Here is a 72,089-nt window from a genome sequence, read left to right as displayed (position 1 = left end):
TCTGCTTTCCAAATGGGGAGACTGAGGCTCAGAGAGGTTTAGTGACTTTCCCAGGATCACACAGAATGGGGACTGAAGTCTAGATCTTTGACACCAAGGGTAGGTTCTTTCTACACACCACACTAGGCGTTTCCCATCATTATGCAACAAACCAGCCTGTTGCTTAGTCATCTAAAAAGAACACAAAAATACAAACATTGCCCTGCTGGATCAAATTCACAAGGAGAACCACAGCCTAGAGTTCAACCTCAACAGAGATGGTTTGTACAGGCACGACTATTTCAAACTTATTTCAAACTCATTGTTATCAAGTGAGTGGCTTCAAGGCAATAGCTTTCAAAGCGTTAGGTAGAAACAAAATTTGGGCTCTGTGTCTGTCCTTAGCAGGTGGGAGGCAGGGGACTAGAACATTAGCTTTTTGTTTATTTGTTTGTTTGTTTTTCTTTACAAAGAACTAGTAGATTGTGTTTTAAAGATTGCACAGGGACAGAGAAAAGCTGGAGAAATTGAAAGTGGCAAAAATATTGGGAAAGTTCCCACGTTCAAAACATGGCAACAATTCATGAAAAAGGATGAGTTCATATCCTTTGCAGGGACGTGGATGAAGCTGGAAACCATCATTCTCAGCAGACTAACACAGGAACGGAAAACCAAACACCACATGTTCTCACTCATAAGTTGATGTCGAACAATGAGAGCACATGGACACAGGGAGGGGAACATCACACACTGGGGCCTCTCCGGGGGTGAGAGGGATAGCATTAGGAGAAATACTTAATGTAGATGATGTGGTGATGGGTGCAGCAAACCACCATGGCACATGTATACCCAAACCTGCACATTCTGCACATGTATCCCAGAACTTAAGGTATAATTAAAAAAAGAAAAAAAATAACATGGCAAAAGTTGCCACAATAAGTATCCCTGGTTTTGCAATGAAGTGTGACTGGGGCCTGGGGAATGCTGTGCCTTCAGGGGCAGGAGAACATGCCTGAGTGAAGGGTCTGCAACTGCAACCTGGGGGCAAATCTGACCCACGGATTCTTTTTGTTTTGTATAGCCCACGAGATCAACTCAACAAAAATTTCACCCTCCAAGAGTGCACAGCTGGGAAAGAATGGACATGGCTGTGTTCCAACAAAATGTCATGTCATGAAATATTAATATTTTTCAACCATTTAAAAATGCAAGAAGCATTTATTAAAATGCATTTTAAATGGTTGGAAACATTAAAAGAAGAATAATATTTCATGATCTGTGAAAATTATATGAAATCCAAATTTCAGTGTCCATAAACAGAATTTTGCTGGAGCAAACCCACGTCCATTTATTTATTTTTTGAATCACCATGGTGGCTTTTGTGCTGCAACAGAAGAGTTGAATTCTTCTGGCAGGGACTGTATGTGGCCCACAAATCCTAAAATATTTACTCTCTGGTCCTTTACAGAAAAAGTTTGCTGACCCCTAACCTAGTGCCTGCTAGGTTCAAATAGACACTCAGATAACTGTCGGACAACTAAACTGTGGAATACTAGATGTCTTTCATTTTTGACATAGGAAGGGAACAGGAATCCAATTCTTAAGGCCACCCTATACTTTTCACCTGCCACTTGGATGACTGAACTACTGGATCTGTGACCATGTTCTGCCACCAACTCTTTGAGACTATAAAGGCTAAGCCTTCTGTGTGCATCTGGCCGAATCTGGTCTGTACTTTTCATATCTGGCCTGCTTTAAATATCCTCATTCTAGATGCCTCTCAGTCTCACTCCACTTCCTTTTAGAATACTAACAGCTAACATCTATTGACTGCTTATTCTGGGTCAGATGCTGTGTGCTAAACACTTTACCCCATTCATCTCTCAGGATGAGATAACCCTAGGAGGCTGGTATTTCTCATTATTGTTCCCATTTTACAGAGGTGGACACTCAGGTTCAAAGAGATGCAATAACATGCCCATTTGCACACCAGCAAGTGGCAGAGCCAGGACCCAAACCCAGTCTCCTGACTCCGGGAACTGCACGGGTGGGGGTGTGGAAGTTGAGGGGATGCAGGTTTTTCTGTTAATGCTCCACCCTGCCTTGGAGCCCCTCCTACTACTGCTGCCACACTAAACCTAGGGGATGGCTGGTACTTTGCTTTCTTGGGCTATCTTCAAAACCACTTTTCTCTTTTTTTCTTGATGCGTCTGAAAAAGGGTGGAACATTCATAAGACACTTTGCTAAAAAAAAAAAAAAGAAAAAAAAAAAAGAAAAACCAAATGAGAGACAAACCAGGAAAATTTTTTGCAAATCTGTATTCTTCCTCCTGAGATCGTTTGATGGGCTAGCGCCACAGACACAGAACACCTTTGCAGTGCCACACCGGGAAGGAAGAGTCCAACCCAGAAATGCTCCTCTTGAAAGCTCTTGGAAAACTTTTTGTTCTGCTGCTTGCAGGGTAATCCCCACAGGCCTAGGCAGAATTGTCAGTTAAGAGCTTCTCCCAACTGAGAGTGGCCAAGATTAACCTCAGCACTCAACACCTCCACATTTTCCCCGTTAGGTTCCCACTGCCCCAGCCCTTCACCCCACACATTTTCTGCTGTCTGCTCCCATTTTCTGCCCAGGCCTGCCCTTCCTGGGCCATGTCACAGGCTCCAAAATGCTTCCATCTTTCTCCTATCAACAGAAACTTATAGCAGTGTAACATGTTACCTCTTCCCAGCATACACTTGATTTGAGCATTTCCCTGAAACTTTTGCCTCTCCTATTTTAGGCAACTCTTCCCCCATTTAGAAAACGGTGCAGAGAGTTCCCCCAGCCTTCAAACATTACAGACTGGCTTTTTAGCCTTTCTGTCCTACTCTTTCTCCCCCAAACAAATCTTTCTGAGTACATAAGAAATTTCCTCCTCTTACCTCTCTTCTAAAGATTTTCCTTGGCCGGGTGCGGTGGCTCATGCCTGTAATCCCAGCAGTTTGGGAGGCTGAGGTGGGCAGATCACAAGGTCAGGAGATCAAGACCATCTTGCCCAACACGGTGAAATCTCATCTCTACTAAAAATACAAAAATTAGCGGGGCGTGGTGGCACATGCCTGTAATCCCAGCTACTCAGGAGGCTGAGGCAAGAGAATTGCTTGAACCAGGGAGTCAGAGGTTGCAGTGAGCCAAGATGGCATCACTGCACTCCAGCCTGGGCGACAGAGCAAGACTCTGTTTAAAAAAAAAAATACACACACACACACACACACACACACACACACACGTAATTTATTTATTTATTTATTCCTTTTCTCCAGAGGAGAGGGGGAAAACAGATGGGAGGGCTTCCTCTTTCAGTGTCTTTTTTTTCTTTCCTTCTATGATCTTTCCTAATGCATATGTTGCCCTGTCTTCAACAAGACATAATTCGTTAGCCCTTGGTTTCTGCTCCCCTCCTCCAGCACGAGACATTTTAGACTGATTGGACTTACAGTTTCTTTTCTTTTTATTACATGGATGTTTCTTCCCTGCTGCCCCAAGTAAAGAATGCCTGAGAGTATAACATATTTCCTGTAGAATAAAAGCAAAGAAAAGCCGGAACCACAGTGGAATTTTAGCAGACACTGAAGTAGTTGGAAGGGGAAGATGATACTGGATTGTGGGACAATCTGGTACCCATAAAGTTATAGCCCTTAGACTGGCCATGGCTGCCAGTCTAGCCTTTATTTGCAAGGACTCGACCAGGTATGAGGAGAGAAGCCAGACACCCTGCCTCTGGGCTGGGCCTGCCAGACTGGAATCTCTTGCTAACCAAAATCCCCTTACCTGCTCCACATTCTAGATGAATATTCAGAGTGACTTTGTGGGTAAAGGAATCCTTCACTCTATCACTTTCAACATCCCACAGGGCTGTGGGGCGAGAGAGATGATGTAGAGTGTGCAAGGTGGAAACCTGTAATAATATTGAGACCATAGCAAGCCGGGCTTTGCATTTGGTTACAGACTTTTGTCCAGCAGAGTCAATTATTGTCTTCATTTAGGACTTCTGATTGCTGTCTAAAGCCAGACAACTTGAAGACTAGGTATTCTGGGTCTTTCTGAGTTTTATGTACTGGGGTTTTACGTACAGAAGAAAGAGAATTGGGTTTTACATACAGAAGAAAGAGAATTGGAGAGAATTTTATCTTGTTGAAGGCAGGGCAGCATGTACATTGATAAGGATGTTATCATCCTTGGAGCTTTTGTTAGCTATTTGCTGCCTTAGGCTGTTGCTAGCAATGAGATGATATTTCTTCATAGTAAGCATGGAGAGGAGTTATCCACTTCGTGGTCTTGACATGGTTCATGTTAATATAATGGCAACTTTAAATCAATTTTCTCTCTAACTCTGTAATGCATCAGAGAACCCTTAGTGGGTACATGGCCCTTTTATCCACATATATAACTTGGAGGGAAGTGTATATTTCTTTATTCTAGGGATTGGAATAAAACTTCAAAATCTAATTTGTCTTACTATAACAAATACCGCCTGAAATAGTCATATAAATAACTATAGCTTAAGAAAACTATCAAAAGTATGTGTTTCCTTAATATTTTGACTTTTAAGGTAGATAAGTCTCAAACTGAGCTATAAAGGAATCTGTGTGTGTGTATGTGTGTATATGCTGTGTGTGTATGTGTGTGTATGCTGTGTGTGTGTATGTGTGTGTATGCTGTGTGTGTGTATGTGTGTGTATGCCGTGTGTGTGTATGCCATGTGTGTATGCCATTTTTGCAGTTTATGGATGTAAGGAACTCTTTCTGAAATGTGTGCTTGAGAGCCCTGGAGCTCAGAACTAGACTTTGCTACTGACCTTATACTTTCATTTGAGGACTACCTAAGTTTGGTATGATTCGCAGCATTCTTTTTACATTTTCCTCAATAATCGTGATTTAAAATTTACCTAATAAAAGACAACTTCAGATTCCTAACGTTCAAGCTCTAAGATATCTGGGGAGGGGGTGTCCAATATTTTGTGAACAGCTCTTTGAGACAATGCTGCTGGAACCATCCTGAAGAATGACAACGGAGAATAATGTTTTTCCTCTTCTCCAGCGGTCTGCCCCAAGTAACCCGCTCTTGCCCCACTGTTTACTTCAAGGTAACCCAGAACTGGTAAAACCAGAGGCACAGGTGCCACTAGCATTGCTACAGGTCGGGAACTGAGCAAAACAGACACTCACTTACTCCAGCCTCTTTCTTTTCTCTTTTGGCTTCCTGCCCACTTCACTCTTTTCCCTGCATTCTTTCTTTCCTCTCTGCTCACTTTGTCCCCTCCCATTTGGAGAAATAAAGCATTGAACTGACCCTTCACGTATTCATCTGCCATTCTATAACTCATCTTTATCTCCAAACATCCTTTCTAGACTATTGGTTTTTACCCATCCCCTCTCTTTTGGCATCATCTTCTGGAATTCCTGGGATCAGGATGTCACCCTATCACTCCACTAATAGCACACATGGCCTGCTTGCAGTCAAATCCAAAGCCTTTTTCTTCACCCTTTACTTTCCTCGGAACCTCTGCAGCACTTCTTGATAATTTCTGGCAGCCTTTCTTTCCTGAATCTTCTTTCTCTGTAGCCACTCTGGTTTCCCTTCTACCCCATGGACTGAGTGCTGTGCTCTGCTTCACCAGCCCTAACTGTGTGTTAGTTGGGTGTCTTAAGTAGGATGATCATGTAATTCTTCATCCAGACCATGATATTCTTGAGAATTGAAGGGTGCTCAATTGACAACAGACAATAAACAGAGATTGTCCCTGGCAAACCGATATGTCTGGCCACCCTCTCCTTAAGGCTCAGGAGGAGAAGAAAGCAGAGAGATCTCAGGGCAGGATATGAATGAACATAGTTCGAGGAACTTTCAAAGTCCATCTTCAGGTTTCTTGGTTACTTCTGTTTAGAATCTCAAGTTAAAAATTCAGCTTCATGTTCATAAAAGGGTCACGTTTTCTGAGAAGTGTCAGAGCAGGTTTGGGAGAGAAGAGATGGGTGAGGAGAGAGTTCTACCTGAGGAAAAGGCAGAAGTGGTTGGACCAGGTCCCGCAGTCCTCCCTGAGTTCCAGTCACAGAGTCTGCCCTTTTAGGTAAAGAGGAACTTGGCTCTGAAACCGCTTCCAGGCTCTTCTCAGCCCAGGATTGCCCAAGATCAGTTGTATTGAGTGGCCGGCAGGGTAGGCAGCCATGATGATCTTGCACAAAATATTCCAGGAACTGTAAGTGTCAAAGATGTTGGACATGGAAAGAAATAGAGCAACTGCATTGAAAATGTAGAGGATGAGAAAGTAGCTGGTGGCTTTGATGGCCCCTATGTGAGCCTTCATGCTGGGGTCCCTGGACCCTGTGGCATTGCTTCCCATGTGTAGGGTGTGTCTCTTGAGAGAGAGGATCAGCAGAGTGGCTGCCAGGATGAACATGATCAGAGGAATGAAGATCCCTATGTTATAGAAAAATACCAGGTTGACCATATTGGTCTCAGAGAAGTACTTCTTCTCCGTGGAGTTGTAGGAGGGGATAGGAATGGAGCTATTCACATACACATTGAAGACATCTTTTGAGAGAGGAAAGCTGAAGCTTAAGGAAACCAACACTGACAGCCCGAGGAGCCAAGGCATCAGCACTATGATTTTCCTCTTCATCAGGAAGAACAAAGGATGATTGAAGTTTGCAATTCTAAGACAATAGAAGACTTTGAGCCAGGCAGCAAACCAGAGATTGGAATGGTTCAGAAAGACAGTGATGACTTTGAAGAGGATATACACTGTGTTTTGGTTATAAACAATTCGGAATAGCAGACTGAAAATGTTCTCCAGCATCATCCAAATCTGTAGCAAGAGCCTGGAAAAGCTCAGCATCAACATAATGCAGTCACCAGTGGGGAGTGTTTTGCCCCTGGCCCACTCAGCCCCATAGATGGCCGTGATGAAGCCACTCCCAAGGATGCCTGTGATGCACTCTATTCCGGAGACCACCAAGGTGAAGATGACCTTGAACCTGGATATGTCTTTGTCTGTGGCATCTGTGTTCATGGTTGCCATTCTCTTTGATCCTGACTTTCAGGTTTCTATGCCAAGAACGGGTAACTGCTCTGCAATCTTCTGACCCTTGCTCAATGTTATTGTAATTTCCGCCCCCCTCATTAATGGTTATTTCCAATTTTTCTCCATTTGTTTATCACATGACGACAAGTTAGAGGTTTCACATGCAAATAATGAGAGGATCTGGTTACTGGGTCTGTCTCAGTTTTTCATAAAGATACATTTGTCTTGGGCTTTCAGAAGCTCACTGGAAATAATTTGAGACATGTTTCTAGCTCAATACCTTCCTACCTTATTTACTTTAAGTCCACATTTACCTGATAAGGCATGAATACAAGACCTTTTTACTTGTCTCACAAGATCTCTGTTACCTGCTAAATTATTTGTAAAAGCTCATACAGCTTTTAAAATCTGTTTTCTCCACTTCTTTTCTTGTCTCTCTTATTTTGGGAGAGAGTTTTATTTTGATGGTTACCATGTTTGTGAATAAGAAATTCCCATACGCTCATATATGAACATCTTTTACTTAGAATTGAGTTTCTTCCAAAAAGGCCTGCTATTATAATGTCCTCAAATAGTATACAGAAAAGCCAAAATTGGATGCCATTCAAGTTGGAGACAAGGAAGTCTCCATAGTCCCAGTTTTTATTGTTTGTGTACGTGTCATCAATTTCAGCTTACTGAGATCCCACATGACTATTTGAGCTCAGAATCAGGTAGAATGAGCCTGGGGAGAATTCAGTGTTTTGGACTTGGTGTTGAAGTTCAGAAATATGATAAGGTACTATAACTTGAAATTTAATTTCCTACTTTTTAACCCTGGCTGTGAACCAGAATGGTAGATGCCCGGGACTCATACAAATCTAGGAAATCAGAATCTGGACTAGGGCTCAGGCATGCTATCTTTTAAAAAAGCCAAAAGGTCTTGTTGCTCATAGTCAGGATTGAGAACCAAAATCTTAGCTAGAAACCAATGAGCCTTGGGTCAGATTTGGTCTGTGGTCTTTTTACTTTGCATTGGCTAATGCTATACAGCATTAATCCACCAGTGTGTAACTTTTTTTTTTTTGAGGGGTTCTATTGGCCAACATTTAAACTTAGGAGATTACTTATATGCACACACAAAAAATCTATCTTCTCTTGAAAAATTAGAAGATTTGGCATAGTGAATTGGCTGAAGCTGAGTAGTGGCTGCCCATTTTAAACAAGGCATATACTTTTCAGTTTGTTGACAATACTAATTCCTAGTGTCTTCTTGACACAGAAGCTGAGTGCCAGTTATCATTTTCCAGTGTGCTTGCCCTGTTATTTTTATTTGATTTATTTTTTTTTTTTTTGAGACTGGGTCTCACTCTGCCACCCAGGCTGGAGTGCAGTGGCGTAATCATGGCTCACTGCAGCCTTGACCTCCATAGCGCAAGTGATCCCCACACTTCAGCCACTTGAGTAGCTGGGACTACAGGTGCATGCCATCACACCTGGCTAAGTTTTGTATTTTTTGTGGAGACAGAGTTTCACCATGTTGGCCAGGCTGATCTTGAATTCTTGGGCTCAAGCAATCCTCCCATCTCAGCCTCCCAAAATACTGGGACTGTAAGTGTGAGCCACCATCCCTGGCCTTGGTCCATTATATTTTTTTATAATATAAATGGATGAATGATAAAAATGGATTTCCCCACCCCAAATTAATTTTATTTAAAATAAGGAAGTTGGCTCGGCTCAGTGGCTCATGCCCGCAATCCTAGCACTTTGGGAGGCTGAGGAAGAGGATTGCTTGAGCTCAGGGGTTTGAGGTCAGGTTGGGCAACATGGTGAAACCCCGTATCTACAAAAAATACAGAAAATTAGCCGGGCATGGTGGCACGCACCTGTGGTCTCAACTACTCGGGAGGCTGAGGTGGGAGGATCCTTGAGCCTGGGAGGTGGAGGTCTTGGTGAGCTGAGATGGAGCTACTGCACTACAGCCTGGGTGACAGAACCAGACCCTGTCTCAAAAATAAATAAATTAACTAAATAAAGAAGTCAGAGATTTATTATTATTTTAAAATGGCAATGTTATTAGATCATATTTGTATAGAAATAAGCACCAGGCAAAGCAATATATTTCAAAATTAAGAAAGCATTGTTTAGAGAAATTAAAACTTATGTCAACACAGAGATTTGTACAAAAATGCTCACAGCAGCTTTATTCATAATAGTCAGAACTAGAAACAAGATTTTTGGCAGGTTCTACATCTCCTGTAAGAGACTCATTAACTTTGGTTAGTTCTCTTAATTGAGGACAGTAGCATTTGTCAGCAGCTTTCATGTATTCCGAAGCATCAAACTCACTGTTTGGTTTATTTTGTCCCAACATATGCAAGTTTGTAATAAATGGTATCTCCCCAAATTTCTGGCACACAATCGTTGACTTCCATTGTTCTGGAACTGTTTTCTATTGGGTTTCATTCATGCTTTTCTCTGATTTTAAGAGGTGGGAACAGAAGGAGATGTTGGGCAGGGTCTACCTGCAGCCTCAGAAGCTCAGGCAAGAAGAGCAGGGAGGGAATCAGCCACTGGGGTGTGGGACTGTTGCTGAGGCTGTATGCAAGCTGGCAGTCTAGGCTGACAACTCCAAGCCACTCACAGTGCCACATTTACAGCTATGTGGGGCCAATTCATTTTTATTCCATATTTTCTCATTTGGAGAGCTAGAATGGAGGCATTGTCTCTACTTTAGGGAAGTTCTTTTTTTATTTTTATTTTTGGAAACAGGGTCTTGCTCTGTCACCCAGACTGCAGCACAGTGGCACGATCTCAGCTCACTGAAACTTCCCCCTCCCAGGTTCAAGGGATTCTCATGCCTCAGCCTCCCAAGTAGCTGGGATTGCAGATGTTTGCCACCATGCCTGGCTTATTTTTGTATTTTTAGTAGAGATGGGGTTTCACCATGTTGGTCAGGCTGGTCTTGAACTCCTGGCCTCATGTGATCCACCTGCCTCACCCTCCCATAGTGCTGGGATTACAGATGTGAGACACTGCGCCCAGCCTAGTTTACGGAAGTTCTCATGGGGTCTTCAAGAAACAAGTTTCAAATTCTTGGCTATGAAGTTTAAAAGCTTTGGTCCAGGCATAGGATAGAACAGATTGGAAGAATAGGTGGTCAGGGAAACATTTTTCTTTCACATCTCTCTCCATCACCACCATGTAGACTAGAAAATGCTTTCCCAGTTGGAGAGGAATGAAAGAAGAGGAGGCAGGAAAGAACCAGAGAAGGTAAGGATCTCTGTTGAAGGGGTCTCACACCTTGGCCCACTGCTCATGGCTGCATGGGGATGTCAAAGGCAGTTAGACTGCAAGAGAGCCCCTGAGTCCCCTGCAGCCCGTCCACACTTGGGAGAGCTGTTCAACCTTCCTTGTGTTCACAAAAGGAGTTTGGAAATCTGCTAAGGGAGTTATTGGATTCCATGAGGTCTAGTGGCCATATCAAGGAGACTTTGCAAGCATGACATCAAAGTGTGGACGTGTGAACTGACATCAACGTAAGGACAGAGGAATGATCACAGTATAGACTCTACATCCCACCTTCATGCCAATCTTAGAGTGACTCCCAAGGAGCAGAGATGTCACTCATGGAAGACAAGAAGGAGAAAGGAGAAGGGATAAACACAACATGTTTCCTTCCTCTAGTTTCAGTGCCTCACTCTGTGCTTCCCATCCAATTGTAATGTCCTGGGCAGGTTTCAAATGTTCGTCTTCTTTTGGTTATTAATAGTCCAGTTTAGTTTCATAGTTGGTTTAAGTATTATCTTCTGCCTTTCCCCAAACACAGTTTTAGCTGAGACCCCATCTGCTAGGATTGGGAGGAGACAAGGTGGACCCTGAGACACCCGTCTCTCCCTCTTCAGTTTTTGGCTGGGTGTGTGAGAGAGAGGACAGGCAGAAGAGTCTCTTTATTTCCCTGGCTGCTGTTGTAAATGCACTCTCTTGTGTTGCTGCTGCTCCCCTGGCCAACACCATCTGGCCCTCCTTGCCTTCTGGGTGCCAGACATCCAGATGTTGGCTGTCTTGTGAAGATCTCATGTGAGTCTTGAGGAGGCTCTGCAGCAACGCTTCACTCTGCTGCCCATAACTCCAGTAGGTCCCCCTTCTCCCTCCCTAATCTTTCTATATATGCAGACTCAGGTGGAGGGCTGCTGCTGGGATCCTGGCCATTTGCAGGTACTGCTGCCTCTTATTAACCTTTGCAGGTAGATATTTGGCCTCAATTGTTGGCTGCTTTCTTTAGATCTGTTTTTCTCAACCCTGTCGACATCCTAGAATTACCCTTATGACTGGAAGGGCTTTTGCAAAGCACCTATACCCATGTCCCACCCTCGAAGATTATGAATAATTGTTCTGCAGAACAGCTAAGCACTGGCATTTTCAAAACTCCCTATAGTGATTCTTATATGAAGCAGGACAGGGTTGAGAATCACTGTCCTTTGAGGGGACTTACCCTTATGGTTTATAGTATGAGCTCTAGGGTTACTTGGGGCAACAGGAAAAGTGGCCCTCAATATCCTTGTGGAAGTGACTGAATGTCTTCCTGAAGAAGACTAAGAGGACATATCCTTTATCAGGTGGTAGGAGACCAGATTCAGAGGTTGAATTATAGAAAATAATTATAACATTTTGCAGAACTGGGTTTTTGGTGGTGTGAAGTCACATCTACCCTATAGTATTAGAAAAGTAGCATATTTCTTGTAGTCATATCTTTTTGAAAAGTAGGAAAAGGAAGATAGACTGAGGGAGTCATGTGTTCCTCCTGTGTTCCTCACAGAACCCTCCTGTGTGCATATTTGGCAAAAGATGTAATTTAAGGAAACAGTCTAGGTGCCATTATGAAACAAGCCACTGGGAGAACAAAGAAGAGGGCCATAGAAGAGACATGTGATCAAAACCTAAGGAGCTGAAGAGAGAATTGAAATGTCAACAAGGTTTGTCTTGGTTGTTTAAGAAATAAGAAGTCATAAATAAAAAATCTGCCTGGGACATCAAATTCTTCACAGATAGCAAGTTGTAAAAGAGAATCTACTGAATGTAGCGGAAATTGCATGTCCTGAAAAGATATAAACACGTGCAAATGTAAATGTAACTAGAAATACTGTTGCTCAATGCAATGGAAATGTGACTAAGATATGAAAAGAAAAATCATGTGAAAAAGTTTTAAAATGGTGGCATTTGCTATTGCAGTTGGTGAAGATACATATTTAGTAATACTTAGATGCAGTGATGAGCTCTATTAACCACCATGGGGCTTATGAATTTTTATATGACTGAAAAATATTTTGGACAGTGTGCTCAAGACAGACACAATCTTAGGAAATGATTAAGAAAATAATTTTTGTGTATAGAGGAAACTTCCAAACAATTTAATGCAGTAGATTTGTGTGCCTATAGGATGATATTCCTGGGATGAGCAGTGTTTATATCAGACTTGCAATAAAACTTAAACTCTAGGTGGCAAATTATATAAAGACACAGGCTTTACATCTACTTACTTGCATTATTTAGCAGGAATTGCTTTCTGCTAGAAGTTAAAAATTGACGATGTCCCGAACACAACGTTCATACTGTGAGCTGGATCTCCTTGTAGGGCTTCAGGCACAGAGTGTTGAAGGCACCGTGTGATGAACTGGACACACAGCATGGCAGTCTGCTCATGACACAGAGGGTGGGGGCTTAGTCATGGCAGAAAGCAAAGGAGCATTGTTGAACAGTTGAGAGAAATGAACTTATTCACATCACTGGAGGGAAAAAAGCTTTGCTTATGTTAAGCAGCAAAGATTGTTATCATAACACCGAGCTTTGGGGTAGACAAACACTTTGAATATTTCCCTGCAAAGGCACCCACAAAGCAGTTATAAAACGTAGAACAGAGTCTGCTGCCACGGGTGTTAAAAAAAGAAAAAAAAGTTATAGGAGGCCATATCTGGCATCGTTATGAAGTCCTCTTTTCTGTGGTTGGAATTAGTTTCTAGAAATAAAACTGATGTCCTGAAACCTGTGATAAAAATTGTGATACACTGAAAACTGATTTCTCAAAATGGCTTATTGATTTCAGACTTTGTGAAGATAGCCTCCCATTGTTCAATCCACCTTGTCAATTCCTACTTACAGTGTGAAAAATGATTCATGGTGTGATATAGGATTGGACGTTTTGTACAGTGACACTGGAATGCCAAACTTCTACAAATATCTTCACAGTTGTACAACAACTCATATTTAAAAATATCTACTTTTTTGAACAGCTCTCTTCCAGTATTAAACTAAGTAGGACTAATTATCACTTGTAGTTAATGGGTCCTAGTCAAGGCTGAATTCTGTTTTCATTATATAACTTAACACAGGTTTAACAAGGACATATTGGTGCTGAAGAAAAAGTGAGCAAATTGTAAAATAAAATACTAGAAATTAAATATTTATATTTTATCTTTTTTCAATTTTGAATTTAAGATACAATCTTCAATATCACATATATATTCATACACATACACATTATCCGGTATGGTTGCAGTCTTAGTTCAGAAAAATAAACACAGTGATTATTTTTCTGACAGTTGGTTTCCATACAGCTGCCATGTTCGCCCGTACACCTTGACGTCTCTGGCTTCTGCACACCCTGGAGTTTTGAATGACCTCTTCCAGGCCTAGGTCTTGCCTAGAAATGGATTATGGGGTAGCTGTAAAGCTTGTTAACAGTTTTCACCACAAGATGGAGCCTTATGAATTCCTCTTGGAAAAGAGAGCAATTCCTTGATTTGCCCACTAGTGAGCAGACATGCTCTTTCTAAACAGCAACCTACTGTGGGGAAACCTTTGAAAACCTGAGGCAGTTGACTAAGAATTTTACCTCCTGTCTTCTAAGGGGATCTCTGATTCTTTGTACTCATGATCAGTTATTTCAGACAGTTTTCAAGAGAAAATTTATATTGTTTCTTAATCAAGCATCTTTTAAAAATATATATTTTAGTGAAAAGGGTCTTGCCTGTTGCCCAAGCTGGAGTGCAGTGGCTATTCACAGATGCAATCATGGTGCACCACTACAGCCTCGAACTCCTGGCCTCAAATGATCCTCTGGCCTCAGTTTCCTGAGAAGCTGAGATTATAGGCATGCACCACTCTGCCCAGCCACGTATACTTTTAATTTAACAGATTGGTCAGTATATTTCTGCAAGATAAATTGCAAATGAAAACTATACTCCTTAAGTAGACTAACTTTAATTGATTACAGATGCTATTTCTAAAGAATCCAAAACATGCTGGGTGAAGTGGCTTACTTTTGGAATCCCAGAGTAATTCCAAGGCAGGAGAGGAGGCCACGGCAGGAGGATTCCTTGAGGCCATGAATTTGAGACCAGCCTGGGCATCATAGTGAGACCTCGTCTGTTGGAAAAAAAAAATTAGCCAGATATGGTGGTGAATGTCTATAGTCCCAGCTACTTGTGAGACTGAGGTGGGAGGATTGCTTGAGGTGGGAGGCTGAGGCTACAGTGAGCTATGATTGCACCACTGCACTCCAGCCTGGGCAACAGAGGGAAACCCTGTCTCAAAAACAAAAACAAAAACAAATCCAAAACATTAGAATGATATAATGCTAGTGCTGCAAGTGACCTGCAAGATCGCGTAGCACAGGAGCTCCCCATATAAGGGTGAGTAAACTAAGTCCTTCAGAAGTGAAGGGAATTGACCAAAGCCATACAGCTACTGAGGTATTATTGTACTACTATGTAGTATTATTATACTACTATGAAGTAGTCCATAGGACTTGAAGTAGTCCAAGGACTCAGAAAGTCCCTTCACACTTGCATTTGGATTTTCATTAAAATTCTCTGCTGAATTTTTTTTCCTGCCAATGGGGTAATTATTTCTTGCCTAATTAGGTTCTTCTCATCCAACCCAGGAAATGGCTATAAAATCTCATTTAGGCAGTGTTCAACAATCTTTTTGCCCTAAATGAAGTGATTACCTGCATTTGGGTATCGACACATACATTTTCAACAAAACTGGAGCCCTTTTTATTCATTCAACAAATATTTATTAAGTGCCCACTATGTCCCTGGGGATAAATAGTAGATAAGACAGGTTCCTGTCTTAATAAGATGCACATTTGAATTTGTATGTGTGTTTGCAGGGGGAAGGAGGAAGGGGAGACATATGGTTTGGCTGTGTCCTCACCCAAATCTCATCTTGAATTCCCATGTGTTGTGGGAGGCACCTGGTAGGAGATAATCACATCATGGGGGGAAGTATTTCCTGTGCTGTTATCCTGTTAGTGAATAAGTCTCACAAGATCCGATCATTTTATAAAGAGGAGTTCCCCTGCATGAGCTCTCTCTGTTTGCCTGCTGCCACCCGTGTAAGACGTGACTTGCTCCTCCTTGCCTTCCGCCATGATTGTGAGGCCTCCCCAGCCATGTGGAACTTTAAGTCCATTAAACCTCTTTTTCTTCCCAGTCTCAGGTATGTCTTTATCAGCAACATGAAAGCAGACTAATACAGGGAGTAAGGGAGTTTGAGGAGGGCAGACAATAAACAAATCAATAATATACTTTCAGATGGTGATAAGTGCCATAAAGACAATAAGGTATTGATTTTCACAAGGGTGCCAAAACTATCTGGAGGAAGGAAAACTCTTAAAAAATGGTGATGAAACAACTTTATCCACATGCAAAAGAATGAAGTTAGACCTCCATCTTACACCATATACAAAAAGTAACTCAAAATGGATCAAAGATGTAAATGTAAGAGGACATAAGTGTAAATCTTTGTGACCTTGGATTAGGTCATTGTTTCTCAGATATGAGACCTAAAGTATAAGCAATGAAAGAAAAGTAAATATAATAAATTGGGCTTCATAAAAATAAAAAAGTTTTGTGCTTCAAAGGACCGTATCAGGAAACTGAAAGACAACCCACATTCTGGGAGAAAATATTTGCAAATCATATATCTGATAAGGGCCTAGTATCTAGAATATGTAAAGAAGTCTTACAGTAAAAGAAGCAAACAGAAAAGAAAACTCAATTTAAAAAATGGGCAAAGGGAATGCTGCTAAGAGATGCCAAGAAGAATCTGAACTGACAGGCTTGGGTGGGTTCTTCCTTTCAGTCTATGAGCATTCGATCTTACTCTTTTTGTCCAATCATATTTCCATACTTTGCTGAACCATGTTAATGTTTATAAACAAGGGCAGTTTCCCCGGATCTACAAGTCTTCACTCTGAAGACTGCTGTGTCACATGAACTGCGATCAAATAACTTTGTTATGCTCTTCTCCTATTAGAAAAGCAATGTAAACAGTGGACACTGAGACTCCAAAAGCAGGGAGGGGGAAGGGAGGCAAGGGTTGAAAATCTGTCTATAGTGTATGTTCACTATTTGGGTTATGGGTTCACTAGAAGCCTAAACCCCAGCATTATGCAATATATGTATGTACCAAACCTGCATATAGACCCCTCTGAATTTACAATAAAAAAGAAGTGACTGCTCCCTTCTTCTGCCTCTGAATAAACTTCTACCATAATGTTCCCCTTCCTGGTAGAATGGGCAAAGGGCCAGGCATGGTGACTGATGCTTGTAATTCCTAGTATTGTGGGAGGCTGAGGCGGGAAGATTGCTTGAACCCAAGAGGGTGAGACCAGCTGGGGCAACATAACAAAGCCCCATCTCTACTAAAAATGAAGAAAAAAAATAGCTGGGTGCAGTGGCACATGCCTGTAGTCCCAGCTACTCAAGAGGCTGAGGTGGGAGAGTCACTTGAGTCTGGGAAGTCAAGGCTGCAGTGAGCCATGATTGCACCACTGCACTCCAACCTGGGTGACAGTGAGACCCTATCTCAAAAAAAAAATGGGCAACGGTTTTGAATAGATATCTTTCCAAAGAAGATATACAAATGGCCAATAAACACATGAAAAAAATGCTCAGCATCATTAGTCATTAGGGAAACACAAATCAAAATCACAAGGAGATACCATTTCATACCCACTAGAATGACAAAAATAAGGAAGATGATGGCAAGTGTTGACAAGGCTATGGAGAAACTGGAACTCTCATACGCCACTGGTATGAACACAAAATGGTTCAGCCACTTTGGAAAACAGTTCCTCAAAAAGTTAATGAGAAAGTAGAAAGAGGGAATAGAGAGAAAGTGGGCATAGGGTAGTGATGGGATTATTTTAAGAGAAGGTTTCAGTAAGAAGGTAACATCTGAGTGGAGTATTTGTTGAATTAATTACTGGAGAAAGCACATAAACTTTGCTCTGCTCCCAGTTCTCTCTTCATTTGTTTGTAAATAGCCTTTCTTTGATACATAAAACATTAGATTATATCCTTCCCTACTCCAGTTCTACAGATTTGTGTAAAAGTCACTCTCAGGAAATAAAAGTCATCATTTTTTGATGAAAATGTTGGCCTACATGAAAATGTTGGCCTACAATGCTTCCTGGCAGAATTAGTTAACAAGTAACTTTCTAAACCCTAACAATTCCGTACATATCTTTTTCTTTTTCTTTTCTTTTTTTTGAGACAGAGTCTCGCTTTGTCACCCAGACTAGAGTGCAGTGGCATGATCTCAGCTCACTGCAACCTCTGCCTCCCGGGTTCAGGCGATTCTCCTGCCTCAGCCTCCTGAGTAGCTAGGACTACAGGTGTGTGCCACCACGTCTGGCTAATTTTTTTGTATTTTTAGTAGAGACGGGGTTTCACTGTGTTAGCCAGGATGGTCTCGATCTCCTGACCTTGTGATCCACCCGCCTCGGCCTCCCAAAGTGCTGGGAATACAGCGTGAGCCACCGCACCTGGCTATATTTTTTTTCAAAAAAGAAAATTGTAGACATTTATGTACACATGCGAAATTCTGTTACATGTATATAATGCATGGTGATCAAGTTAGAGTATTTAGGGTGTTCACCACTTGAGTACAAAACATTTTTGTGAAGTATAGTCATCTCACTCTGCTATCAAACACTGGATTTGTTTCTCCTATCTCACTGTATGTTTGTACCCTTTAACCCACTTCTCTTCATCCTTCCGTCACACCACTCACCCTTCGTGGTCTCTGTTATCTAATCTTTTCACTGTCTACCTCCATGTGATCAAATTTTTAGCTTCCACATATAAGTGTAAAAATGTGATACTTGTTTTTTTGTGCCTGGCTTATTTTACTTAAGATAATGATCTTCAGTTGCATCTGTGTTGTTGCAAGTGACATGATTTTATTCTTTTTATGGCTGAATAGTATTCCATTGTGTATATATACCACATTTCCTTTATCCATTTATCCACTAATAGACACTTTGGTTGATTCCATATCTTTGCCATTGTGAATAGTGTTGCGATAAACATGCAAGTGCAGGTATCTCTTTTATGTACTGACTTCTTTCCTTTGAATAAATACCCAGTAATGGGATTAGTGCATTGAATAGTATTTCTATTTTTAGGTTTTATTATTATTATACTTTAAGTTCTAGGGTACATGTGCACAATGTGCAAGTTTGTTACATAGGTACACATGTGCCACGTTGGTTGGACGCGCCCATCAGCTTGTCATTTACATTAGGCATTTCTCCTAATGCTGTCCCTCCCCCAGGTTCCCATCCCCTAACAGGTCCCGGTGTGTGATGTTCCCCTCCGTGTGTCCATGTGTTCTCATTGTTCAGCTCCCACTTATGAATGAGAACATGTGGTGTTTGGTTTTCTGTCCTTGTGATGGTTTGCTGAGAATGATGGTTTCCAGCTTCATCTATGTCCCTGCAAAGGACATGAACTCATCCTTTTTTATGGCTGCATAGTATTCCATGGTGTATAGGTACCACATTTTCTTTATTTAGTCTATTATTGATGGACATTTGGGTTGGTTCCAAGTCTTTGTTATTGTGAATAGTGTCACAATAAACATACGTGTGCATATGCCTTTATAGTGGCATGATTTATAATTCTTTGGGTATATACCCAGTAAGGGGATTACTGGGTCAAATGGTATTTCTAGTCCTAGATCTTTGAGGAATCACCACACTGTCTTCCACAATGGTTGAAATAATTTACACTCTCACCAACAGTGTAAAAGCTTTCCTATTTCTCCACATCCTCTCCAGCATCTGTTGTTTCCTGACTTTTGAATGATCACCATTCTAACTGGTGTGAGATGGTATCTCACTGTGGTTTTGATTTGCATTTCTCTGATGATCAGTGATGATGAACATTTTTTCATATGTCTGTTGGATGCATAAATGTCTCCTTTTGAGAAGCGTCGGTTCATATCTTTTGCCCACTTTTTGATGGGGTTGTTTGTTTTTTTCTTGTAAATTTGTTTAAATTCTTTGTAGATTCGGGATATTAGCCCTTTGTTAGACAGATACACTGCAAAAATTTTCTCCCATTCTGTAGGTTGCCTGTTCACTCTGGTGATAGCTTCTTTTGCTGTGCAGAAGCTCTTTAGTTTAATTAGATCCAATTTGTCTATTTTGGCTTTTGTTGCCATTGCTTTTGGTGTTTTAGTTATGAAATCTTTGCCCATGCCTATGTCCTGAATGGTATTGCCTAGGTTTTCTTCTAGGGTTTTTATGGTTTTAGGTCTTACATACAAGTCTTTAATCCATCTTGAGTTAATTTTTTGTATAAGGTGTAAGGAAGGGATCCAGTTTCAGCTTTCTACATATGGCTAGCCAGTTTCCCCATCACCATTTATTAAATAGGGAATCCTTTCCCCATTTCTTGTTTTTGTCAGGTTTATCAAAGATCAGATGGTTGTAGATGTGTGGTGTTATTTCTGAGGCCTCAGAAATAGCATGTTATGTTCTGTTCCATTGGTCTATATCTCTGTTTTGGTACCAGTACCATGTTGTTTTGGTTACTGTAGCCTTGTGGTATAGTTTGAAGTCAGGTAGCATGATGCCTCCAGCTTTGTTCTTTTTGCTGAGGATTGTCTTGGCTATGTGGGCTCTTTTTTGGTTCCATTTGACATTTAAAGTAGTTTTTTTCCAATTCTGTGAAGAAAGTCAGTGGTAGCTTGGTAGGGATAGCATTGAATGTATAAATTACCTTGGGCAGTGTGGCCATTTTCACGATATTGATTATTCCTATCCATGAGCATGGAATGTTCTTCCATTTGTTTGTGTCCTCTTTTATTTCGTTGAGCAATGATTTGTAGTTCTCCTTGAAGAGGTCCTTCACATCCCTTGTAAGTTGGATTCCTAGGTATTTTATTCTCTCTGCAGTAATTGTGAATGGGAGTTCACTCATGATTTGGCTCTATGTTTGTCTGTTATTTGTGTATAGGAATGCTCGTGATTTTTACACATTGATTTTGTATCCTGAGACTTTGCTGAAGTTGCTTATCAGTTTAAGGAGATTTTGGGCTGAGATGATGGGTTCTCCAAATATACAATCATGTCATCTGCAAACAAAGACAATTTGACTTCCTCGTTTCCTAATTGAATACTCTTTATTTCTTTCTCTTCCATGATTGCCCTGGCCAGAACTTCCAATACTATGTTGGATAGGAGTGGTGAGAGAAGGCATCCTTGTTTTGTGCTGGTTTTCAAAGGGAACGCTTCCAGCTTTTACCTATTCAGTATGATATTGTAGGTTTGTCATAAATAGCTCTTATTATTTTGAGATATGTTCTATCAATACCTAGTTTATTGAGCGTTTTTAGTATGAAAGGCTGTTGAATTTTGTCAAAGCCTTTTTTGCATCTATTGAGATAATCATGAGGTTTTTGTCATTGGTTCTGTTTCTGTGATGAATTACATTTATTGATTTGCATATGTTGAACCAGCCTTGCATCCCAGGGATGAAGCCAACTTGATTGTGGTGGATAAGCTTTTTGATGTGCTGCTGGATTTGGTTTGCCCGTATTTTATTGAGGAATTTTTGCATCGATGTTCATCAGGGATATTGGTCTAAAATTCTCTTTTTTTGTTGTGTCTCCGCCAGGCTTTGGTATCAGGATGATGTTGGCCTCATAAAATGAGTTAGGAAGGATTCCCTCTTTTTCTGTTGATTGGAATAGTTTCAGAAGGAATGGTACCAGCTCCTCTTTGTACCTCTGGTAGAAATTGGCTGTGAATCCATCTGGTCCTGGACTTCTTTTGGTTGGTAGACTATTAATTATTGCCTCAATTTCAGAGCCTATTGTTGGTCTATTCAGGGATTCAACTTCTTCCTGGTTTAGTCTTGGGAGGGTGTATGTGTCCATGAATTTATCAATTTTTCTAGATTTTCTAGTTTATTTGCATAGAGGTGTTTAGAGTATTCTCTGATGGTAGTTTGTATTTCTGTGGGATTGGTGGTGATATCCCCTTTATCATTTTTTATTGTGTCTATTTGATTCTTCTCTCTTTTCTTCTTTATTAGTCTTGCTAGTGATCTATTTTGTTGATCTTTCCAAAAAATCCGCTCCTGGATTCATTGATTTTTTGAAGGTTTTTTTGTGTGTCTCTATCTCCTTTATTCTGCTCTGATCTTAGTTATTTCTTGCCTTCTGCTAGCTTTTGAATTTGTTTGCTCTTGCTTCTCTACTTCTTTAAATTGTGATGTTAGGGTGTCAATTTTAGATTTTTCCTGCTTTCTGTTGTGGACATTTAGTGCTATAAATTTTCCTCTACACACTGCTTTAAATGTGTCCCAGAGATTCTGGTATGTTGTGTCTTTGTTCTCATTGTTTCAAAGAACATCTTTATTTCTGCCTTCATTTTGTTATATACCCAGTAGTCATTCAGGAGATTGTTCAGTTTTCATGTAGTTGTGCGGTTTTGAGTGAGATTCTTAATCCTGAGTTCTAATTTAATTGTACCGTGGTCTGAGAGACAGTTTGTTGTGATTTATGTTTTTTTACATTTGCTGAGGAGTGTTTTACTTCCAATTATGTGGTCAATTTTAGAATAAATGTGATGTGGTGCTGAGAAGAATGTATATTCTGTTGATTTGGGGTGGAGAGTTCTGTAGATGTCTATTAGGTCCACTTGGTCCAGAGCTGAGTTCAAGTCCTGGATATCCTCGTTAATTTTCTGTCCTGTTGATCTGTCTAATATTGACAGTGGTGTGTTAAAGTCTCCCATTATTATTGTGTGGGAGTCTAAGTCTCTTTTTGGTCTGTAAGAATTTGATTTATGAATCTGGGTTCTCCTGTATTGGGTGCATATATATTTAGGATAATTAGCTCTTCTTGTTGAATTGATCCCTTTACCATTATGTAATGACCTTCTTTGCCTCTTTTTTTCTTTGTTGGTTTAAAGTCTGTTTTATCAGAGACCAGGATTGCAACTCCCACTTATTTTGCTTTCCATTTGCTTGGTAGATCTTCCTCCATCCCTTTATTTTGAGCCTATGTGTATCTTTGCATGTGAGATGTGTCTCATGAATACAGCACACTGATGGGTCTTGATTCTTTATCCAATTTGCCAGTCTATGTCTTTTAATTGGGGCATTTAGCCCATTTACATTTAAGGTTAATATTGTTATGTGTGAATTTGATCCTGTCATTATGATGCTAACTGGCTATTTCACCCATTAATTGATGCAGTTTCTTCATAGCATCGATGAAAATTTACAATTTGGCATGTTTTTGCAATGGCTGGTACCTGTTGTTCCTTTCCATGTTTAGAGCTTCCTTCAGGAGCTTTTGTAAGGCAGGCCTGATGGTGACAAAATCTCTCAGCATTTGCTTGTCTGTAAAGGATTTTATTTCTCCTTCATTTATGAAGCTTAGTTTGGCTGGATATGAGATTCTGGGTTGAAAATTCTTTTCTTTAAGAATGTTGAATATTGGGCCCCATTCTCTTCTGGCTCATAGGGTTTCTGCAGAGAGGTCTGCTGTTAGTTTGATGGGCTTCCCTTTGTGGGTAACATTTTTTCCTGCATTTCAACCTTAGTGAATCTGACAATTATGTGTCTTGGGGTTGCTATTCTCGAGGAGTATCTTTGTGGTGTTCTCTGTATTTCCTGAATTGGAATGTTGGTCTGTCTTGCTAGGTTGGGGAAGTTCTCCTGGATAATATCTTTAAGAGTGTTTTCTTGGTTCCAATCTCCCCGTCACTTTTAGATACACCAATCAAACGTAGATATTTGGTCTTTTCACATAGTCCCATATTTCTTGGAGGCTTTGTTTGTTTCTTTTCACTCTTTTTTCTTTAATCTTGTCCTCTTGCTTTATTCCACTAATTTGATCTTCAAGCACTGATATCCTTTCTTCCACTTGATCGAATCGGCTATTGAAGCTTGTGTATGCTTCACGAAGTCCTTGTACTGTGGTTTTCAGCTCCATCAGGTCATTTAAGCTCTTCTCTACACTGTTTATTATAGTTAGCCATTTGTGTAATCTTTTTTCAAGGTTTTTAGCTTCGTTGCAATGGGTTAGAACATCCTCCTTTAGCTTGGAGAAGTTTGTTATTACTAATCTTCTGAAGCCTACTTCTGTCAACTTATCAAACTCATTCTCCATCCAGTTTTGTTCCCTTTCTGGTGAGGAGTTGTATTCCTTTGAAGGAGAAGAGGCATTCTGGTTTTTGGAATTTTCAGCCTTTCTGCTCTGGTTTCTCCCCATCTTTGAGTTTTACCTACCTTTGGTCTTTGATGTTGGTGACCTACGGATGGGGTTTTGGTGTGGATGTCCTTTATGTTGATGTTGGTGCTATTTCTTTCTGTTTGTTAGTTTTCCTTCTAATAGACAGGCCCTCAGTTGCAGATCTGTTGGAGTTTGCTGGAGTTCCACTCCAGACCCTATTTGCCTGGGTATCACTAGCAGAGGCTGCAGAACAGCAAATATTGTTGCCTGATCCTTCCTCTGGAAGCTTCGTGTCCCAGAGGGGCACTCGTCTGTATGAGGTGTCTATCGGTTCCTCCTGGGAGATGTCTCCCAGTCAGGCTACATGGGGATCAGGGACCCACTTGAGGAGGCAGTCTGTTATCGGAGCTTGAACCCTGGCTGGGAGAACCACTGCTCTCTTTAGAGCTGTCAGGCAGGGATGTTTAAGTCTGCTGTCTTTCATTCAGATATGCCCTGCCCCAAGAGGTGGAATCTAGAGAGGCAGTAGTCCTTGCTGTGCTGTGGTGGGCTCCACCCAGTTTGAACTTCCCTGCCACTTTGTTTACACTGTAAGCCTAGAACAGCCTACTCAAGCCTCAGCAATGGCAGATGCCCCTCCCCCCACCAAGTTCTAGCGTCCCAGGTCAATCTCAGACTGCCGCGATAGCAGCTAGCAAGGCTCCATGGGTGTGGGACCCACCGAGCCAGGCACTAGAGGGAATCTCCTGGTCTGCTGGTTGCGAAGACCATGGAAAAAGTGCAGTATTTGGGCAGAAGTGTACCGTTCCTGCAGTCACTCATGGCTTCCCTTGACTAGGAAAGGGAAATCCCCCAATCTCTTGCACTTCCTAGGTGAGGCAATGCCCCACCCTGCTTTAGCTTGCCCTCTGTGGGCTGCAGCTACTGTCCAACAAGTCCCAGTGAGATGAACCAGGTACCTCAGTTGGAAATGCAGAAATCACCTGTCTTCTGCATTGATCTCGCTGGGAGCTGTAGACTGGAGATGTTCCTATTCAGCCATCTTGGAAGCAACCCTATTTTTAGTTTTTTGAGCAATCTTCCTACTATTTTCCATAGTGGCCGGACTAAGTTACATTCTCACCAATAGTGTTTAAGAATTCCCTTTTCTCTGTATCCTTGCCAGCATCTGATAGGAAAGGTATATAATAGGATGCTAAATGGGGCTTTTGAAAGTTTTTGTGGCTGGGAGTGGTGGCTTATGCCTGTAATCCCAGCATTTTGGGAGACCAAGGTGGGTGGATCACCTGAGGTCAAGAGTTTGAGACCAGCCTGACCAACATGGAGAAACCCCATCTCTACTAAACATACAAAATTAGACAGGAATGGTAGCACATGCCTGTAATCCCAGCTACTCGGGAGGCTGAGGCAGGAGAATCACTTGAACCTGGGAGGTGGAGGTTGCTGTGAGCCAAGATTGCACCATTGCACTCCAGCCTAGGCAACAAGAGTCAAGAGTGAATCGCAGTAAAAAAAAAAAAAAGAAACTTTTTGCTATCTCCTTCAAATTGAACACAATTGGTGTTAAGTGTCCACTTAATCTAGAAAGGGGATCCTATATTCATCTTCCACCTCAAACCTACATAAGAGAAAGGGTTCTTCAAAGGAAATTTGCATAAAAAGAGAGCAGCTCTTCCTATCTCTTTCTCTAGAATGCTCTTTCCTCCTCCCTCACAAAGACAAGTTTGGTTTGGAGCTTCAAGATAATGACTGGTAGAGTCAAGACACCTGGTAGAAGCAGCACCTTCCTCATGGGTTTCCCTCTGCTACTACCTGAGCAGAACCTTGGAGAGTTCTTCGGGGAACCTAATATGGATCTCCTAGAGCCAAGTTTCTCAACCTCAGCATTATCAATATTTTGGGCTGCATAAATGTCTGTTGTTTGGGACTGTTTTGAGCATTGAAGGATGTTTAGCAGCATCCCTGGCCTCTACCCACTAGACACCAGTAGCAACTCCCCCTTCCCCTTTGTCCTGACCAAGTCCTGACAACCAAAAATGTTTTCAGATATTGCCAAATGTTCCCTAGGGGGCAAAATTGCCACTGATTAAGAACTACTGCCCTAGTTTTAGAGGGTGATATCAATCTAGAGATTGATGCTTGACTCTTCCCTGGTGGAATCTGAAGGGAAAGTACTTCCTGGCTTTGCTTCTGATGACAGAGCAAAGATAATGGGTATGTGGGGGCTGCCTGAGCTTCTACTGCTTGGTGGAGCACAGAAGGCAATGCTTTCCCTTTCGGACACATGCTGTCCAAGTTAAATAGCCTCAAGTTACTGTGAAAGGACCCACTTGACGGGGGCTTCTGTTGGATAGGAAAGCACTTTATTTTTATTTATTTTTTTGAGACAGGGTCTCACTCTGTCATCCTGGCTGGGGTACAGTGGTGTGATCTCAGTTCACTGCAACCTCTGCCTCCCAGGTTCAAGTAATTCTCCTGCCTCAGCCTCCTGAGTAGCTGGGACTACAGGCATGTGCCACCACGCCCAGCTAATTTTTGTAATTTTAGTAGAGACAGGGCTTCACCATGTTGGCCAGGCTGGTCTGGAACTCCTGACCTGAGGTGATCTGCCCACCTCAGCCTCCCAAAGTGTTGGGATTACAGGCATGAGCCATCGTGCTTGGCCAGGAAAGCACTTTAATTGGAAGTCAAAGAGTTGCTTGCTTTCCATCAGGGTATTACAACCTTGACAGTATTAACATTTGGGACCAGATAGTTTTTTTTGTTGTTGTTGTGGGGGTTTCCTGTGCATTGTAAGATGTTTAGCAGCATCTCTGGGCTCTACTCACTGGATACTGTTGGTATATTCTCAGTCATGATGATTTTAGATATCTCAAGACATTAACCAATGCTGCCTGGGGGGAGCAAACATTGTCCCTGGTTGAGAAACACTGCTTTAGAAAAAGATACATTGTCAAGAATCCTGCTATGGAGGTCTGGAAAACCTATGAAGTGTCCCATAAGGAAGTCAGTGTATTAGTTTCCTGGGGTTGCTGTCATAAGGCACCACAAATTTAGCAGTGCGAAACAACACAAGTTTATTGCCTTACAGTTCTGGAGGGAGGTCAGAGGTCCAGCAAAGATTCCACTGTGCTACCGTTAAAGTGCTGGCAGGGCTGTGTTCCTTCTGGGAGTGCTCCAGATAATCCCTTTCCTTGCCCTTTCCAGCTTTTCCACATGGCCCTCATTCCTTGGCTCACAGTTCCCAGCCAGCAATGGCATCACTTTGATCTCTGATTCCACTGTCACTCACTTCTCTGACTCTCACCCTCCTACCTAAGGACCCATTGGATTAAACTGGGCCCATCTGGCCAGGCGTGGTGACCCTTGCCTGTAATCTCAGCACTTTGGGAGGTCGAGGTGGGTGGATCACTTGAGGCCAGGAGTTCAAGACCAGCCTGGGCAACGTGGTGAAACCCTGTCTGTACAAAAAAAAAAAAAAAAAAAAAGAGAAAGAAAAAAATTAGCTGGACATGGTGGCTGGTCCCTGTCGTACCATTATTGAGGTGGGAGGATCACCTGAGCTCCGGAGGCATAGTTTGCAGTAAGCCAAGTTCAAGGCAATGCACTCTAGCCTGGGTGACAGAGTGACACCCTGTCTCAATAAAATAAATAAATAGGACCCATCTAGATAATCCAGGATCCTCTCTCCATCACAAGGTTCTGAACTTAATCACACCTGCTAAGTCCTTTTGGCCACTTAAGGTAACATATTCACACGTGCCACAGATTAGAAGATGAACATTTTGGGGAGCATTATTTTGCCCATCAGTGACAGGGGATTGGGGCAGGAAAGTGTTGAGTATAGAAGGGCGGGGTCCCTGGCAAGGGCTCCACCCTCAGGCCTATGCCCATGGACCCAAGTGAGAATAAGCATTTCTGTTTTTGCACCCAAAAGGTTGCCTTTTGGCTCACCACGCCCCCCATCCCGTATCTGTATAAGTCCAAGACCTTAAGCAGACACAGACACAAGTGGCTGGATGTTGAGAGGAGCAGAAAGGCACAAGAGCACACTGACAGACACCAGCAGACACCGGCAAGCCATCTAGGGCAAGACGACGTGGAATTCGGTCAGGGGCAGTCGGAGAAGAGTCCAGCCACTGAGTGGCCCGACTCCAAGGGAAGACTAACTTCCCATTCCATCCCCCTTCTGGTTCCCCATCCACCTCACTGAGAACAACCTCCCCTACTCAATAAAACTTTGCATCCCTCCTCCAAGCCCATGTGATTTGGTTTTCCCAGTACCCTGGGACAAGAACCCAGGATACAGAAAGCCCTCTGTCCTTGCAATAAGGCAAGGGATCTAACTGAGCTGCTTAACACCAGCTACCTGCAGACGGCAGAGCTCAAAGAGTAAACTTTGTAACACATGGCCACTGGGGCTTTCTTTGGGAGCTGTAAACCTCAACCCTAGATGCTGTTATGGGGTTGGAGCCCAAAAAACTCCCTAAGACCTGCTTGTCTTCATGTTCCCGCTAAGGGTTTGAGCAGTGGGGCACTGAAGAATCAAGCCACACCCCAGTGGCATATCTGCAAAGGGAATAAGGGAACTTTTCCTGTTTCATCAGTATTTGGGCACATGTCATCTAGAGGGCATTGAGTAGCCACATTGCACCGGAACTAGTTAAGTAATTACCTAAACTTTTTCCTCTTCCCTCCCTTCCTGCTTCCAGAAACTGGCAGCAATTGAGCAAGCAGGGAAAGGAAGGTGAGGAAAAGAGATTTTATTGGATCCATTCTCATTGCTGGAACTGGGGTAAAGCTCTGTGGCTCAGGTCTTGCTGGAGAGACGAGAGCACCTTAAAATGAGATGGGGGATAACAGTTTTGATTGCAATAGGACTGAATGTGTTTTTAATCTTTTACCTAAAAATAATGTTGTTTTGATTTCTGACATGTCTAGACCTGAAAGGTTGCTCTTAAACATAGAAGAAAGCTGTTAAACAGTAAAACCAAAGGTAGTGATAGAGAGAGAAAAAGTTATCCTTCATGGTGCTTTGTAGAATCCGGTTCTTTGAATAAACCTGGAACCAGATGATTTTAGGGGAGGGGATTTCAAAATTCTGTGAAGCCACCTCATGGGCTGTGAACGTCTTCCTAGAGAGGGTGAGGTTGCTGGGAGTTGTGCCAGTCGCTACCAGGAGACTGAGATGGTGCCTTGGGAAGCCCACGTTTTTGTTTTTTGTTTTTTTTTCTTTTCCTAGGACCACCAGATGTTTTTCTGTTACCTAGGCATTTGGGGAAGACAGTAGAGGAAGGAGATAAGAGAGAAGTGTGAGAGAAAAGGGGAAAGACCTGGGCTGAGAGCCACCAGCCTTCTTGTGAGAGAAGAATACATGACAATATTTTAAATCTGTGCTGGCGGAAAATGCTGGGGCATGTGGCCACCAAAGGGAGAGAGGTACAGCTTGCCTCTCTGCAATCAAACTTTAAAATGCTTCCAATTTGTAAATGGATGGCTTGCTTAAACGCTAAAGCTGTAACCAGGGAACATTCCGGGGTTTCTTGAGGACACCAATCAAATGTCTAAACCCAAGTTTCTCCCCTCGTGGCTGGGTGAGCCTTCATCCTGAGTCCTTCACTTTTCTGGAATCCAGAAACACAGTAGGACAGGTTACTCAAACACTAAAACTTTGAGTGGAAATTATTAATCTGAAACCAAAATTACTTATGTTTTTAAATTATATATGATATAATTAAAAGGTAATATATTTATATATAATTTTGGTTTTTTACATATATATATATAGAGAGAGACAGGTTCTAGCTCTCTTGCCCAGGCCGGAGTGCAGTGGCGTTATCACAGCTCACTGCAACCTCCACCTCCTGGGCTCAAGCGATCCTCCCACCTCAGCCTCCCAAGTAGCTAGGACCACAGGCACCACCATGCCCAGCTAATTTTTGTATTTTTGTAGAGATGAGGTTTTGCCATGTTGTCCAGGCTGGTCTCAAACTCCTAAGCTCAAGTGATCTGCCCTTCTTAGCCTCCCAAAGTGCTGGGATTACAGGCATGAGCCACCGTGCCTGGCCCTATTTATATATAATTTTGAAGACCATTTTAAGACTTCTGTAAACCGAAAATAAAATTCCAGGCACCCCAACATCTGAATGGACCCCTTCTCTTGGCCAAGGGCATTGCAAAGTTAACCTGAAAAATGCATTCAGGCCATGATGGAAAGGGGGAGTTGGACATGCCTCATTACATCCTCCTCCCTTTTGGAATTCATGCCCAACTGACCAGCATTAACATCAACACAGACCTTAAGACTGATAGACTCTCTGCCTGATAAGAAACATTTACAATCTATTCTCTCTGAAGCCTGCTACCAGGAGCCTTATCTGCATGATAAAACCTTGGTCTCCATGAGCCCATATTGTAACCTAGATATTTCTTTCTATTGATTCCAAACCTGTAGATAATAACTCAACCCATTGTCAATCAGAAAATTTTTGAATTTGCCTATGACCTGGAAGCACCCCCTTCCAGCTGTCCCACCTTTCTGGACTGAGCCAATGTACATCTTATATTGATTGATGTCTTATGCCTCCCTAACTGTATAAAACAAAGTTGTAGCCTGTCCACCTTGGGCATAGGTTCTCAGGATCTCCTGAGGGCTGTGTCATCGGCCATGGTCACTCATACTTGGCTTGGAATAAATCTCTGCAAATATTTTGCAGAGTTTACCTCTTTAGGTCGACAATTAAAAAGTGACAAATATATTCTGGTTGTTAGTTTTTCCATAAAAAGAGATACAGTGATTTGGGTTTTTTGCTTTTTTTTTTTTTTTTTTGGTAGCTGGGGGGTTGGGGGTGGGGGAGATGGAAGATTATGGAGCACCAAAAATGGTTATGTGTTACATGAAGGGAACAAGATGGTAGAATATCTGTTTGAATGGAATGGAATATTCAGGATAAAGTGCAGCAGGTCATGAAGATAATGCAAGAAGACATAGGTATTTTGTGCCTTCCACATTAGTATAGGGCCTGAGAGAAATGCAAAGCTGGAGAACTGGGCTCAATCCTCAACAGAGCTTCAGGTCAGAGAGAAGAGCCACGTAAGAGACTGACATGGTGGGTGGCAGCGAGGGAGGAGTGATAAGAGTTAAACAGAATTAACCTATCTCTAGGTCCTAAACGGGATTGAACTGTGAAAGCTCTACTCCAGCTTCACTGCAGATATTGGAAATAAGACATCATTTGTATACTTACCTCTGTGGGTGCATGCTATCCTCATGCCAAAACGTTACATAGAATTATCTGACAAAGGAAAGAACCTGTGTAGCTGTATGTTTTGTTCAGGTGTGTAGGCAAAAGTATGCAACTGAAGCTGAATTCTGTCTCTCTCTGTGTATTTGTCCCTGTTTATTTGGGAACAGGTGCATTTTACTTTTAAATTGCATGTAGTAAAGTCTTATTTTCTAAATTAAAGAGATATGCCTGTCCATGTGTTAGGCTATCAATAAATAAATTGGTTGGGGGAAGGAAGGTGGAAGAAAGAAAAGTGGAAAGAAAGGAAGGAGATCAGGAAGATAAGGAATGAGGGAAGGAATGAGGGAGGAAAGAAATGAAGACCTCCCTGTATGTGTGTGTGCTTCTGTGCACTATCACACGGATTTGCTACAAGGAATGACATCTGAGGTTATGGAGGAAGTGAAATCTACGGGGGACTCTGAGGCTTTGGGCTGTGGCAGGAAAGCAGGAAGGCTTCATTGGTGCCAGATCTCTTTGGAGGTTTGTGGTGGGGAGGAATGTGACTGTTCTTCCTCCGCAAGTGAGGGTAACAAACGTGACCATGATGATGGCATAGCAACTCTGTTGCTTGCCAGTCAGCTCACGGTCCCTTGTAAGGCAGATTACCCCTAAAGAGATGCCAAATTGCCTTTCGCTGGGCGCATCAATACAGTAAACGCCAGAGAGCCCTGTGCCACCTTCATTTACTGCCTGCATTGGGACCACTTGCTTTATCTCCCTCCAGTGGCGAGTCCTCCCTCCTCTGTATGTTTGATGCCATCAGCCTTATGTTCCGTGGTTGTATTTTTTGAAGGGAGAGAGTGGTTCTCTACACTGTGTGATTCTCAGGAGGGATTGTGGTTGCTCTCATTTAGGGAGTGCCCTTTGTGCTGGGCTGTGGCTTGCAAATGTGTGCATTATAAGGTGCCTGGAACTTGGATGAGCGTAGAGAATATTAAATGTAAAAGATTCTAGTTATATAGTGGGCCTCGATCAATATTTATGGAATTCAAAATGTTTAAATACTTATTCTTAACTATTTGTTTTTCTTTGTTGTCATTATTATTATTATTTGATACGGAGTCTTGCTCTGTTTCTCAGGCTGGAGTGTAGTGGTGCCATCTTGGCTCACTGCAACCTCCGCCTCCTGGGTTCAAGTGATTCTCCTGTCTCAGCCTCCCGAGTAGCTGGGACTACAGGCATTTGCCACCACACCTGGCTAATTTTTGTAATTTTAGTAGAGATGGGGTTTCACCATATTGGCCAGGCTGGTCTCAAACTCCTGACCTCATGATCCACCTGCCTCAGCCTCCAAAAGTGCTGGGATTGCAGGCATGAGCCACCGCACCTGGCCTTTTTGTTTTTAATTCTATTTTCATTTGTTCTCTAACTGAGACCCCAAGTCTATAATGATCAAGAGGGTTGTTTTATTTTTGTCAAGTGGAAACCCCCATGTTTCTGAAAAGCAGAGTGGTGGTGCTGGTGGTGGTGGTGGTGGTAGCATAATCTGGAAGACCCCTAAAGAAGGCAGTGCTACCTGCCATATTTGACTTGGGGGTCAGAGTGAGAGTCTAAGTTGGAGAGTTGGGAAGCTAGAAAAATGAAGGACTAAAGTAAGATATATGCCTTATTTCTCCTTTTCCTTTTCCACCTATCTTGAGAAAGAGAAAGGTTTTTAGTTCAACAGAAAGTGGGAGATGCTGGGGCAGAGATAGGAATGCTCCCCAAACATGGCAGGGACCTCCTTGTATTTCTCATTCTCCTTGCAGTTAGGTTGAGCTAAAGGAGATGCTACTACTGAAATTTGAAATCTTAGGGATAAAGACATGTGGGAATGCACTGCCTACCCTTCCGTCTTGGCAATGACACGGACTCATTCCCCCTAGTTTCCAGAGCTGTGTCCTTTTCATTCCTCTTTCCAAATCCACCTCCACTTGAGCTTTCAATCTGTGCCTGGGCTTTGGTTTGAATGAGCCACTGATTTATTTGCAGCCACCGGGGATCTGGAGCGCAGATGCAAATGGCAGTTTTCCCTGGTAAGTGTTGGTGACAATTGAATCTTTCTCTGATTTGCATTCCCAAGGCCTGCAGGTTTTCAGAAAATCACATCTTATAGGCAGTTCAGTGGGGGGTTTATTTTCAATGTCAGCTACAAATGCCAGCCCATAATAATTCTTAGAATGAAAGACCTCTCATTTGCAAGGGAGAGGGTAGTTAGAGCCAGAACCATTCATTTAGCAAAAATTTGGGCCCCAAAATATATATACAGGAGAAGGGATTGTTGGTGGGTAGAGAGGCCTGGAGATAAAGAGCAAGAGATGGGATAAATACAAGTTTGGAAGCCATTTGCTTGTGGGGGGAGCTGAGCACTGAGAATGGAGGAGACCCCTCAGGGAGAGCTTGTAGGGAGAGAGAGAAAGGGGCATCCTGGCCCCATCCTGGGCATTTCTCTTTGAAATTCAGCCTTGTTATAATTCATTCCTAATTCTGATATCAGCAGTGAGGGTTCATCTAATCTACTCTCATCACTTCTTGGGCCTCTCAGCTCTCACTGGTCCTGGCTTTTGCCTGGAGATGATTTTACTCAAAATTCTAGTCCAGGATTTAGAATTGGTCTAAGTGCAGATGTGCATCAGGAATCTATTTCAAAATCCCAGATGAGCTCATACATAAAGTAAGGATTAATTTTTTATTTTGTGAACCAATTTTGTAAAGAAAAAAAACCAACAATGCACATTAGGAAAGTAATTCATTTAATTTCCATGACCCTCCCCCCCTCCTATGCAATCCACCTCATAGGTAAAAGCATATTCTGGGCAAACTGACTCATTTCATGTCGCATTTATCCCACTCAAGATTGTCCCTCCTGCTTTGAGCATGGATTCCAGGTAAAGGTGGAAGGTGATTTGGGCTGGCCTCCAGGAAGTCACCACCTGCAACCTATTTTCTTCTCATCACGACACCTACGTTCAGTGTCACCTTTTCTTCTCCCTTGAGCTGCCTCTTCTCTTGCTCACCCCCATGTTCCAATGCTGGCAGCTCCGTCTTTGTGCTCGGCCATGCTTGTTGTACAGCAGCATTCCTCATTAGAATCCCATTACCCGATGGTCAGAGCAGGGTCTCCATGGTGATACAGGTACAAGTGTAGCCAGTATTCTGCCACCGCATCTTACCTACTTGGCAGGCAAACTAGAGTTGGCCTAATTTCTGCTTTTATTATTTATGTGTTTGTTCTTATGCTTTTACGAAAAACCTGAAATAATGGTGAAGGACAGCAAGTATTTGTCTAAAGTGCATGCTAAGAAGTCTCACATAGATGTGTTTCTTTATTTTAAGAAAACTTAAAATTTATTTTAAGTATCCTGACCACTTAACATATTGATGAACAGGTCAACAATCAGCTGTTACCAACTTAAGCTTTCTGAACATTTTCTATGAAACAAATATTTGCCAGTAAGAAAAGGAAATTGGGAGCTGCCACTGCTTAATTAATTTGAAGCTTTGATAAGCTTTGCCAGAGAGTCACATAATAGAATTAGCAAGTTTCTTAACAGGTGAGAAAGCACATGAGCATAAACAAAAATAGGGTAAGACTATCATCAATGGGGTTTATGCATCAGCTTAAAAAGCCAGTTTGGGGGACTTCTATGACTCCAAATTAAAATTTGTGCAATATAAGATTGTCCAGGATAAAATATTTTGGGCACCAAATATTATGCTTCGGAAATAGATCCAGAGGTTCTTGTGTGATAAAAAAAGTGTGTATAAGATTTTTATTTGATTTTTTGAATAATGTGTTCACTACTTCCCTTTCTTCTGAGACTCCATAGAGGAAAAAACTATCATAATACTAAAGAGAGGGGAATGAGGACAGCCAAGAGTGACTAGAGATTTCATCCTATTTCTTGGTTGAGGACAATCAGAAAAAGCATATTGTAGATGAAGTGGAGTAAAGGATGCTCAGAATATGATGTGATGGGCCTCTGGAAATATGGTGGCTGATCAGGCTGCTAGAAGCCTGGAGGGCCTTGGCTATCAGATTCCTAGCTTTGGACAGCAGGAGTGAGACATGGTGCAAAAACCAGAGGCATCATTAAAATTCTGTCTGACGTATAGCTGCATCATTGATGCCTTCCAATGCCTTCCTTGCCACTACATACAGAACCATCAGAAACCTTCATATTGACAATTCTTTTGTAGAAAAATTAAATACATTTCCAAGGAAGAACTAGGGCTTCTAGTGTAGATGTTTGCACATAGATTAAATCCTTTTTTTATTATGGCATTTTGAATTTCCAGGCTAATGTCAGATTCCACATCCACATACCTAAAAGAGGAGCCAGCCTGTCAAGGTGGCCCAGTTACAAAAGAGAGCTTCCAATCAGCCTTTCCATTCAGGAGACCGTTCTACTAGAGAATGATACCTACTTACCCAAAACAGCCTTTCCTTTTCCTTCATGAATTACTAATGAAGGATGATCAGAAATAGGAACAAAATCCACAGCCTGAAAGAGAAAGACCACGATGAACACTAAGAGTAAATTACCCCTGAAGAAATAAAGATCAAAGAACACAAAAAAATTTAAACTTGTGTCCTTAGAGGAGGCACAGAAGATACTGCATCCATAATATAAGAAAAGGATGCTATTAAAAATAAGCAATTTAGAAATGAGAAGGTGAAAATGTAAATTAGTAAGTCATTGTGGAAAACAGTATGGAAATTCCTCAAAAATTAAAAATAGAACTAGCCATGTGATCCAGCAACCCCACTACTGAGTATATATCCAAAGGAAATCACTGAGAGGTATCTGCACCCTCAATGTTTATTGCAGCACTGTTTACAAGAGTCAAGATATGGGATCAACCTACGTGTCCACCAATGGATGAATAGAGAAAGAAAATGTGTTTTCTATATACACAATGGAATACTGTTTATACATAAAAAATAATTGGAATACGTCCTGCATAATGGCTCACACCTGTAATCCCAGCACTTTGGGCAGCCAAGGCAGGCAGATCACCTGAGGTCAGAAATTTGAGACCAGCCTGGCCAACATGGTAAAACCCTGTCTCTACTAAAAATACAAAACTTAGCCCAGAGTAGTGGTGCATGCCTGTAATCCCAGCTACTTGGGAGGCTGAGGTCGGAGAATTGCTTGAACCCGGGAGGCAGAGGTTGCAGTGAGCCAAGATCGCGCCACTGCACTCCAGCCTGGGCAACAGAGTGAGACACCATCTCAAAAAGAAAAAAAAAATTGGAATACTATGATTTGTGGCAACATGGATAAACCGAGAGAACATTATTTTAAGTGAAATAAGCCAGGCACAAAAAGACAAATACTGCATGATCTTACCAGTATGTGGAGTCTTAAAAAGTTGATCTCATAGAAGTAGAGAGTAGGATAGTGGTTACTAGAGGCTGGGGAAGATAGTGAGATTAGGGGGCAAATGGGGAGAGATTGGTCAATGACAACAGAGTTACAGTTAGGATGAATTAGTTCTGGTGTTCTATTGCACAGTAGGGTGACTATGTTAGTTAACAATGTTGTGTATTTCAAAACAGTTAGAAAGGCCAGGCACAGTGGCTCAAGCCTGTAATCCCAGCACTTTGGGAGGCCAAGGAGGGTGAATCACCTAGGGTCACTTCAAGACCAGTCTGACCAACATGGTGAAACCCCACCTCTACTAAAAAAACACAAAAATTAGCCAGGCGTGGTGATGCATGCCTGTAATCCCAGCTACCTGGGAGGCTGAGGCAGGAGAATCACTTGAACCCGGGAGGCGGAGGTTGCAGTGAACCAAGATTGCACCATTGCACTACAGCCTGTGCAATAGACAAACAAACAAACAAAACAAACATCAAAACAGGAAAATTTTGAATGTTCTCACTGTAAAGAAATGATAATTGTATGAGGAGATAGATATGTTAAATATCCTGATTTGATGATTACACAATTTATACATGTATTAAAATATCACATTGTACCCCATAAATAAGTAATTGTTAAATGCCAATTAAAAACAAAGTAAAAAAGACACAAAAGGCTTTCAGATATTAAAAGTATGATTTAAAATTACATCCAGGTAATATATGATTATAGTAAAAACAAGGTGAAGTCAAGGTAATTTCTCAGAATTCAGAGTAAAACTCAATCATTAAAAAGATAAAGGAAAAGATGAGAGACACAGTTGTTTAACCCAGGAGGTCTAAGATGTGACTGAAAGAAGTTTTAGGTAGTTAAGTTAGAGACAATGGAGGGGAAAACGTTATATTTTTTAAATAGAGGGAAAAATTTCAGTGCTGACAAAAAACATGTTATTTTAATTGGTAAGCCCAGGGTTGGTCTTACGTAATTTTCATCAAGTGGAACATTCACTACAAATTTACTAAGACATGTTCATTCTCCCCTCTTTCTCCTGGGGAAAAAAAAAAAAACACATCAATTTTGTTTAGTGTGGAAGGGTGCACAGTGAAAAATCATTTCTCCTACAGAGTTCCTTGCAGGGGTGTCCATGTGACCCAGCTCTGCCCGGGATGTATATGCGATGCCTTGGCTGGGTGCAGTGGCTCATGTCAGCATTTGAAAGGCCGAGGTGGGTGGATCACTTGAGCACAGGAGTTTAAGACCAGCCTGGGTAACATGGCAAAACCCTGTCTCTACTAAAAATACAAAAATTAGCTGGGCATGGTGGCATGTCCCTGTAGTCCCAACTACTTAGGAGACTGAGGCAGGAGAATTGCTTGAGCCAGGAGGTGGAGGCAACAGTGAGCCAAGACCGTGCCACTGCACTCCAACTTGGGTGGCAGAGGGTGACCTTGTGTGGAAAAAAAATGTGATGCCTCATTGTGGAGAAGCCGACAATGAACAAGAGAGTAAGTGACAAGAGAGTAAGTGACAAGAGAGTAAGTGACAAGAGAGTAAGTGACAAGAACAAGTGACAAGAACAAGTAAGTGACAATGAACAAGAGAGTAAGTGACAAGAAAAGAGTGGTAGGACAGGAAGCTGGAAGGATCCTAGGTCCTTCATGACTGCATGGAGTATTTTGTCCAGCCTCTAGACTTCATGTTACATTAAAAATATTAGGCTAGACTTCTGTTATATGCAGTTGTACAATACTAGTGAATCACCAAAAATAAAGAGAAGACCCTAAAAATTTCTAGAGAAAAACAATGTGAAAATGTACAAATGAAAAAGACACACTGCTTTCAGACTACCAATTAGTAACAAGATGATATGGTTTGGCTCTGTGTCCCCACCCAAATCTTATCTTGAATTGTAGTTCATATAATCCCCATGTGTCATGGCAGGGACCTGGTGCGAAATGATTAGATCATGGGGGTGGTTTCCTTCATGCTGTTCTTGTGATAGTGAGTGAGTCACATGAGCTCTGATGGTTTTGTAAGAATCTAGCATTTTCCCTGCTTGTACTCATTCTCTGTCCTGCTGGCCTATGAAGGGGTGCCTTCCACCACGATTGTAAGTTTCCAGAGGTCTCTCCAGCCATGCGGAACTGTGAGTTGACTAAACTTCTTTTCTTTATAAATTACTCAGTCTCAGGTATTTCTTCATGACATGAGAATGGACTAATCACAAGGAATCTTATAAGGTAATGAAATTTATTTTAAGTTCTTAAGGGAGATTATTTTAGACCTAAATTATATACTCAACAAAACTACCAATCAAGAATGAGAGCAAAATAAAAAAGTTATAAACATTCAAGGAGTGAGAGAGTTTATGTTCTCAGGTCACTTTTCTGAGGGAATTACTTGAGGATGTGTTCCAGTAAAAAATTGAGAAAATAAACGAAGGGTAAGATATGAGATCTAGAAAATAGTTAATGGATATAATTCAGACATTCAGTGAAGAAATTTCCAGTGTGAGTCAGAGTTAGGGCACAATTATTGAGACTGAAATAAGAGGATAAAGGGCTTTGAAAACGATGTTCCTGGAGCAAAAAAAGTAGATTACATCTACTTGGTAGTAGTGTGATTATAAATCTGAGTTACTTTGAGGAGGCAGTAAAACATATGTGTGTATTTTCTGGAGGAGGGATCCAAACAACATAAAATAAAGCAATTGAGTAGAATTATTACAAACCCAACCTCTTGAATGCTACTGAGTCAGTATTGGATAATAAGAAAATAAAATACATTCGATTTTAAAAATTGGAGGTGTGACTGACATACTAAAAGGTGTATATATTTATGTATATATCTTGATGAGTTTGAAGACAAGTATATACCTATGTAAACCATCACCATAAACAATGCCATAAGCATAACCATCACTTCTAAAAGTTTTTTCCCTCCTTTTTTGTGATAAGGATATTTAACATAAGACCTACCCGTTTGACACGTTTGAAAGCAGTATACAATACAGGATTGTTAACTACATGCACTGTGCTATACAGCAGATCTCTAGGACTTACTCATCTTGTCTAACTGAAACTTTGTACTTTTTGACACAAATCCTCTCAATTCTTCCTTCCTTCAGTCCTTGGTAACCACTACTCTGCTCTCTGCTTCCATGGGTTTGACTGTTTTAGATTTCTAATATAAGTGGGATCATGTAGTATTTGTTCTTCTATGTCTGGCTTATATCACTTAGCATAATATCCTCAAGATTCATCTATTTAGTTGCCTGTGATAGGATTTCCTTCATTATAAGGCTGAATAATATTCCACTGAGTGTGAGTGTATGTGTGTGGTATGCATATATACATACATATATATGTATTATATACACACACACATACAAATACTGCATTTTCTTTATCCATTTATCCCTAAGTGGACACTTAGGTTGTTTTCATATATTGGCTATTATGGATAATCCTGCAATGAACATGAGAGTGCAGATACTTCGTAGAGATAGTGATTTCATTTCTTTTGGATATATATCAAGAAGTGGGATTGCTGGATCATACGGTAGTTCTATTTTTAATTTTTTGAGGATCTTTTTCCATAGTGTCCATACCAATTTACATTTCCACCAACTATACTTTTTTTCCATATAGTGCCTGTAGCAACTTGCATTCCCACCAACAGTCTACAAGAGTTTCATTTTCTCCACATCCTACCAACATTTGCTACTTTTTCTTTTTTGGTAACAGCTATTCTTACGTGATATATCATTGCTATTTACATTTTCCTGATGATTAGTGATGTTGAGCGCCTTTTCATATGCCTTTTGGCTATTTGGATTTTTTTTTTAAGAAATGTATATTCAAATATTTTGCCCATTTTTGAATGAGGCTATTATTTTGCTATTGAATTGTAGAACTTCCTTATGTTTTGGATATTAGTCTTTTATCAAATATACCTTTTGCAAAATTTTCACCTGTTCAGTAGGTTGCCTTTTTACTTTGCCGATTGTTTTCTTTTCTGTGCAGTTTTTAATTTGATATAATGTCATTTGTCTATTTTTCTTTTGTTGCCTGTGCTTTTGGTGTCATATCCAAAAAATCATTGTCAAGGCTAATGTCAAGGAGGTTTGCCCCCCTTTTTTTTTGAGTTTTATTGTTTCAGGTCTTACATTTAGATCTTTAACCGATTTTAAGTTGTTTTTTTTGTATGGTGTATGATAAAGGTCCAATTTTATTACTGTATGTGGGTATCTAATTTTCTGACACCATTTATTGAAGGAGGTACTATCCTTTCCTGATTGTATATTCTTGCCCTTCTTGTCAAAAATTAGTTTACTGTAAATGTGTGTGTTCATTTCTGGAAACTTTATTCTGTTCCACTGGTTGATATGTATGTTTTTATGCTACTGCCATATTGTTTTAATTTCTATAACTTTTCAATGTATTTTGAAATCAGGAAGTGTGATTTCTTCTGTTTGTTTGTTTTTTTTTTCTTCTTGCTCAAGATTGCTTTGGCTACTGGGGCATCTTACGGTTCCACATAAATTTTAGATTTTTTTCTATTTCTATAAGAATGCCATTGCAATTTTGATGGGATTGCATTGAATCTGTAGATCACTTTGGATATTATGGACATTTTGACAATATTAATTATTCCAGTGCATGAACATGAAGAAATGTCTTTTCGTTTATTTGTGATTTTTCAATTTCTTTCATCAATGTTTCAAAGAATAAATCGAAAGGAAAATTTATAAAACTATTTCAAGACAAATTAAAATGGAAAGACAGCATACTAAAACTTATGGGATGCAGTAAAAGCAGCAAGAGAGAATTTTGCAGTGATAAACATCTACATTTCAAAAAAGATCTCAAATTAAAAACTTAAATTTACCCTTCAAGGAACTAGAAAAAGAAGAACAAACTAAGCCCTAAACTAAGTCTTTACTAAAGTTAACAAAAGGAGAGAAATAATAAGATTAGAGAAGGAATAAATGAAATAGAAAATATTTTAAAACAACTTAATCAATCAAATTAAGAGTTTGTTTTTTGAAAAGATAAACCTGACAAGATAAACAAAATCCTTTAAAAACTCTTCTAAAAAATAGAAGAGGAAACAGTACTAAACTAATTTTATGAGGTCAGCTTTATCCTGATATTAAAACCAGACAAAGACACCATACGAAAAGAAAACTACAGGCCAATATCCCTGATGAACATACATGCAAAAATCCAGAACAAAATACTACAAAATGAACTCAGGAGCACATTGAAAACACCACGATCAACTGGGATTTATTGCTGGGATGCAAGGATAGCTCAACTTACGCAAATCAACATTACATTACGCAAATTACATTAACAGAATATAGAATAAAAATTATGTCATTATCATAGTCAATGCAGAAAAACATTTAACAAAATTCAACACCCTTTCATGATGAAAACTTTCAACAAATTATGTATAAAAAGAATGTGCCCCAACATAATAAATGCCATATATCACATGACAAGCTCATAGCTCAAAGCTGACAGCTTTCCTCTGTCAAGATCAAGACAAGGTTGCCCACTCTTGCCTCCGCTATTCAACATAGTATTAGAAGTCCTTCCCAGAGCAATTATTCAAGAGAAAGAAATAAAGGGCATCCAATTTGGAAAGGATGAAATAAAACTATCTGTGTGCAGATGGTATAATCCTATATGTAGAAAAGTCTAAAGACTACAAAAATCTGTTAGAATGAATAAGCAAATTCAGTACAGTTGCAGGATACAAAGCCAATATACAAAATCAGTACTGTTTATTTGCACCAAAAATGACCTATCTGATAATGAAATTTTAAAAAATGATAAAAATTATAACATCGAAAATAATGAAATACTTAGGAATAAACTTATAAAAGAAGTTGAAGGAATTGTACACAGAAAACTATAAAACACATTTGACTTCTATTGTGGAAATATTCTCCTTTGATTTGGGTCTATGGATTGTGTCATTGACCTTAATGGGAAGTGGTTTTCTGTCTTGAGTTGAGCAGTATTTAGCCACAATATTAGAAATGCTATTTATTGGTTTTCTATATTTAAATCAAGTTATAAATAAAGCATAGAAGACTGAACTATAGTTATAGAAAAGCATATGACAATGCAGAAGGAACATATTGCTTTCAGAAGTTATAAGGTGGAAAAGGGAAGGTGTTGAAGGAAGGATGGAGAGCTAACGTACTCTTTTTATAAAGTGCATTTTATGGGCATTGAGTATAAATACTTGAATAAGAAATGGAAACTTAAAATTATCACTTAACAATTTAAAGGCAATGAAAACAAGAGCCGAAAATAGTAATACAACTCAAAATTTTAGAAGAGGACAAGGATGAATAGTTTGAGAGTAATGTAAACGACATTTAAATTCTCACTTAAAAAAAAAATCTAGAAATGGGTTCTCACTATGTTGCCCAGGCTGGTATCAAACTCCTGGCCTCAAGGAATCCTCCTGCCTCGGCCTCCCAAAATGTTGAGATTACAGGCGTGAGCCATAGCACCCAGTCAGAAAAAGAAATTCCCACTTTTTATAGCGATATGTCAATGAATATTATTTACAAATGGATAAAAAATATACACACATGTATATGTGTATGTATGTGGAGTTGTGAGAGTAACCACCATAAAAACTAAAGCCAGAAATTGATAGAAATGCTGCTTTTGGAAATGTTAATTGGGGTGAGACAGGAGACTGCTGCTTTTCACAAAACACCTTTTTTAGTGTTTAATTTTTTCCCCCAGAAACCAGTATTACTTTGATGATAATAATTTTGAAAGTTTCATCATTTTGAAACAACCAATTTTGCTTCTGTATTTTTTTGGGGGAGAAGATTTAAAAATGAGTAATATTATTATGTTTTTGTAAGTCTTCCCAATCTATTTTTTAAAAAAGGCCATACATGAGAATTTGAGTTATGACGAGTTTAACTTTCTACTAATCAGGCTAGTTCACAAGAAAATAAAACCTCTCAACATTACCAGAAAGTAGTAGCAAACAATTGTGACGTGTGACATGTTTTCACCAAATTACCTGTTACTAAGATGGTTGGGAGCTGCTTGCTAAGGAATCTTGTCATTTCCCGTAAATATTTTCTACCAGGTGGTTTTCGATGGCTTTAATGCTCTACTTCCAGCTGTCCATGGCAATGTTTTGACAGTTGTTGACTTAATGTTTTCAATGCCGGAGAATGATGAGATAGGAAAAAGCATTTACAAAGTACACTTACCCCTTTCCTCTGCATCCAGTATATTATTCAAAATCCATTTGTTAAGGTACAAGGAAGCATGCCATCATTTTGCATACCAAATACTTCATTTTTTTAAACAACAACAAAATCCTCACTAGGGATCAAATGAAAGGTAATAATGTTGTTTGTCTAACACACCTGGAACAGACATGTTTCTTCCTAGAAGGCTGTAAAAGGGTGTCAACAAAATGTCATATTACTTGTTGTTAGCTTTTAAGGATGGTGGATCTGAGGAACAATGGCTAACACAGATAAGTCATTGGTCCAGGGGAACCCCCAACAGGTGTCCATGTTTACAGACTGTCTTAGAGATTAGTCTACAAATGGGGGCAGTTCCATTCACCTTTTTCCTTTTAGGAATGTCTACCTTCTGGGGCCCTTTCCACTCCAGGTCAGAAGCCTGATGCCCAGAACCTACCCAGAATAGATTAAAATGATCTGTAGCATCCGTTTCTTGACTTGAGAGTTTCAGGATTGTTCTTGCCTTTTGCTCTTTTGCCTTTATTTATCTCCTCTTAGAAGTCCATAGACACCAAAGTTCAGACAATGAGACTCTTAAGAAGATTCACTACAATTTCCTGAAGAGAAAAAAGAAATAGTGCCTCTATTTCAGAAGAGTTCCACCTAATACTTTGCAGAGGGAAATGGAGGGTAAAATACGTTTTGTTTAGAAAATTTTTCGTAGGTCAAGTTCTGGAGACTGGTGATTCAACATTAGTTGTTACCCCTATACAGCTGCTTTCAATAACAGGTATGGCCACCTTGTATCGGCCGTTTGCTATACATATATTATTTTAATTATTGTTCAGGACTCTCCTGTGAGATTAGCATTATTATCTTCCTCATTTAATAGATGAGAGAATTAAGATCTGCATAGGTTAGTTTTTTTGCTCAAGAATAAACAGAGTAGATGGCAGAGACTTAGAACTTTAACTTGAATTTAACTAGTCTTATCATTCCTTGCTTGTAGACACTTTCCACTCTGTGGTTATTTGGTTGTTGTTGGTGCTACTTTTGTTGTTAATTCAGTTTTCTCTAAGATTCAACCTAATTTTCTTCTCAAAGCACTTTCTTAATTACTGTTTCCTCAGCATTTTCTTTTCAGTTTGTCTTTAGTCTTTTTACAGGTACCTCTATCTGGCCTTTTCAACCCAACTGTAGGTTGTTACTCTTGGTCTAATGCCAAGTAGAAGAAATTCTTTCTGCTAAATGGCCAGTGATATGGGAGATTTTATGTTATCACACGTATAATAGAAATGAAAGAGGTAGCTTGCTAGGGTTTATCATTCCAATGCTGATGGTGAATTAGCAACATTTTGTTTATTATATAGAAATCTGTTTACTGGGGCTCAAGAGAGCATTTCTTAAATTTATTGGGACACAGAAATATGTCCTCCCTTAATTCAAGTTAGCACACATTGAGAGTACTGCTGGCTGCCTGAGAATCACTAATTCTTGACCAGATATGAAAAAAATGTTTCTGGCTGAAACAAAACAAAGTTCTGGAAACACAGAGGATGGCAGTGGATGTTGTTAGCATTATAATAAGCATGACTAAATTCTCAAGATTTAGTAGCACTGATATGGTTTGGCTGTGTCTCCACCCAAATCTCATCTGGAATTGTAGCTCCCACAATTCCCATGTGTCGTGGGAGGGACCCAGTGGGAGGTAATTGAATCATGGGGATAGGTTTTTCCCGTGCTGTTCTTGTGATAGTGAATAAGTCTTACAAGATCTGATCGTTTTATAAAAGGGATATCCCCTGCACAAGCTCTCTCTTGCCTGCCACCATGTAAAATGTCCGTTGCTCTTCCACCATGATTGTGAGGCCTCACAGCCATATGGAACTGTGAGTCAATTAAACCTCTTTCCTTTACAAATTACCCAGTCTTGGGTATGTCTTTGTCAGCAGTGTGAGAACAGACTAATACAAGCACACACCACAAAACAGCTCATATTTTCTATTTATTCATTTCTTGAATAGATTATATGGTAATACCACTGAAAATTCAGAAGATACAAAATGTATAAAGTCTTCTTCCTGCTTCTTGTCTCCCAGTCACATAATTTACAACTGTGGAAGAAAATAACATATAAATATTTCTGGGCCAGGTGCGGTGGTTCACGCCTGTAATCCCAGCACTTTGGGAGGCTGAGGTGGGCAGATCACGAGGTCAGGAGTTTGAGACCAGCTTGGCCAACATGGTGAAACCCCATCTCTACTAAAAATATAAAAATTAGCCAGCCATAGTGGTGGGCGCCTATAGTCCCAGCTACTCAGGAGGCTGAGGCAGGAGAATTGCTGGAACCCAGGAGGCGGAGGTTACAGTGAGCTGAGATCATGCCACTGCACTCCAGCCTGGGCAACAGACCAAGACTCTGTCTTAGAAAAAAAAAAAATTCCCATTCTCTACCTCTATTTTAAGAAAACAATATTATTAATTTCTTATTGTATTCTTCCAGAGAAAATTAATGTATATGCAAGCACACATGTATTTAATTATTTTTAACAATATTAATGCAAGTGATAGTATACTAAATGCATTGCTTTTTTTTTTTTTTTTAACACTTTTTTTGTGCCTAATAGCACATTTGGAAGCCATTCCAAACAAATAAGTACATTTGGTTCCCTTCTCTTTCTTTCTTTTTCTTGTGCCTCTTTTAATATTTTCTTTCTATAGCTTCTTACATTGAACCTTTGTATTGATATTAATTTGTATTGATGATATCCTTTGATTTTCCTATTTTTTCTATTATAAACAATGCTGTAACATGTGACCTGTACATATGTTATTTTCTGTGTGTTCAAGTATACGTATTCTTGTTTCACTCATGTAAAATTCTTGAGTGAAAGTTACGTACCATCATAATTTTCATAGATACTACTAAACTGTACTTAAGGCAGTAGCAATTAACACTTCCATCATTTATGAGCTCACCTGGTCCCTATGATCATCAGCACAGTGTGTTATCAAACTTTCTGATCTTTGTTAATCTGATAGGTGAAAAAGTACATCTCAGAGTAGTTCTTATTTCTGTTTCTCTTGTAGTAAGTCAGGCTGAGCATCCTTTAAATTTTTAAAACACATTTCTGAAAGCAACTTAATAAATTAGAAAAATCTTCTAAATGTTATATAAAAACAAAAGGTTACAAAAATTTTATGTTTAGTATGAACCTAGTTTTGTTAAACTACACACATATGCGCACACACACACACACGCTTTAAAAGTTGTCTCTGGGTTGAAGGATAATGGATGATTATTAATTTTTATTTTTAAATATCTTTTCACATTTTATAAGCTTTCAATTTCTTAAGAGCCACCTTTATTTCATTTTCTGTAACTATCAGTTCATATCCTTTGCCAATTTTTAAATTCAGTAATTGTTCTTATTGATTTGTATGAGCTCTTAATATATTCAGAAAATTAATCTTTATTTGGAATGTGAGTGGCAAATATTATTTCCCAGTTTCTTGTCTTTGACTTTGCTTAGGTAGTTTTTGCCATGTAGTATCTTTTTACTTTACGTAACCAGATTAAATAAATCATTTTATTTTTGTTTTTCAGTTATCATGGTTAGAAGGGTCTTCTCAACTCTAAAATTATCTTTGAAGTCTCCAAAATTTCTTCTAATATTTAATAGTTCCTTTTTTAAAAAACATAAATTATTTGATTTATTTGGCCTAGTATAAGATGTGAGAGAGACATCCAAAATTTTTTCCACTTGGCTAGCTAGTTGTTCTAACATAATTTATTGAATAATCCATTATTTCTTTACTAATTTGCAATGCCACTTTTATCATATACTACATTCTCATTTTTCTGGATGTCTACTCTGTTTTATTGAGTATTGATTCCCACTGTCACACTACTTTGTGTTTGTTAGCTTTGTAACATGTGTGTTATTTCATGGGGTTAGTCCTCCCTCATTACTTTTTCATTTTCAGAATGTTTTGGCCATTCTTGCTTCATTTTTTTCCAGATTATGTTTATTACTGTCTAAAAAATTTTTGGCATTTGTTTCAAATTACACTAAATGTAGATACATTTAGGGAAATGTTATATCTAATGACACTGACACTTTCCACTCAATAGCATGGTAGCCTTTCTCCTGTTCAAGTCTTCTGTGCGTATATCTGAAGCATTTAAAAGTAGTCTTCATATAGATTGTGATATGGACAGGATGCAGCAAAATACTAGGTAGAAAAGGATGGGGTCCTTCTTGAAGCCCCACCCTCAAGCCGGGACCTGAAGCCCAAAGTGAGAACATACATTTCTGTTTTCCCGCTGAAATGTTGTCTTTTCCAAATTACCCTGGCCCGCTCCACCCCCACCCCCGCCATCCTGTGCCCATAAAACCCCCAGGCTCCACTAGCAGCAGAGCGTCAGAGGAGAGAAGAAAAGCAGCAACTTGACACTGGCAAGAAGCAGCTTGACTTAAGAAGGTCAGCTTGATGGCAGGACCTTGGAGAGGAGTTTGGCCAGAGATGGCCTAACTCCAGGGGAAGACCACCTTCCCGCTCCATCCACTTCCAAGCCCGTCATCCCACTGAGAGCAAATTTTATCAGCAATAAAATCCCCTGCATTTACCATGCTCAATTTTTTCCTGCGACCTGATGCTTCCTGGATGCCCAACAAGAGCTCGAGATACAGAGGGCTATCACACTGAGCTGTTAAACACTAAAGCCGTACATGGATGGCAGAGCTAAAGAGCACTGTAACACATGTCCTCTGGGGCTCCAGGGGTCATGGGTACCCCCCGAGATGCTGCCGCAGGGCCGCAAGGAGTTCTGCTCCTGTCAGCATCCAGAAGAACTCCTCCCAGTCCCTGCTCCCACTCAGCTGCATGGGGTTGAGAGCTGCAGGCTGAATAAACAAGCCACTCCCTTTGCGAGGCCTATGAAGGGGTCAGGGAAAATTTCCTGTTTCAGTCGCGCTCATTTTTTGTTAACTTTATTGCTCTAGTATCTTATCTTTTGTGGCTGTTTATTTTTTTCCTTCCATGCTTCATGCTTTTATTATTTATAATAATATTTTAATTCCTTCTCTTGAGTTTTTTATTTATACAACCATCTGCAGATAATGATACTTACACCAGGAAACTTCCACTTTTTAAAAATTCTTTAAATTAATTTCACTTCTTCTAGTTGTACTGAATACTATGTAGGGATAACATCAGTTAATAGGGTGAGGGTAAACATATTCATCTTTTTACCTGAATTTAATGGAAATAATAATGTTTTCTCATTAAGAACAATGCTAGCTGTTAAATTAGCCGGACATGGTGGTGCATGTCTGTAATCCCAGCTACTTGGGAGGCTGAGGCAGGAGAATTGCTTGAACCTGGGAGGTGGAGGTTTGCAGTGAGCCAATATTGTGCCATTGCACTCCAGCCAGGACAATAGAGTGAGGCTCCGTCTCGAAAAAAAAGAAAAAAAATGCTAGCTATTAAGAGATAGATATATTTTATCATGTTAGGAAATAACTTATTTTTATTTTAAGATTTTTAAAAATAATTAGGAATGGTTGTTGAATTTTATTTTTCAGCACTTATGAAAATTATTATATGATTCTTCTCTTTGATATTATTTATATGGTTAATTATATTGATATGTTTTCTAATATTAAACCATTTTACTTTTATGGAATAAACCTGTATTCTGGATTTAAATTTAATACTACATTTTATTTAGTATTTTTGTATAAACAATGATAAGTGAGGTTTATTTGTAGTTTTCTGGGAGACAATTTTTGTTAGGTTTTGATATCTAAATTATATTTATTTCACAAAACAAATTTGGAAGCTTCCTTTAACTTTCATGCTGTGAAACAATTTACATAGACTTCATGTTATCTGCTTTTAAGAAGTTGATAGAATTCCCTTGTGAACACCTGGTGCCAGTATTATTTGAGGAGTGGCTCTTCGCCACTTTCTGTAGCTCAACTGTGATGATTATTCTGCTGAGATTTTCTTGAAGTCAATTTTAGTAAATTATATTTTTCTAGGAACATCTATCTTATCTACGTTTTCAAACTCTAGCATAGACTTAAAATAGTTTCTTAAAAGTACTGCAATTTCTCTAATTTGTAGTTATTTTTCTTTCATGTCTTATTTTATGTATTTATGCCTTTTTTCTTTCTTGATTATATAAGATAATGATGCCAATTTTACTGACTGTTTTCAATGAACCAGTTTTTGTATCCATTTTAACATTTTTATATTTTATTTATCAAATCAATCTTTAATACGTTCTGATTTCCTTAGATTTATTTTGTAATTATCCTAAATGCTTGGTTTATATTTATAATTTTTTATTTTTATAATTTTGTTTTATTTTTAGTTAACATGCAATAATTGTACATATTTATAGGACCCAGTGATATTTGGGTACATGTGTACCATGTGGGATGATCAAATAAGAGTAATCTGCATATCTATCACTTCAAACATTTCTTGTGTTGGAAACATTCAAAATCCTCTCTTCTAGCAATTTGAAAATACACAATAAATTATTGTTAACTATAAGTTAACCTACAGTGCTGTGGAACTCTAGAACTTATTTCCCCTATCTAGATTTATATATATGTATTTTTTTCCCCTGAGATGGAGTTTTGCTCTTTTGCCTAGGCTGGAGTGCAGTGTTGTGATCTCGGCTCGGCTCACTGCAACCTCTGCCTTCTAGTTTCAAGGGATTCTCCTGCCTCAGCCTCCTGAGTAGCTGGAATTACAGGCGTCCACCACCACGCTCGGCTAATTTTTGTATTTTTAGTAGAGACAGGGTTTCACCATGTTGGCCAGGATGGTCTCGAACCCCTGACCTCATGACCTACCCCCCCTCGGCCTCCCAAAGTGCTGGGATTACAGGTGTGAGCCATGGCGCCTGGCCTAGAGTTATATTTTTAACAATTACCTCTTTATATCTTATTTACTCATCTGGGCCCTTCCTGACTGGGCTGATCCACCACCACTATGATGTGCTATTCATTCGAGGTTTTATTACCTGTGCTTTCCCACTAGAGTGGAAGATCTGTGATGACAAGAGCCCTGTTCATTGTATACGTAGCACCTGGAATAGAATATGCCATATAGTTGGTGTTCAGCCAATACTTGTTCAACTAATAATTGAATGATCCTCTACTTATACACGTCACAGGACAGAAACAAGGGCTTACTGATGAGTTACATGAAGTGAGTAAGACAGAAGACACATCCATGATTGTTCCTAACATTCTGGCTCACCAGTGGAAATAATGTGGCACTATTTAATGAGTTTGTATGTTCTACTTTTGAGCTACCTCTCACATAGATGATTCAATATAGTTTTTATATTCTAAGAGATATTTAAAAATGAATTTTTAAAATTTGGCAATCGACTTTTTAGTACTGACATTCAAGGATCATCAGATATTTAAGGAAAGACTCAATCATGAGAGAAAACAAACTAAAACACATAGAAAAATGAAACCTGGAGGAAGAAAAAACATAGAGGGAGTAGAACATAGTTGAAACATGTCTAATGATTTTTTTTTTCATTGACTGGAACCTTTTCTATTGAAATATTGGGTATATAGGCAGAAATTGGTGGATTAGTATATTTACTAATGGGAAAAAGAGGATTGTCCTAATGTTGCCTGTCAAAGATTTTAAGGGCTGAAATGGGTCAGAGAGAAGAGAGATTGAAGGTTTGGAGACTGAGGAAAAGATGTGAGATGGTCATTGTGGGGACTTTAATGAATGACTTCTCTAGGGAAATATGGAATGGAAATGCTCAATGAAGTTACTCATTTGAGGCTGAGGAGCATGAATTTGTAGGAACATGAGCTCATCCAGTTATGAAATACTCTCAAGTAACACTCAGCTGCTTAGAAGCAAACACAGAATGTTAAATAGTCATTTAAATGTGGGGTTATTTCACATTTAGAAGGGTCAGGAAATTAGAGTATTGTATGATTTATTTATATAAAAGCTATATTAGGGAAATTTTCAAACATACTCTGAAACAGAATAGTAGAAAGAACTCCACGTGCCTGAAGCCTTGTTTTAAAAAAAAAATAGCATAAGAATAACCCAAACCACCCCATTCTCCACTCCTTTGCCCTCTGTTGGATTAATTCAAAGCAAATCACAGATACAGCTCATTTCAGCTGTGAATACTGAAGCTGTTTTTGAAGGGTGAGTATAATGATTGACCAGTAATCCAAACTGAATACGAAAGGAAGAGAGGAGAGGCCTGATAGAGGGATAGAGAATATAGAAGTGTCAATGAATTGAAAGCCTGTGATGTTTCTATGGCAGCCCTTGAGCAAATAAAATGGAAAAATAAGAGGTAGTGATAGGAGAGTGATTTACTTAATGCTTAATTTGTGATTTGTTTGGATTTTTAATAAAGATCGATAGTGAGAGAGTCAATCAACAAAACAATGTGCACAATCCTTTCTCTCAAATCTTTTTTACTTAGCGATTCACTTTCTAATAGAAATCAATATAAATCTTTCAAAATTTTGAAATTAGTGAATACATGTTCTAAGTAGTTCAAACAATGCATCAAGGCATAAAATAAATTGTAAATATTTCATTTACTTCCCAGATACCCAGTGACACCACTCAGAAGACCTCTGCGAATTATTTTTGGTATATTTGTCCAGAAACTTTGTATGTACATATATATGCATACAAATATATAAGTATTATGAAAAAAAGAAATACAGATGGAATCATAAAATATCTCCTTGCTTTTTGCACGATGTATTGGAAATCTTTTCATATCAGGAAACATGCGTCTATCTCATTTAAAAGAGGTTAACATAATATTCATTTCAGACATTCAATTCCCCTCATTCATGAATAGTGCAGCTGTGAAGAGGCTCTTGCACATATTTTTGCTTATTTATACAAAACCATGCTTAGAAAAAATTCTTAGTAATTTTTAGAATGAAAGGTGTTTTATGCATTATTAATTTTGATAAATAGTTCCACATTATTTTGGTTATATCTTTGAAAGATGGAGACAAAATGCATTTCAAACTTCTGCTCAGAAACCTTCCCAAGTAATCTAAATGTGTTTAAAAGGCATGTGGAGGGAGAAACAGAGTTTTCAGGAACTCAAGTTTCAGAACATTCTTTTATTTTGGTGGTTATACAACCCTGCTGCACAGCAGAATCACCTGGAGAGCTTAGAAAATTGTGTAAGTTCTAACACTAGAAATTCTGACTTAATAGATCTGAGATTGGGTTTGAACATTGGTATTTTCAAAAATCAACCCTAGAGATTCTAATGTGTAGCCCAGTGCGTAGAATCACTGCTTTAAAGAGAGCAAGGGGAGGTAGAGGGCTCAGGTAAAGAATATGACAGCACCACTAAGATTGTACCCATGAAGCAAAAGAGAAATGATCAATCTTCTATATAAAAAGCCACATCAGGGGGAAAGGGTTAGATGAGGGTTGGAGAAGAAAAGAAGAGAGAAAAGAGAGGTCTAGGTGAGGGAATGGCAGAGCCGGTTAGGTCAGGTCCTGTGGTCTTCTTGGGTGCCAGTCACAGAGTCCACTGTTTTGGGTAAAGATGAAGTCGGTGCTGAAGCTGCTTCCAGGCTCTTCTCAACCCAGGGTTATCCTTAATCAGTAGAATTGAGTGGCTGGCAGGGTAGGCAGCCATGATGATCTGGCACAAAGTATTCCACAGACTGTTGATGTCAAACATGTTGGACAGGTAGATAAACAGAGCAACTGCATTGAAAATGTAGAGAATGAGAAAGTAGCTGGTAGCTTTGATGGCCCCAATGTGAGCCTCCATGCTAGGGTCCTTGGACCCTGTGGCATTGCTTCCCATGTGTAGGGTGTGTCTCTTGAGAGAGAGGATCAGCAGAATGGCTGCCAGGATGAACATGATCAGAGGAATCACAATCCCTAGGTTAAAGAAAAAAGCCAAACTGACCACACTGATCTCAGAGAAGTATGTTTTCTCAGTGGAGTTGGAAGAGTGGATAGGGAAAGAATTGTCACAATACCCAGTGCAGATGTTGATGCAGAACATGCTGTGACTGAAGGAAATAAACACAGACAGCCATAGAAGCCAGGGTATCAATCCAGAAATTCTCCACCTCAGCTTGAGGAAAAGGGGGTAGGAGAAATTGGCAATCTTCACAAAGTAGAAGAAACTGAGCCAGGCAGCAAACCACAGGCTACAAAAATTTAAGAATATAAAACTTATTTTGAATGCATAATATACAGCGTCTTCAGAATAAAAACTTAGGGAGGTTGAGCTGATGGTAATTTCTAACATCATGAGGCTCTGGAGAGCTATTCTGGATACACTCAGGAAAACCAGGATCCTGCCACTTGTGGAAACTGACTTATTTTGAACCCATTCAGCTGCATGTATAGCCGTGATGAACCCATTTGCAATGATACCAGTGAGGTATTCAGCAAGTAAAACTGCTAAAGTTAAGGTGATGAGAAATGGCGACAATTCACTTTCTGCAGGATCGCAGAGTTTAATCATCCTGAGCTGTTGCTTCTCTTTGGTGTTTGGAGGAAAACATCTCCCTAGCATTTGATGGGCAGATTCTTGATAACTCCCAGTATTCGTGTCACAGGAGGAAGCAGTTGATGCATCATTTCCAAATTCACTCTATTTGTTTATTTCAGAATTCTTAGCTCTACATCTAGAGATGCAAATGTTGGAAGGATTTGGTTTCTAGTCCTCTCCCTATTTTTGAATATGTTGGTAGTAGTTCAATAATGAGGCCCAGGGAAGCACTTGAGTAGACTCTCTTGAAAAGCAGCTAACATGGTACTGAGGTCCGTGTTCTTTGGTAGCTTCAGTTAATTTGAACACTGGTTGACTGATCATCATTTAATTTACTTTCACTTGTGACTGCAGAAAATGACTGAAAATAACTGCTACACACACACACTTCTTATTTTGTGCTAGGAAATGTTCAAATTATTTATTTATAATGACTACATTTAAACCTCACAATAACCTTATGAGCATGTGCTTCTACTACCTCCATTTTGCAGATGAAGAAACTAAGGCATACAGAGGTTAAATAATGTGGCCAACATTACACAACTAGAGTGTGAAAGAACCGGGATTCACACCCAAGTCACCTGGTCCCAGAGTTCCTTCTCTTATCCACCACGTTATGCTGTCTAGACCTGTGGATTCTTTTGTGTGCCCAAGACTAAATGCAGGGTTGATTTCACTGTGACATTTTTTTCCTGGTAGCCTTTTATGTCCCTACCCCTCTAAAGAAAAATCAATAAAGCAAGAAGACACTGATTTTCAAGAGATAGGACTCTCTTTTCAAAGTAAATTACTTGAGAGGTAATAAATTTAATTATACATAAAAGATCGTACACACACAGACACACACACACATTCACCTTTCATTTTAAGCAAAACTAGGAAAATAAGAGTTGAAGGTAAAACTCCCTAGTTCTTAGTAAAGTAAGCGTAGGGTGCTGAGAGTAAAAGCAATGCCCCAATTCATCCAATTTTGGAATATTAAAACCAAAAGAAAGGAAAAAAGAATCACTTTTATCTTAAGGAAGTTTTTCTGATTTTAAAATGTAAGCATAGGACACATAATGATAAAATGAACTTTTCATTTCAGAGTAAATTAATTTTTATGAATGTATATAACTTTAAAATAATGATGAAGTAATTTTCATAAAGAGAAGGTTGGTGGGTGAGAAGTCTCAGAAAATCTTTATAACATTTGATTTTTACTTAAAGCTTTTTAAAAACAAGGCAAGAACTCATAAACATTTTCTGGCTTGATTAATGATTTTAGATGAGTTGTTATGAATTTTACATCTCATTTGAAAATCTCTATTCCTGAACAAATATTGCCCTTGAATACAGTGTAATAGACAACTGCTCCTCCCTGCTTGTTTCTGCTCATTTGCACGAGTAGACCTGGAGTATCTCAGGACCTCCAGTTTGGTTTTAAGGAGGATTTTTCTTGCCACTGGCTTTCCCCTACTTTTGCTGATCCAGGCTTTCAAGAGTGGGAGGAGAAACAGGACATGGTCCCTTCAGAGGCTGTTGCGTCTTTCCTCATTTGATTTGCTTATCCATGTATCCCACTCCGAGCTCCTAGCCCATGCCGGACACCCAGGAGGCAGTACATAGATACTTGCTTTGATTTATGGCCTTAGCGAAGACCTTCAGCTCAGAGAAGCTCTTTATGAGGGACATGAGGGGGAATGGCAGTTTCACATCTCCTCAGATTTGAAAATCTGCAGGTCCTATGCCTAATCGAGTGTCAGAGCATAAACAGCAAGGCTGAGGGAGAACACAGCAGACTGTGAAGAACATCTGTGTAAGAAACACTGGTCGGTGACAGAGAGGACAGATGGAGGGGAAGCAGAGACAGAGCAGCAGGATGAGAAAGAGCTCAGACAGGGTCTGGCTTCACAGTGTAGGGTGCTGCAGAGGCTGTGGGCAGCAGCTGGCTCCACAGACATCACCAAAGGCGTTTCAGAAGACGCTCTGCTTGCCATAGCTTATGAAAGAGGTGCTTCCTGCAATGGAAAGAGTTTTGTTCATGGAAATTTCCAGGGGCAATCTGAGGGGAGATGAAATAACCTTTCTGGGTGAAAAGATGATCTTCTTAAAGTAACACTGTTGTACTAGTTCTTAAATGGCACCTTCAGTTTCCTAAATACATCTTGGATGTATTCAACTCCTATTTCTAATATTAGGTTGGTGCAAAAGTAATCGTGGTTTTTGCCATTACTTTAAAAAAAGGCAAAAACCACAACTGCTTTTGCATCAACCTAATAATTAAGGAAAGCTCATGAAGAAAACTCTGATCCATTAAGGACATAGGGAATAGTTTTTAAAAGTCTAGTTTATTTGGCTATATTTTTAACTTATTATTGTGAAATAACTTTTGACATAGAGATGAGTTGTAAAGATAGTACAGACAATTCCCATATATCCTCCACCCAGCTTCCACTAATGCTTACATCTTACATAATCATGGTACAATGATCAAACGTAGGAAATTAGTATTGTTACAATACGATCAGCTCAATTTTTGGCTTCATTTGGACTTTTCCAGTTTTTCCACTAACGTCCTTTTTTTCTGTTTGGAGACCCAGTCCAGAATACCACATGGTAATTCATTGTTGTTTCTTTCGTCTCTTCCAATTCAAAACAAATTCTTGGTCTTTCCTTTTCTTTTATGATCTTGACAGTTTTGAAGAGTCCTGGTCAGGTATTTTGCAGTGTATTCTTTGATTTGGGTTTGTCTTTGTTTTCTCATAATTATACTGGGTTAATGGATTTTGGGGAAGAATACCACAGAGATGATGTGCCCCTCTGACTGCAGGGACCCATGATGTCAGTGACTTTTACTAGTGATGTTAACGTGATCACTTAGTTAAGGTGGTGTCTGACTAGTCTCTCTACGATAAAGTTACTCTTTTTTTCCTTTTGTGCTCTATCAATTAGAAGTAAGTCACTGAGTCTGGCCCACACTCAAGGGGAAATGAATCACACTTCACCTCCCAGAGGAGAACTCTTGAAGAATTTGTGGACATTATTTTAAAAACCAACACAGAAATATTCTGCAGGAGATACTTTGAAGCTATGCAAATATCTTCTTTTTCCTAAAACTCTGATCCACTGATTTGAGTATTCATGAGGGCATGCTGCCTGCAGCAATTAACATTACTGTGGTGTTACACTTTTTTGTTTTCCTCTTTTCTTTCACCTTTATTAATTAGAATTCTTCTTTAGGAAAGAATCGTTCCTCCTCTCCCACTTATTTACTTCATCAAACATTTATTTGTATTCCTGTGCACTCATGGATTTTTATTTTATATTTTCACTTGCAACTCTTATCAAAAATCAGTGGACTATATTTGTGTGGGTCTATTTCTTCACTGTCTCTTCTATTCTATCTATCTATCTATCTGTCTGTCTATCTATCTATCTATCTATCTATCTGTCTGTCTGTCTGTCTGTCTGTCTATCTATCTATCTATCTATCTATCTATCTATCTATCTATCTATCATCTATCTATCTATCTATCTTCTATCTACCCTTTTGTAAAAAACACACTGTTTAATTATTGCAACTTTATAATAAGCCTTGAAGTCTGACAGTGTGAATCCTCAAACTTTATTCATGCTTTTCAGAGTTGTTTTACTGTGAGTGGAGTCTCTGGAAAAATGTTTGAGCAAATTCTTTTCAGCAGTAACTTTGGTTAATTTTAAGATTGTTTTTCTTTAACTTTCTGCAGTTTTTCTACCACGAATGCAGTTTGGATTTTATTAATATTATTATTATTATTATTTAATATGTCTTGCTTGGCATTCAGAAGGGACTCTAGATATAACATTATATATATATATTTTTAAATTGAAAAACTTTCAGCAATTTTTATTATTATTATTTTTGAGATGGAGTCTTGCTCTGTCACCCAGGCTGGAGTGCAGTGGCATGACCTTGGCTCACTGCAACCTCTGCCTCCCGGGTTCAAGTGATTCTCCTGCCTCAGCCTCCTGAGTAGCTGGGATTACAGGCACACACCACCATGCCTGGCTACTTTTTGTATTTTTAGTAGAGACGAAGTTTCACCATGTTGGCCAGGCTGGTCTCAAACTCCTGACCTCAGGCCATCCACCTGCCTCAGCCTCCCAAAGTGCTGGGATTACAGGCCACAGTGTCTGGCCCAGCAATTATATCTTTACATACTGCTTCTCAGACTTTTCTTCCATTCTCTTTACCTGGAATTACAATTAGACTCAGTTTTTCTTAACTGTTTTTCCAAGTTTTTAATATTTTTGACTCTGTATTTTATATTCTGAAGGCAACTATGTAATTTACCATGTGTGAAAAGGGTGCAACAATAATTAAAAGCATATAATTACTTAAAATACAAATTTATTGGCTCAAATTACTTTTATTATTTGTTGGTAGTCTGATAAAATAGATCTATTCTAAAAGTATTCTATGAAATCTTTCTAAAAACCACATATCCTGCTTTCTAAAGCAAAATAAAAAGTATTTCTTTGTATTACCTGAACATTAAAAATAATATAAGCAGACAGACAATTTTTTGTTACATATTAATTTATTTTTAAATTTTAATTTAATTTAATTTAATTTTTTAGACAGGGTTTTGCTCTGTGCCTAGGCTGAAGTGCAGTGGCATGATCTCAGCTCACTACAACCACCACCTCTTGGGCTCAAGCAGCCCTCCCACCTCAGCCCAGTAGCTGGCACTACAGGCATGCACCATCATGCCTGGCTAATTTTTGTATTTTTTGTAGGAATGAGGTCTCACTATGTTATCCAGGCTGGTCTCAAACTCCTGGGCTCAAGTGATCTTCCTGCCTTGGCCTCCCAAAGTGCTGGGATTACAGGAATAAGCCACCATGCCTGGCCTTTATTAATGTACTTTAATGAGCTTTTTAGTTATATTTATTTCTGATACCATGTCATTGATACTTTTTCTGAATAATGTATTTTTTAAAATACCTGTTTTGATTGCTCTTATTTTTGTGAAATTGCCTACAGTATTCTTTTAAGTTGCATTTTATGGTTAACACATTTGAAATGATTGACAATTATTGTTGTACCCTTTTCACACATGAACTCTTCTCTGATGATTGAGAAAATAGTTCTTTATAGGTTGAGATAACTAGTGTGTGTGAAGTAAGTTCTGCTACATGGAGTCTGTTCTCAACTGTAACTTTTTAAAACTGAATTATGTAAATATTTTAGCTTCCATTCAGAAAACCTTTCTTTAAAATATTTTGTGACAAAAATAATCAGGTAAATTTTCTCTATTTATGATTCTTTTAAAGGTTTCACCAAATCTAAATCATGCAAAATTCTAGTCTTCAATTTTACTTTATAATAATACAGGATATCTATTTATCTAATCAAAAATAATAACTACACCAAAATATTCCTTTCGAGAAAATAAGATATTCTAGCATAATTTTTAAATTTTGAAATTATATCTTCTCCATCATTGAGCATACATGACTTAATTTGTTTAGTTTCTTTACTACTTTTGTAGGGATAAATGTCAATACTCAGTGTCTTACTATTTGTAAGTTGTATTTCAATCATTGTGATTTTCTCAAAGCTTTAAAAGCTGAACCATTTTTTTGTTGCATTTGTTTAATACTTTGATTATATATTTCCCTCTAATTTTCCACAAAAGCAATCAAAATTTAGAGAAATTGTTTACCAAAACATTCAATATAATCGTAAGAAAGTTTGGTTCATATACAAAGTACTTCTTCAAAGACTCAAACATATGTAAAGAATGATTGATGAGAGGGAACAAAAAGAGAGAACAAGCATATTGCTATGCTGAAGTATTTTTAGTATTCAAGATGAGATTCATCATACAAGTTTAGTAGGTCAGTTATTCTGCCGACATAAAAAATTTTGCAAAGTTTATCAATTATAACTTCTGTTTTGATGGATAAAGTATCTCTGATTACTTGAATATTTTTAATTATGTTTGTACCTCAGAAAATTTCAGTTGTCTTCATATTTCACAGATGTTTTAATTTAGTAAGACCCTAAGCCTTTATTGTGACACTGTGCTCCACTAAAATTTGTGTTTATGTTATTAACTGCAAAACAAATAATTTAAAATTTTGCCTTTTTAAATGAGTTTCAGTAGCACATACTGAAAGGTCAGATATTTCATCTTCAACAGAAATAACTTTTTTTTTTTTTTTTGAGACAGAGTCTTACTCTGTCACCCAGGCTGGAGTGCAGTGGCACAAATCTTGGCTCACTGCAACCTTCGCCTCCCAGGTTCAAGCAATTCTCCTGCCTCAGCCTCCTGAGTAGCTAGGATTACAGGCATGCACCACCATGCCCAGCTAATTTTTGTATTTTTAGTAAAGGTGGGATTTCGCCATGTTGGTGAGGCTGGTCTCGAACTCTTGACCTCAGGTGATCCACCCGTCTTGGCCTCCCAAAGTGCTGGGATTACAGGCGTGAGCAACCTCCTGGCCAGAAAGAACTTTTAAAAGCTTTACTTTTATTTCATGAATGGGATGAACACAATCTAACCATTATTTGAATTAACTAATTTTTCGATTTGAAAGACTCTGGTAAAATTGATACAAAACTGATGTCATGTAATTGGGAATTTTTTCTTCTACAGATGGATTCAACATATTATTAGCTTTCAATTCCTTTTTTGTACATGCACAGAAAAACCTTGGAATTGAAAATGTATACTTGGGAATTATACTTCTTTCTTTCCCATTTAGAAGTCTTTTATTTCTTGCCTAATTGCTCTGGCTAGGACTTTCAATAGTATGTTTAATAGAAGTGGTGAAAGTGTGCATCTTTGTCTTGTTCCTGATCTTAGAGAGCAAGATTTTAGTTTTTCATCTTGAGGGTGATGTTAGCTGTGGGCTTGCCATATACGGACTTTATTATGTTGAGGGACATTCCTTCTGTATCTAGTTTGTTGAGATTTTTTTTTTTATGAAAAGGTGTTGAGATTTGTCAATCTTTTTTTACTGCATCTGTTGCGAGGCTTGTGTGATTTTTGTCCTTTATCCTGTTAAGTGGTATATGACATTTATTGATTTGCATTTGCAAAACCATCCTGGCATCTCAGGGATAAACCTGACTTGGTCAGGATGTAAGGTTCTTCTAATGGGCTGTTTAATTCTGTTTATAATATTTTGTTCAGAATTTTAAATTTATTTTCACAGGGATATTGGCCTGTCATTTTCTTTGCTTGTAGTGTCTTTGTCTGGCTTTGATATAAAGGTGATGTTGGGCTCATAAAATAATTTGGAAGTTTTCCTTTTTACATTGTTTTGGAAGAGTTTGTAAAAGTCTGGCATTAATTCTTTAAGTGTTTGGCAGAATTTACTAGTGAAGCCATCTGGTCCTGAAATTTTTTTTTGTTTGGAAATTTCTTTGTTTGGAGATGTGGCACACATCTGTAGTTTCTGCTACTCGGGAAGCTGAGGCAGGAGGATCCCTTGAGCCCAGGAGTTCAAAGTTACAGTGATCTGATCTTTTAACTTTGATTTTTTAGAGACAGGATCTCACCATGTTGTGTAGGCTGGTTTGGAACTCCTGACCTCGAGCCATTCTCACATCTCAGCCTCCCGAAGTGCTGGGATTACAGGTATGAGCCACCACACCTGGTCAAGTTGGGAGGCTTCGGATTACTAATTCAGTCTCCTTACTCGTTATTGGTCTCTTCAGATTTTCTGTTTTTCATGATTCATTCTTGATAGGTTGCATGTCTCTAGGAATTTATTTCTTCTCATTTATCTAATTTGTTGGTGTTTAATGTTCATACAAACCTCTTAAATGTCCTTTTCATTTCTGTAGCATCAGTTGTAACGTTTCATCTTTCATTTCCAGTTTTATTTATTTGATTCTTCCCTCTTTATTTCTTATTTAGTTTAGATAGCAGTATTGGACCAAAACGAAAGGTCACACTCTACTGAAAGATAGAAATCAAATGCATCTTCTGCAGATACACATTGATGTCATTTTAGGCATAGTCTTTTTAAAGTGGCAACTAATTTTTCAAGTCAATGTTGAGGCTCCCGCAGCAAATTTGGTCTAGGGCTTTCAAGTAGTCAGTGATGTTATTATAGCCATTACGATAGATGGTAAATGGCAACAAACATATTGTGCAAGTTACATGTTCATCATCAACTTCCTTGAAAAATGAAAATTCAGTAATTAATTTTCATTATCATACATTTTGTTTTCTTGAGCTCATTATGCCAAAAGCTTGATTGAAAAAAATGTCAAATAATAAAATAAGTAGTTGTAGATATTTACGCCTTACAAAAAATGACAAATTATCATTACAGGAACATTCAGACCTCTCTTTATATGTTCTATAACAGGACTGCTCAGCCTCTATTTCCTACTCGCTTTTCCTGTACAGTGAAGCTATAATTTCTCACCTTTTCCCACTGTTCTCATCAACTAGTGATCTGAAGTTTTCATAAAATTCTCAGGTCACAGCAAGAGCCTTGGCATGGCTGGTGAGTGGGGCGGGCCGGCCTTGGCAGCAACATTGTTTACTTTCGCATTACTATCTATGGCTGGAGAGAGAGGGCTGTCCTGAGCCACTTGCTTAGGAGTGCGCTTTATTTTTGCAGTAAGTTCCCTGGATAGCCTCCTTCAAAAAGAGGTATTAGCGTCCTTCTATTTACGGAAACTATAGGGAACACCCAGCTGGGTTTTTAGGGGAGTAGCTCATATATTACTAGAGAAGACCTTCGTAGAAGTTGGAGTACAAAATGAAAGTGCCAAATTCATCCTGTCATATTTTAACGTAGCAGACTAAAAATTAAAAATAGGGCACAAATGCTAAATCTAGAGAGGGCACTGGAGCAAAAGGCATAGACTAATATGCTTGTGGGAAATTTCTCTAGCTCTAGCAAAATTCTTTAACATCATATTCTAATTTACAACTATTATTGGGTCCATTTCACAGTTTATTCCTTTTATTTGTGTCTTTAAAAACTTCAGTGAATATATTGTTCCTTTGCAAAATTTCTAATGGGTTACTTTTCCTGTTTACTTCTTTTTGTTTTATTTCTGCCCCTTTAAAAAAATTTCTGCCCTTTTAAGATTATACCATTAGTTAAACATTAGCCCGGCATTAGGTTTCTATGTTGTGTCTTACAGTTTGGGTCTGGTGTTTCATCTTGAACCAGGGAGTCTCTCCTTTCTCCATAGTCACCCTCCCTGTCTAGCAGTTTCACTGTGTTTCAGTCCCTTCTTCCTGGTGCTGTGGTTTCCCAGTGAAGAGCCAAGATTCTTGCCTGGGGCTAATATTGTTGGTATTGCAGATACTTAGTTTCTATGAGTTGCAGCTCTTTCAGGTGTGTACATTTCTGGTAAACACCTGACTCCTGGTTATATGTAGTTTTCCTTCAAAATGGTGTCTTTTCCTCTTACTGTATTTCTATTTTTTTTTTTTTTTTTTTGAGACGGAGTCTCGCTGTCACCCAGGCTGGGGTGCAGTGGCATGATTATGGCTCACTGCAAGCTCTGCCTCCTAGGTTCACGCCATGCTCCTGTCTCAGCCTCCCGAGTAGCTGGGACTACAGGTGCCCGCCACCACACCTGGCTAATTTTTTGTATTTTTAGTAGAGACGGGGTTTCACAGTGTTAGCCAGGATGATCTCGATCTCCTAACCTCGTGATCCACCCGCCTCGGCCTCCCAGAGTGCTAGGATTACAGGCGTGAGCCACCGCGCCCGGCCCACCTCTCACTACTTTTCTGACCCTAACACCAGACTAGAATTTTAATGAGTTTTACAAAATTTTGATTTTCTTGCTAAGGACCATAAAAATGTGTCCTTAGCTGAAAAGCCTACACCAAAAGAAACATATCAAATGTCTTGTAACCATTTATTGCCATTGATATCTGATTTGATGCAATTGTTTTCTTTTTCTTTCCTTCCTGTAGGAGTTGCTGTTGGGGCTCCACTGTCTTTCCTTAGTAACGATCATTCTTGAACATGGTGAAACTTATTTTAGTTTGTGTTCCTCCAGGGACAGACTTTTAAGACCAAGATTTGAGTAGAAATATTTTTTAGTTTTTAATTTTTTTAATACTCAGACAATATAAGGTTTTTAAAAATAACGGTACATTATTAGGCCAGTTCCCACAGTGGAACACGGAAGCTTCATCCTGAGAGGAATCTCTGGCAAGTGCTGTGAAACATGTGACTCATAGTTCTCACATCTCACAGACAGAAAAGCGTGGGTTCTCCATGACAATTTTCCCGTCATTGGTTGAGGGTTGCTCTTCAGGGTTTTTAGTGACCCCATCCCCACTTACCCCTGAAGTCTGCAGTGTGTGGGCAAAATGACCTTTCCTGTCTCTGGTAGAAGTCCACTGGCACAGAGAGGCAGGTATGGCAGGTTGAAATTGCTCAGAGGGCACAGGGATGGTAGGGTTCGAGGGATGGACAAGGCACTAACGATAGCTCCTGCGGCTTCTTACTGTACACACCTGCAACTCCAACCTTGGGGAATCTCTTGGAGTGCAAGACCATACTTCTACTCTTTGTTTCTGTGAGACTGACTATTTTAGTTACCTCCTGTAAGTGGAATCTTGCAGTATTTGTACTTCTATGCCCGGCTTATTTCATTTAGCAACATATTCTCCTGGTTACAGGTTCATTCATGTTTTTTTATTTTTGTTTTTGTTTTTTGGAGATGGAGTCTCACTCTGTCACCCAGGCTGGAGTGCACTGGCGCAATAGTGGCTCACTGCAACCACCGCCTCCCAGGTTCAAGCAGTTCTCCTGCTTCAGCCTCCTGAGTAGCTGGGATTACAGGTGTGCACCACCACGCCTGGCTAATTTTTTGTGCTTTTAGTAGAGACAAGGTCTCACCATATTGGCCAGCCTGGTCTTGAACTCCCAAGCTCAGGTGATCCGCCTGTCTTGGCCTCCCAAAGTGCTGGGATTGCAGGTATGCACCACATGCCTGGCCAGTGTTTCATTTTTTTAAAGGCTGAATAACATCCCATTATGATGTTACATCCCATTATGATGTTACATCCCATTATGATGTTATGTATATATTACATATATACAAATATATATGAACATTCCATAATATTCCATATATATATAAATTTCTTTATGACACATAAATAAATTTTTGAGAGTTTTATTATAATTTATTTACCCATTTGTCCATTGGTTGTTTCTATATCCTAACTATTGTGAATAATCCTGCAGTGAACATGGAAGTGCAGTGCTGGTGTCTCTTCAAGATTTTGATTTCACTTTTTTGGATACATATGCACAAATGAGATTGCTGGATCATATAGTGGTTCTATTTTTATTTTAAGGAAGCTTCATGCTATTTTTCATAGCAGCTTTACCATTTTACATTCTCAACAACAGCGTACAGCATTCCAATATCACCTCCTCCCCCCCAGCACTTATCTTCCTTTTTTTAAAATCATAACCACTATAACAGGTGTGAAATGACATTTCCTTGTGGTTTTGATTTGCATTTCCCTGATGATTAGTTATATTGAACACCTTTTCATATGCCTGTTAGCCATTTGTATGTCTTCTTTGGAGAAATAGCAATTCGACTCTTTTCTCCATTTTGTAACTTTTTTTTTGTTTTTTTATTAGACTGAGTCTTGCTCTGTCGCCAGGCTGGAGTGAAGTGGCGCAATCTCAGCTCACTGCAACCTCTGCCTCCCAGGTTCAAGTGATTCTCCTACCTCAGCCTCCTGAGTAGGTGGGACTACAGGCACCCGCCACCATGCCTGGCTAAGTTTTTGTATTTTTTTTTTTTTTTAGTAGAGATAGGGTTTCACCATGTTGGCCAGGATATTCTCAATCTCTTGACCTCGTGATCCACCCTCCTCAGCCTCGCAAAGTGCTGGGATTACAGGTATGAGCCACCACGCCTGGCCCATTTTGTAATTTTTTATTTACTTATTTACTTATTGCTATTGAATTGTAGGAGTTTCTTATATTTTTTGGATATTAAACCCTTATCAGATACATGATTTGCAACTATTTTCTCCTATCCCACAGGTCGCCTTTGAATTCTGTTGATTATTTCTTTTGCTATGCAGAAGTTTATAGTTTGATAAAAACTCTCAACATACTGGGTATAGGAGGATTTTTTCTCAACATAATAAAGGTTATATATGACAAACCTGCAGCTACTATTATAAGCAACAGTGAAAAATAGAAAGCTTTTCCTCTAACACCAGGAACAAGATGAAGATGCCCCCTCTTGCCACTTCCATGCAACATAGTACTTGATATGGTTTGAATTTGTGTCCCCTCCTGAATCTCATGTTGAATTAGAGGAGGGACCTGGTGGGAGGTGAATGGACCATGGGTAGAGATTTTCCCCTTGCTGTTCTCCTAATAGTGAGTGAGTTCTCACGAGATCTGATGGCTTAAAAGTGTGTAGCACTTCTCCCCTCGCTGTCTCTCCTGCCACAATGTGAAGAAGGTCCTTGCTTCCCCTTCACCTTCTGCCATGATTGTAAGTTTAGTGAGACCCCCCACCAAGTCATGCTTCCTGTAAAGTCTGCAGAACAGTGAGTCAGTTAAATCTATTTTTTCATAAATTACCCAGTCTCAGATAGTTCTTTATAGCAATGTGAAAATGGATTAATACAGTACTGGAAGTTCTAACCAGGTCAATTAGGCAAGAACAAGAAACACAAGTCATTTAAATCAAATCACAAGGCATTCAGATGAAATCAGAAAGGAAGAAGTAAAAGTATCTTTGCTCATAGATGACATGATACTGTATGCAGAAAATCCCAAAGACACTTCCAAAAAACTTAGAGTGAATAAACAAATTCATTAAAGTTACAGGATACAAAATTCACCTATGAAAATTTGTTGAGTTTTTATATACTAACAATGAATCATCTGAAAAGGAAATTAAGAAAACAATTCCGTTTACAAAAGCAGCAAAGAGAATAAAATAGAATAAACCAAACCAAGAAGGTAAAGGACATACACACATATCAAAACATTGATGAATAAAACTAAAGAAGATACAAATAAATGGAAAAACATCCTGTGTTCATGGATTGTAAGACTTAATGTTGTTAAAATATGCATACTATCCAAAGCAATATATGGATTCAATGCTATCCCCATTCAATCCCAATGGCATTTTTAATAAAAATAGAGAAATTGATCTGAAAATTTATATGAAAACACAAAAGACCCCAAATAGCCAAAGTGATCTTGAGGAAGAACAAAGCTGGAGGTATCATACTTCATGATTTCAAAATATATTACAAAGCTTCAGTAATTAAAACTACAGGATACTGGTGTAAAGACATACACATAGACCAATGTAACAGGATAGAGAACCCAGACATAATCCTACTTATGTATGGTCAACTGATCTGTGACATGGGTACCAAGAATACATAATGGATAAAGGATAGTCTCTTCAACACATTTTGTTGAGAAAATTGAATGTTCACATGCAAAAGACTAAAACTGAAATATTATTTTATGCCATACACAAAAATCAACTCAAAGTAGGTAAAATACATTAAAGATTTAAACATAAGACTTGAAACTATAGAACTCCTAGAAGACAACACAGAGAAAAAAACTTCTTGATATTGGCATTAACAACGATTTCTTAGATATGACAACAAAAGTACAACAACAAAAACAAAAATAGACAGCAGGGGTATATTGAACTAAAAAACCTTAACTTTGGATAGGTTGGAATGGGGTACTGGTAGTGTTTTATTAAAACATGAATAATTATAAGTAAGAATAACTGTAAGAGTTAGGGCATTGGATGACTACTATGATTGGTTATAGAAACCCAGAAGAAGGCCAGGCACGGTGGCTCACACCTGTAATCCCAGCACTTTGGGAGGCCGAGGCAGGCGGATCACGAGGTCAAGAGATTGAGACCAACTTGGCCAACAAGGTGAAACCCTGTCTCTACTAAAAATACAAAAATTAGCTGGGTGTGGTGGCATGTGCCTGTAGTCCCAGCTACTCAGGAGGCTGAGGCAGGAGAATCGCTTGAACCTGGGAGGCAGAGGTTGCAGTGAGCCAAGATCATGCCACTGCACTCCAGCCTGGCAACAGAGTGAGACTCCATCTCAAAAAAAAAAAAAAAAAAAAAGAAGACGACAAAGAAGAAGCAGAAAAGAATAATAAGAAACCCAGAAGAAATGACAGGGTCAGATAGGTATAGGTCAATGATCAACTCAAAATATAGTTTCAAAGTCAGAAGGCAGTTTAAAAAGAGTCTCACCTCTTGCAATTTTCAGTACACCTACAGAAAATCAGGGATGCTGAAAGTCAGACCTAAGATTTCATAGTAATGATGGCAGATTTAAAAAGGATTGAATTCACAGCCTTAGCAAAGATTCCTGTGATAAAGTTAGGACCCTTGTGAGGACTAAATATATTCTAGGACTTGGGATTAGGGGATTTGGATAGACACACATAAGAACATTGAATCCCCAGGTTTGCTGAACCTTTAAAGTTTGCTAGAAAAGAGCAAACTTCCTTTGCATAGAGACCATGCACAGACCTCATCTGAGATAATGTTTTGTCTTGTTCTTGAAATTTGCCCATCTCTTTCAACTCATTGATTTTAGACAATCACTAGGGCCAAGTATCAGTGTGGCCCAAGAAAGGAAGGACTGTCCCTGTAATGGAAAGGAAAAGATTACTCACCAAAGTGCTGGCTAACTTTTATCAACAAGAATGAGGTGAGGATGCCTGGGAATGGATTTTGACCATTTTGAATAATAGGAAACACAATAAAAGATTAATTAGAAAGAATTTTTTGACACAGAGGCTGTATTAGTTATCTATTGCTACGTAATGAATTCCCACAAATGTAGTGCCTTAGAAAACATGCACACACATTTATTATCTTTCAGTTTCTGGGGTCAGGAATTTTGGGCACAGATTAACTGGGTCCCCTGCTTCAGCATTTTTCACAGGCTATAGTCCAGGTGTTTGCCAGGGATATGTTCTTTCTGAAGGCTTAATTATGGAAGGGCATGGTTGTTGGCAGCATTCAGTTCCCTGTGGGTTTTGGACTGAGGGCCTTAGTTCCTTGCTAGCTGTTGGTTAGAGGCCACCTTCAATTTCTTGCCATCTGGGTCTTTCCAGAATGGTAGCTTGCTTCATCAAACCTAGCAAGGGAGAGAGTCTATTAGAAGGCGAAAGTCACCGTCTTATGTAATCACATAAGCACATCTCATCATCTTTGCTGAATTCTATCAATTGGAAGCAAGTCGTATTAATAGTTTCAGCCTAATCTCAAGAAGGAGATTACAGAGTGGCATGAACACCAGGAGTCAGGGATCACTGGGAATCTTGGAAGCTGCCTACCACAGAGGCACTCTCCCTTTGCCCAGGATTTAAGTTATTGACAAAGGATGCCTGGAGCTCCTTCCTTTGGATTGGCTTTATGAAGTTTGGGAATATTGTGTGCTAAGGAAAATTATGTGGAGAGGCTCAAACTATTTTGGCAGAGTACTAAGGAAGGATTCAAGATAATTAGATATGCAAGTCAAAATGGATATACTGTATAAGGACAGAAAACCAATCAGGTGGCTTTATTACCTGAGAAGACCCAGAATATGTACACTTCAGTAGTTAGGTAAGGAATGTACTGGTGAGACAGCCCCTGGAATTGCTGACAGTTTTGGTGGTCACTGTCCTCTCTAGGTCGGAGTTGGGTAGGCAATGCCTCTATGAAGTAGGGTTCCTATGCAGCAAAGGGGGATTATAGGATACTGGGCCAGGAGAGGCCTACTATTGCCACTACAATGTTGGAGGCAAAAGGGGACATAGTTACTGTGACCGCAGTTACGAAAGAGCAAAAATAGGCAGCAATCACAAAATAGACAAAAACTAAAAAACAGTAAAAACAAGCAAAAATTACAACCTGGAGGTCTTGACCCACAGAGATATTTGGTGATGGCTAATAGACCATGATATTCTTAGGAGAAATGTAAATGGAAAGGTAATATTGAATTGCATGACTTAAATATATAAAAAGTTCAATATTGAATAAGCAGAAAGCTAATACTGGCAAATATAAAGGAAAGTCACAATTTTTCACCTACTTTCCAGACCAGAGTTAGTTTTCAGAAGCATGACCTATTTTATTTATTTATTTATTTATTTATTTATTTATTTATTTATTAGATGGAGTCTCACTCTGTTGCCCAGACTGGAGTACAGTGGCATGATCGTGGCTCACTGCAATCTCCACCTCCTGGGTTCAAGTGATTCTCCTGCCTCAGCCTTCCAAGTAGCTGGGATTACAGGTGTATGCCACCACACCTGGCTAACTTTTGTCTTTTTAGTAGAGATGGGGTTTCATCATGTTGGCCAGCCTGGTCTCAAACTCCTGACTTTAGGTGATCCACCCACCTCGGCCTCCCAAAGTGCTGGGATTACAGGCGTGAGCCACCAGGCCCAGCCACATGACCTATTTATTAAAGGGGAGACTAGGTCCCCTTGAAGAAAGACCATGCAATAACGCAGCATATGTTTATAGTATATGAAAAGATTCCTTTGATCTTTCTCCAAAGAGACTTATGGCCATTTACTAGAATAACAGTATCTGGGAATGAGAAATGCCCAAATCTTTTTTTGTGATATTAGATATGGCTCTCGGCTGAGACTGACATCAAAATTCCACGACGGCCTCAGTGGTAGGGTGGAGTTAAAGGAAGCCAGGTGATAAATAAATGGATAGTAGTCTAAGTCCATTTCACAGCAAGTACATTTTTTTTTTCTCATCCTGTGGTCATTTCTCTGACACCTGAATGCATAACTGAGAAGAATGTAATCTACAGATGCAGAACTTTCATATCTATTCTGTGACTTATGGAGCAATCACTATTATGATTCAAAAGGTCAAATGGAACCCTGTGAAACTGCATCCTGCAGCAAAGAGAGTAAGTCACAATTCCTCCTACTGGAATGATAGAGATAAGTGCTACTCTCAAACAATTAAAGGATGCACATGCGGTGGTCTGCTTTATAGCTCCATTATTTCAGCAGTGTGTCTCACACAAAATTAAACAAATGAAAACAGACCATGGGGGGCTACTATAAACTATTAAAAAAGTTCCACTGACAGCTTCTGTGTCCGATGTGATATCTTTACAAAAACAATCAACACAGTCTCTGGTATTTGGCATGCAGCTATTAATCTGAGGAATGCTATTTTTTTTCAATTCCCATCAGAAAAAAATAAGAGTAGTTTGCATTCACCTAGGTGGACAATCATATACATTCACAGTTCTACCTTGAGACCATATTAACTTTGTTGTAATATGGGTCCTTTGATCCTCCTGACATCCACAGGACATAATACTAGTTCATACATTGATGATATTGTGTTAGTTGGATCCGGTGTGCAGGAAGTTGGCAAGGACTCTAGATATCCTAGCAAGACACATCCACAGTGAAAATATTTAAAGGCCTACCACATGAGTGAAGTTTTTAAGGCTCAGTGTTGTACCTTGAACAACCTATCACTAAAAAAGAGGTGCAGAACCGTGCCCAAAATTCCTGACCCCAGAAGCTTAAATTTTGGAGGCAGAATTTACTGCATTCGACAATGATATATTCAGTTGCATTGTAGGCTGACTCACAGACACCAGTTTGGAGTGGTATCTAGAGAAAAAAAAAAGGGCTCTGCAGCAGGTTCAAACTTTGATTTAAGCTGTCCTTTATTTTGGCCATATCACCTGGCAGGTCCTATGGAACTACAGAGACTATGGTAGGTTAACGATGCTGAGCATAGTCTCTAGTAAGTCCCAGGGAGAGAGATGCTGGGTAGACCAATAGGCTTCTGAAACAAGGCCATGCCATCTGCAGCAGAGAACTTTATTTATTTATTTATTTATTTATTTATTGCTCTTAAAAGATTTAGAAGACCATCAACTGTATTTGAATCATATGTCAAACACACACACACACACACACACACACACACCCCCTACAAAACAATCTGAGAAATCTGAACATTGACTGGATATTTGATGGCAATAGGAATGATTATTAAAAATGTGATCATAGAATTGTGATTACAT

At 39.4% G+C, this 72,089-nt stretch overlaps 2 protein-coding genes across 2 annotated transcripts; both read right to left on the bottom strand.

Annotated features, from left to right (window-relative positions):
- Positions 1 to 6,069: 6,069 nt before the first annotated feature.
- TAS2R40 (taste 2 receptor member 40) lies at positions 6,070 to 7,041 on the bottom strand. Its single transcript, NM_001080764.1, is given in 1 exon segment — positions 6,070 to 7,041. A coding segment is annotated over 1 exon segment (972 nt).
- A 45,978-nt stretch (positions 7,042 to 53,019) lies between these two features.
- On the bottom strand, positions 53,020 to 54,036 carry TAS2R39 (taste 2 receptor member 39). Its single transcript, NM_001080763.1, has one exon. It carries the CDS (start codon positions 54,034 to 54,036, stop codon positions 53,020 to 53,022), a length of 1,017 nt encoding a protein of 338 aa, NP_001074232.1.
- Positions 54,037 to 72,089: the final 18,053 nt, after the last annotated feature.

This window comes from Macaca mulatta, chromosome 3, assembly GCF_049350105.2.
Source record: "Macaca mulatta isolate MMU2019108-1 chromosome 3, T2T-MMU8v2.0, whole genome shotgun sequence".
NCBI classification, from domain to species: Eukaryota; Metazoa; Chordata; class Mammalia; order Primates; family Cercopithecidae; genus Macaca; species Macaca mulatta.
The sequence above is the reverse complement of the archived record's forward strand: the minus strand, read 5'-3'. Positions and strand labels throughout refer to the sequence as shown.

Excerpts from the sequence above, each read along its gene's own strand:
- TAS2R39 (NM_001080763.1), bottom strand. The coding sequence starts at position 54,036 with ATGCTAGGGAGATGTTTTCCTCCAAACACCAAAGAGAAGCAACAGCTC.